Genomic DNA, 72,089 nt, shown 5'->3' with positions numbered 1-72,089 from the left:
CTTCAGGGTGAAAAACTGATACCATCCAAAAGTGACGATGAAGTGAAGTCGTCAACTTGTGACCTTTCACTCTCGCTGTCGCCGCTCCCGTCTCCTTCATCTTTGTAATCTTTGCTGGGAACAATGAGACAGATTTCTGCTGCAGCCTTAGCACCTCATTGATGGTGATCTCCCACTTCACCTTTTCTAGAATTTTTCAGTCACTGTTCGAAGTCCACGTTTATTACAGGATGTAACAGCAATAAAAAACCGAAAATCGGTTATTCCAGAAACCGGTTATTTTGAGCGGTTTTAACAATCAGGTTAAACGGCAGACGAAAACCGTTTTGTTGAGCGACAACCACAATCTCATTGAAGTTGAAAGGCTGGATCCATCTTTGGGAAACATGAGACACAAAAACACTTTGGCACAATTTAAGTTTCTCATGACGTCCGTGTCCAGTTTGACGTAAATGTCTCTATGATTCCTAAAAACTGAATCAGACGATTCATTCTGCTGCCTCTCTCCTTCTTCCCTTCCTTCAACGAACTGAATTGACCAAAGAAGTCGTAAGAGTCATACTGGGTTGTTATAACTGAAGTGCAGCTACTCATGAAGGTTCAATGTGCCCTGTAGTCAATGTATGGCAGCAGAACTCGGCAGATATGCTAATGCATTAATGAGGAACCGATTTACTCTGGAAAAAAATTAGCTCTAGTTTTGGCCACCAGGTGCAAATCTGGCGTTGTACAGCATCTCGTTGGCGTCACTGGTGCTCATACTGAACAAATTGTGTAAGCTAAGATTAATAGTAAAAGCAACATTACGCTTTTCTCACTTCTTTGACTTTTTCTGCCCACGTCCCGTTCTTAACCCTTTACATGTGGAAACATTTCTATGCGTCTTTCTTGCATTCACAACGCCATGTTTACACCTGTCGGTCAAAACTGGAACTCTTTCTTTTTCAGTGTAAATATATTAATGCCTTATAATATCTAGCAAGTTTCGCTGCCATGCGATAATTACAACCCTCACTGATCTCCGTGAGTAGCTGCGCTTTAATTATAACCTCAAAGTATTGTGATATTCCGTAATGCGGAAACTCCAGAAATCAAAGGCCGTCATAAGTTGATGTATTGTTGTTAACTGCAAACGTAATTTTCATCGAATTATTCAATGGCGCCACATAGGATGTATGGAGAAACATACAGGATGATCTCAACTCTTCGTTTCGCAGTGTTGGCCACCGTGACCTTGCAGTACAGCGCGTGCCTGGAAACAGAGATATCGTGGAACCGAATCCCGGTCGTACTACAAAAATAACGGAGTTAACACAAACAACAATCTTCTACGAACCAACGTAACTCTTCCAACTCTTAACCTAGCAGTGCACGCTCCTCGAATCTCGGTGTCAGAACATATAGCTGGTTTCGCAGACACTTACAGCGTTTGATCTGCATTTCGATTTATATTATGAAGAGAAGTATTAGTAAATAAAGGAGCGATATTACCAAACACTTTAACATTCTTGAATGAAAGAAAAAAACTTATATTTTGGTTGAAAGCATTTACACAAAATGGAGATACATAAAAATTAACTACCACATAGTCAGTGGGATAGTTTGTCCAATACAACCTTCGCATACAGTAACAGAATGTTCAATACAAATGTATTTCCCGCAGTTTTTGTCAAGTATTTGGTTTTTCTGTTTTTGCTGCGGTTGATTGGGTTGATTTGGGTGAAGAGACCAAACAGCGTGGTCATCGGTCTCATCGGATTAGGGGAGGATGGGGAAGGAAGTTGGCCGTGCCCTTTCACGGGAACGATCCCGGAATTTGCCTGAAGCGATTTAGAGAAGTCATGGAAAACCTAAATCAGGATGGCCGCACGCGGGATTGAACCGGTTTCCTCCCAAATGTGAGTCCAGTGTGCTAACTACTGCGCCACCTCGCTCGGTTCCTGTTTTCGCTTTTGCAGTCCACGCGTCGTCCTCATGAGCTTGCAGTTGATTCCACTTCGGAGCTGTTCACACCACAAAGCTCTGCAGTTCTCACAGTTACCTTTCTTGGTAAAGTTTTTGATACTGCCCTTTGCTCAAGACGGTCTTGCAGAAGCGCAAAAAGAAGGTTGCCTGAAGAATGCTCTTCTTCTCAGTTGTTCTTATTTGTGATGAAAATAATAGCGACATCTGATTCTCTTCTGTCTCGTAAGAATAAGTCATGATGCAGTCTCAATGCTTACAGGATACTAATATAAGGTACCACGCAATAAAACGTCTGTCCTAACACTAAACAAACGCAATACCGCACACATACGCTTGCAGGAAGAACCTAAGCGGAGATAAGAATAAGCTGACACCACTACACGTGGCTGATCCGTGATGCCCTAGGACTGTTTTCTGTTAGCTAACCGGAAGCACTATTGTTAAAGTACCAGGTACACCATACCAAATGAGTCCTGTTATGGTCACATAAAGGTACTGAGAAGATAGCTTCTTGGAAGCAGTTGTCAAACATTGCATTAACGTGAAAATATTCTCCCTCGTCTCACAGATTACTTACGGTTTAATTAGATTATTTTGCAAAGTCTTCATACTATTTATTCCTAACATGCCTGCTCACGACCGTTGCCTGCTGAAACCCAACGACTACTCTACTTGTCACACGAACAACGCGCGCGACCGCTAGCGCTGACCGAGCGAGGTGGCGCAGTGGTTAGCACACTGGACTCGCATTCGGGAGGACGACGGTTCAATCCCGTCTCCAGCCATCCTGATTTAGGTTTTCCGTGATTTCCCTAAATCGTTTCAGGCAAATGCCGGGATGGTTCCTTTGAAAGGGCACGGCCGATTTCCTTCCCCATCCTTCACTAACCCGAGCTTGCGCTCCGTCTCTAATGACCTCGTTGTCGACGGGACGTTAAAACAACACTAACCACTAACCTAACCGCTAGCGCTGAGGCTTTCTTGTAGATAGGAAAATGGATTGCTTTCCCAATTCAAATTGGATGTCAGACAGATTTAACTTACACTGAAACGGTGTAATATGGCCACAGGGTTCAGTAATCAACTGATTTTTGGTGTGAAGCCATCTATTTAAAACAATAAAACAGTAAAACAGTTATTAGTAACGTCAGTCAAAAGTGCAAAGTCACTCACTTAACCAACCTTTTTTTTTTTTTTTAATTTAGAGATACATCTGTTCATTTTACTCGTGAAAATTTCCTTTTCGTCAATTAAATTCGGAAAATTTACTCTGGTACATTTGCTGTCAACACCTTCAAAAAACGTTTTAAACAGTCTGTGATTGAGAAGAGATGTGTGAAGTTAACTGTTGAAATCACAGCTTCGATGACATTCTCAACACCCATTTTCTTTGGGCACTAAGTCTCTTGGGGGATCATACAGTGTAACTGTGCAGAACCTCACCGTGTAGCCTTAAATGCTGTTTTAGTAATGATAGCAATCCAGAAATAATTCCTACCATGGAAGGCACTACCCTTCAGTTATAATACATGATAACTTAGTCCGATATGAATCACTGTTGTAACATTGTCCCAAGAGTCCAATAAACCTAATTATCATTACCTCCAGATTACTGTAACAACGAACTCATTAAAATAAATTCTTCACATGTTTAAAACTAATGTGTTATTCCATGTACAAATACTAACAACTGGGGTATGGAGGTGACGTCCATTGGTTCATCAATACTGAATGAAAAGTATGCATATTATTAGAGCAAGTTTTTAACTTCTCCTTTATATTTTTTGACACTACAGTATTTTTATTTGCACAGTCCTCTGATTCAACGAAGTTTTCTCAACATGCTTAACTAATTCCGGGCAAATCTTTTTAGCAGTTACCTTGAAATAATAAATATTTATAGGTTACTCACGGAGAAGAACTGTTTTTCGTCGAAGACCATAGGTGGCTCAGTGTGGACAGCCATTCGACATTGATCTTTGTGTACAAATCATGCTTCTCGTTGTGTTCTTCGGCTGTGTGTTAAGCAATTGTGTGTGTCAACTTGTGAGCCACACCGGAGCACCATACTCCGCAGTAGACTAGGCTAGTCCAAGTGCTGAAGTACGCAGAGTATCAGCAGTGAAGCCACATTTTTTTCCGGTACAGTTTATGTGGGATGGTGTTCCTACTTCATATCTCGCTGTGGTCTTTTCGAGGTGCTTCTTGTAGGACAGTGTCCGGTTCCAGTACAGTTCCCCCAGATTTTTTGGCGCTGATTGTGGTGAAGTGGTGTGTCACCAAGATGGATCATGAGCCGTCTATCCACCGCTCTGTCACCAAAATCAAAGCAAGCTGTCTCTGTTTTAGTGCGGTTTGGTTTCCGTCTCCATCTCGAAAGGTTATTCCCATTATTGCCAGATCAGATCTTCAGATGGCTCTTGTTTCTTATAAATCCCGCTGTCTGACTGCCAGCACCCAGCCATCGGCATATCGGAACTTACGACATGTAGTTTCAGGCACATCGGAGGTGTACACATTAAACAGCATCGCGGAGGAGATAGATCCCTGAGGAAGTACATCGTTTAGCGTCCATGTAGAGCTTCTCCTGTTGTCCAGTATGACCAGAAATGAAGTGCCGGCAAGAATGGTATTAATAAATTGGGCTATTTTTCTGCGTGGTATCTCGTGGCTAAACTGCATGACAGTGCTTGATATTTGAGAACAACTAATAACATTTAATTAAAGTCAAGCCTCATTTCATTTGTAAGAAAATGAGCTGCCACAAACTTTAGTAATCAAACAAATAAACACACGAACTTATATCAGGCACTCAGCGGAAAATATGCTGACGAAAAAACGTCGCAGCACCAGGAAGTCGTACGACATAAGTGAAAGTTGACAGGCGTGATTCTACATCTGAAAGATGGTGTGTATGCAGATTCCGCGACGGTCGCTTGAGTGGCGCTAGTAGCCTTTATAATGATGGAAATCTGGTTGGCTTTAAAAACACGCAGTAACGATCTTGAGCGTTAGTTGCCTTTGACACTGGACGTGGTGAGTTGATATTAGTCAAGAATGCCCTTATCAACATTTCTCTGCGTTTGAGAGGGGTCGTGTAATACGGCTACGAGAAGCTGGATATTCGTTATGCGATATTGTAGAAAGACTTCTCAGGAATGTAGCCTCTGTAACTGATTGCTGGCAGCAGTGGTTACGAAAATGTACGGTCACAAGAAGATCGGACTTCGAACTGCCACGTGGCAATACCGAGAGGGAAGACCATCGTGCCTGCCGTATCGCTCTGGCATCGTAGTGAATCTGCAAAAGTAATCTGATCAGCAGTTGGCACAACGAACTGCTAGAAATTGGTCACTTCAAGAACAGCTACGAGACATACGTCCTGTGACGTGTATTCCCCTGACCCGAAACCACCGCCATTTGCGACTTCAGTGGTGTAAGGTGTCAGGCAAATCCAACACCTTCCATGAAAACCCTGACATGATAAGCAAATCCAGTAGTATGTCACATAGCTCCGAAATAATCGTGACATTAAATTGACCAAAGTAATACGAGTAACGAGTGAGCAAATGGAATACCACAGACTAACACAAGAATGCCTAAATGCATGTCATACCTTCCCACCGTGAGACAGACGCAGTTCCGAGGGGAGAAACGAGAACAGAAGCCGAGAGCAGAACCGTGTTAAGCTGGAAGGCCCTACGATAAGGGACGGACGGACACCCACGTCGCCAGCTAACCGCTAGGACCACACCATCCGCAAGTTTTAGCGTGAGACTTTTTCTAGTCTCTGTTATGTCAAGACCACCCCCCAGCCCAAGTTAAAAACTAGAGCCCTCCAGAAGAACAGTATAGATCTTACGATAACACAAAAAGGGCTACACCACCCGCAAGTTTTAGCGTGAGACTTTTTCGCGTCTCTGTTACGTTAGGACCACCCCCCAGCCCATGTTAAAAGATAGATCCCTCCACAAGAACAGTATAGATCTTAGGAGAACGCTAAAAGGACCACACCAGCTGCAAGTTTTAGCGTGAGACTTTTTCGCTTCTCTGTTACGTTGCAAACTTAAAAAACATTGCCCCACCACGAAAAGTATAATGTTTCTCATTGGATAGACAGAATTTTTGTAGGCGGAACTTAAGGTTAACATTGAGACCCTGATTGGTCAGATGAAAACACAGCCAGATAGATTTTTTTTAAAACCAACTTCGGTAAATTGTAGTAAGGAGAAGTTAGAAGAGAGTTGCTTCCGAGACGGTGAGGAGAGCGGAGCTGTGCTGCCCGCCGCCCCCTGACGAACACCGACAAGGTAATGAACGCACACGATGCCGCATTTTTGAGTGCATAAGGCTTCACTCAGAACTGCAGAAGTCTCATCTGTTACACTCCCTTTTTGCGTAATACTAGTGTCGATCGTCAATTAAAGCGCATGGTGTTCACGTTTGCCACTTGAAGTAAAAATCTGAAACGCAATGATTTTTCTGTTATATAGTTATTGAGAAGCCACATCAGCCACTGTAATTTACGACAGGTTAGATAAGTAATTAAAGATAATTGAGGGTCACTGTAGACCATTTTTATAGTTTTCTCTTTTGTGAAACTTAATTTAAACCTAGATTATAAATGTGATATGGCATAGGTCATCCTTCGATCCATTGTAGAACTTGGAAACCCATTCAGGGAATATTCGTTCATATTTTTGTTGAACGCAGTTAGTTTTTACCATCCTGTATTAAAACATTTCCTTTTATCAATAGTGCAATTTATAAACGATGTTTTGTGAGTAGAATAAAATTTCCAATGGTAAACTTAACTGCTTTTTCGACGTTATTTTACCAGCTAACTAAAAATAGGAAAGCCTTGAAACCCTTCCACTAAATTTAATTAGTATTAAGATTCTTTTACAGGGAGTGCAGTGGAGCTGACGCTGAAATCATTAAGTATTTGGTTATATCATAGCTAGTCTCACTGAACTCTTCTGAACTCTACATGTCATGTGTGGTCTGGCGTCTCCTTACCAGCAACAGGTCCCAGGTTCAAACTAGTCAATTCCCTAAAAAACACGCTCAGAGCGTCGTTGCGCGAAAGTCGTAGGGAGACACGATATAGAACAAACACACACCACGCAGACTGTTTAGAGTGGCACCAAGCGAGAGCTCATGAAATCTGTATTGGTGCCATTAATGACCGAGTGTTGGTTAAAGGGAAGCTAGTGAAGGGCCTACAATCATCCTGTCTGCGCCGGCCGCTGTGGCCGAGTGGTTCTAGGCCCTCAGCCTGAAACCGCGGTGCTGCTACGGTCACAGGTTCGAATCCTGCCTCGGGCATGTATGTGTGTGATGTCCTTAGGTTAGTTAGGTTTCAGTAGTTCTAAGTCTAGGGGACTGATGACCTCAGATGTTAAGTCCCATAGTGCTTAGAGCCATTTGAACCAATCTGTCTGCGTGCTACAGACGCTGTACCTATACCAGGAGCTGTGGTCTCGGGTGCGATTTCGTATGACGGCAGGAGCACTTTCGTGTGCTATCGAAAGCATCCGGACCGTAAATTTGTATGTCAGTCTGGTGATTCGACCTGTTATGCTACCATTGGTGAACAACAATCCAGGGGGTGCTATCCAACAGTATAACGCTCCCACACTCACCCCCACACCGCTGTTATGACCTAACATGCACTACAGAATATGAACATGTTGACGTAGCCCTCTCGATCATCAGATCAATCGAGTGCATATGGGACGTCTTCGGACAACTCCAGCGCCATGTGCAAACAGCATTAACCGTCGTCTTTCTATTGATCGACCAACTGCAACAGGTATGTAACTGCATCCCACAAACTGCCATCCAGCTCCTGTTCAACAAAATGTACGCACGTTTGTATGCTTACATTGATCATTCTAGCGGGTACACCGATTATTAACGTATCAGCATTTCATATTTTTCAATGGCTTACTTACAGTGACCAGTGATCTTGCAATATTGAATACGTTACAGAGACAAGTGTATTCCCGAAATTTCATTACTCTTGAGTAATTTTTTTTTTTTTTGGTGTTTCGTATTTTCCGTTAGTGTACGTTTCTTTGAAATCAGTTTAAATTTTGCAACGATCATTGGTAACACAGGAATGTTTAAGGCAGTGGTATGTGCGTCGCATCGCGTGAGTAGCAAAAGCATTCCCTGAACCCGAGATTCGCAGCAGTATCAGAGTAACGCGGGGCCAATTTTCCCGCCCGGCAGTTGTCAGCTGCGGCAAATACCGATCTGGACGCTCGGATCTCGCGCCCACCGCTCGGCTCCAAAATTATTGTCGGCGGCAGGTTGGCCCGCGTGTCGCGGCATCGCAGAGATGGCCGGCCGGCGCTCGGCCGCTCCCGTAAAACAGCCGAATAACGAGCGACGCGGTGTGGTGTGGTGCGTGCAGCGGCTCACACGCACCACGCACGTCCCCAGCCTCCGTCGGTCGCGCCTGCGTGCGACCTGTCGTCCGAATAGCGCGCGCCAGATACCATCTGCAGCGGCGCGCGTTTAATTTCCCGCTGTCGATCGTATCTTCCCATCGACAGCTACCGCCGCCAGAAATACAGGCTGCCGTCGTCAAGAGTCGGCGACGCTAGAATTGTCAGCTCTGCGCGACGTCTACAAGGTATCACTTGCGCGGGCTGAATTAACGCGGCAGTCTCGCTGACGTTGATCGGTATGAAGAGATACTCGCAGGAGACAAGCGGAGATTTCCTTCTCAGCGCAGGGACAATAACGTAAGACTTGGCCCTGAAAGAGAAGCAAAACCAGAAGGGCAGACACACGACATGTAAATCTTGGTCGTAGTCTTTCCCAAACTGTCGCGTCCTTCTATTCTCGGAGGCAAGAAATGTTTTACCTCCAGAGATTTTCTCCTGTCACCGTGATCGTGGCAGCACGGGACGTCTTTTCTTATTGCAGGTATATCTGCCGAAACTAGCTGTGTGAGTATACTGGGACAGGTGAGACAGTTACACCCATGAAGCAGTTTACCTTCGTACCACTATGAGATGGCAGTGATTTGGAACTGTCACCAAGAACAAGAAGCAAGTATTGGGAAAGGGGTAAGACATGCATGTGTTCTCTCTTATTTTTTATTATATTCAGTGCTTACATCCAGGAAGCTATAGACCAAGTTCGAGAAACTACTGAGGTGGGGATCAAAATTAATGGGCAGAAGATTGGCATGCTACGTTACGCAGATGATATTGCGATAGCCACGGAGACAAAAGAAGAGCTAGAGGAAGTCCTCAGAACAAGGATTCTATGCAATCAGTAGGGAATGAGAATAAACAAGAAAGAGACTAACGTGATGGCATGCAGCACAGAAGCAGAATATGAACCTCTGAGTATGAGAATTGGAATAGAGGACCTGGAAGTGATTGAGGAATTTTCCTACTTGGGAAGCAAAATCACAAGGGATTGTAGAACCCGGAAAGAAATTACGAGCAGAAGACAACAGGCCAAAATTGTATTTAATCTGAGAGGAACTTACTGACCAGCAAGAACATCAGTCTGAAAGTAAGGAAACGTATGACGAAAGCTTTCGTTTGGAGTGTGGCCCTATACGGATGTGAAACTTGGACAATGGGAAGAGAAGAGAGAAGACGGCTAGAGGCCCTGGAGACGTGGTACTATAGAAGGATGATGAACATCGGCTGGAGAGACAAAATAACAAATGGAGAGGTGCATAGAAGACTACAGGAAAACAGATCTCTGTGGTGGCACATCCAAACAACAAGAGATAAACTTGTAGGGCACATCCCAAGACATAACAACATCAATGGAAGAATAGCAGAAGGAGCTATTGAGGGAAGGAATCTACAGGACCGACCAAGGATATCATACCTGCAATGACGTTGGATGTTACGGATACGTGGAAATGAAGAGGAAGGCAGACAGAAAAGAGGAATTGCCTCTACTGCAAGTTCTTTGCTTTACACATTTTGGAAAGTGGCAGTATAGACCAAAACAAGAAAAAAAGTCCAGTAAACATGTGCTCTAAAATGCATTCCTTAAGAGCTATGAGCACTTGTTCATCTTTGCTACTTTGAAACACAACTCTTCTAATGATCAAGTGCTCGTAACTTTTAAAGTATGCGTTTTAGAGCACATGTTTGCTGGACATTTTTTTCTTATTTTGGTCCACACTACCACTTTCCAAAATATGTAAAGCAAAGAACTTGCACTAGAAGAGATTTGTCTCACAGTATCGTATTAGTTAGTTAGTTACGTGTTCCATTGATCAATAGCACGGAAAACCATTATGATGTGGAACGTGTCAAATGCACAACAAATGCGCACAGGAAACAAGTTTTTTTTTTTACATTATGGTGTTATACCTAAATATTTCTATTATCTATCCCATTCCCTTAAATGGTACAAAATGTATATATTATATCTCCAGATTTATTTACTTATATTCAAGAATTCATCTATAGCATAGAAGGAGTTTCAAGGAGATATGATTTCAATTTGTTTTTGAAACTATTACTTCTGTCTGTCAGACATTTTATTTCATCTCGCAATTTATCAAAAAGTTTTATAGCAGCATATTTTTACCCCTTTCTGTGCCAAAGATAGGTTAAGTAAAGGATTTTTCTGGTATTGTAATCATGAATGTCGTTGTTGATTTTAAACCGGTCCATGTTGTTGAGAGAAAATTTCATTACTGAGTAAATTTACTGTGAAGCAGTTGTAAGAATTCCTAACCTTTTAAACAGATGCCTACAAAAAATGGTTCAAATGGCTCTGAGCACTATGGGACTCAACTGCTGAGGTCATTAGTCCCCTAGAACTTAGAACTAGTTAAACCTAACTAACCTAAGGACATCACAAACATCCATGCCCGAGGCAGGATTCGAACCTGCGACCGTAGCGGTCTTGCGGTTCCAGACTGCAGCGCCTTTAACCGCACGGCCACTTCGGCCGGCGGATGCCTACAAAATGTGCGTCTATGAACCCCACACATTATTCTAAATACTCTCTTTTGAGCAGTGAATACCTTTTGCCTAAGTGTTGAATTGCCCCAGAATATTATTCCGTATGAAATCAGAGAGTGGAAGTATGCAAAGTGTGTTAGCTTACTAATTTCTACATCCTCAACAAAGATGAATAATCGCTAGTAGCTCTTAAGGTATGCATTTAGGACCCTATATTTACTGAGACTTTTTTGCTTCTAGTATCATGTACTTCCAATTGTATACGGTTACGCCATTAATTATGATACAGCCGGCCGCGGTGGTCTAGCGGTTCTAGGCGCGCAGTCCGGAACCACGCGACTGATACGGTCGCAGGTTCGAATCCTGCCTCGGGCATGGATGTGTGTGATGTCCTTAGGTTAGTTAGGTTTAACTAGTTCCAAGTTCTACGGGACTAATGACCTCAGCAGTTGAGTCCCATAGTGCTCAGAGCCATTTGAACCATTTTAGCCAATTATGATACACCCTGTATATATATATATATATATATATATATATATATATATATATATATATATATAGCCAGTGAAATTTGTCATAAATAATCGAGTACAATTTGAGAAGAACAGTGATATCCGTATCTACAACACTACAGGGAAAATAACATTTATTGCCTAATATAAAAGCCGTTGAATGAAGACTGTCCTATTTCCCATATCGATTTCGAAGAAGTTTTAGGCACAATTGTGACTGAACTTGTCAATCTGATAAATGTGCTCAACATCTGTAGTATCGATATAACCAACTTCTTTGTAAGTCTGTTCCTGAGACCACAGATCTTCGCCAGAGAGGTTAGTTTTACTTTGTCAGAGTAGCAGTCAGTGTGTGTTGGACGATCTGGCTATGTACTTGCCTTGAGAAGCTTCGACGCAGTATTATTGGAAAATCGTTTTGTATTAATTTGACGAAAAATTTTGTCGTACTCAGATGATACGAGTGAAAGAATATCAGAAAGGAAGTATATATATATATTGTCAGAAAGGAAGTTTTCTGAGGTAATCTACATATATAAGGATTTGTCTTATAATTGAAATAAGTGTCAAAGTAATTGTGCACAGGAAAATTATTGAGTAACATTTTTGCTAACTTGTCTAGTTGTGAGAAAATTTATGAGAGGGTGTATTGTTACTAGTTAAGCATACTTATATGTGGCGTCTTTGTTTTTATTCATCAGACGTTAAGTTTCGTTCATCATTTTTCAGTCTTTATCTTTATGAATGTGCTTTGTATACTTGCTTTGCACGTCGCGAGTTGTGTGCTGAAGAAGCACATTTATAAAAAGTGATAAAATGCCGTCTTCCGTTGCACATCGCAAGTACGGTCAATGAAAGTTGATTCTCGACAGTTTCATTATTTTATCTTAGTAGTAACAGGCTGCGGTTCAGACGAGCGTTCCGTGTGCACATGTAGGCGAATGAATTCAATTACCACCAAGGTTCATGTACACTGTAGGGCACAATGGTTGTCAGAGTGTGTTTATGAAAATATCAGCATCAGTTCTGAGGCTTAATACCATCAAAGGATTTCAGTAAAGTGCTGTCTTGTGAATTTTCAAGCAATTTTATCACACAGTCAGATGCGTTAATTTTTATCTTAATTTGCTCTGAAATTGCAATAACGATTCCGGTATAGTTGTTATTTACAAGATTAGGATAAAGATTAGCCGTACTCAGGGCCAACATTTTAATCTGAATCATTTTGTTTTGTAGTCGGACAGCACAGTTAAACGCTATTGAAAACGGATCGCTCTCTCGCACGCTTTCGTTCAGAATTTAACTTGAACACAGTTCTGTTGCCCTGCACTGAGATTACGCATCTTGTATCAAAATAAGTTTTATGCATTTATCAGGTACCAATTAGACGCAAACACAAGTTTAAGCAGAAGCTTTTACACTAACGTTCCGCTGTTAGTGACTCAGAAAGGCCGCCCCGTTTGATGCACCATGCACAGATTGCGCGGCCCCTTCCGCCGGAGGTTCGAGTCCTCCCTCGGGCTTGGGTGTGTGTGTTGTTCGTAGCATCAGTTAGTTTAAGTCGTGTTTAACTCTAGGGACCGATGACCTCAGCAGTTTGGTAGCTTAGGAATTCGCAGACATTTGAACATTTTTTGACTCAGAAAGTAGTTCAGTATCCAGCAACAAAAATTTTGATTATCTGCCAAAACCATAAAATGGCTGACAGGTAGGAAAGCAAATTTTAAATCTAACTTAAAATAATTTATCCTGGTCAACTCTTTCTATTCCACTGATGAATTTCTATTTAAAAAATACGTAGCGAGTTAAAAGAAGTTTTAAGTGTAGTTGCATGAATAGGGCAATAAGAGTAATGTATTCATTACATTGACATGTACACATATCCTGTAAACCTGGGTCAGCTACGACATGCCAAACTCCACAAGAGCCGGGTGTACGGGCCGCACGCGTATCGAGGATCGGCCTTTTTCGGCTTTGCTCGGCCTTTCTCGGAAGCACGCGGTACTGCGCGCAGTACATTTAGTACCCCGCTGTGGCATTTTTCGGTCTCCACAACTCTCTTCGTTTCGACAGAATCGTGGTACCACCGCTGTTTACCTTCGCTATTTATTCTTTGTACTCGTATGAAGAACATTCACTCGTCCAGTGACAGTTTGCACAAAAAGAGACCTAATGATCTATAGTCACAGCCTTTAAAACTGAAAGGGAGTGACACAAGAGAGGGATGAGAATTTTCAATATCTATTGTGCAGTCGCGTAATCGACGGGAGCTGCAAATTAGTAATGAAACCTTAACACCACGCAAAAGGAATATAAAAATTTAGTCGATAATGAAGGAGCAAAAAATTACAACAATCGGTAGATGGAAGTCATTGTTCTCTACATCAAAGACCACTGTGTACTAAATTTGTAGGCATGGAACACGTGATGAAACTGATGGTACGAATAGTAAAATTTCTGATGTATGCATTATTCCACTGAGACTTGCAAAAGTTTTCGATGGAAGTGATTGAAGAGTATGGAGACTTACACGTTATTGCGAAGTACGTTGGTGAAGTCAAGTGCTATGCCTGGAATGATTTTTCGCTTTAAACCCGCTACTGCTGAATTTATGAACGAAAACGTAGTGCAGACACTAAAATCAGAACATCCGGAATGGATTGCAGGTTTCGGATTTCAAGTGGATTTGACCACACATTGCCCACAGTAAGACATTACATGGTGTGCAACAACTTATTTCTTAATTGATTAGGGCGCATTTAGAAAAAAATCACGTTGCAGAAGCGACAGTTTCTGACGAACACAGTACAGTTCCCTAAGGCCACTGGCGTTAGAGAAAACGCGAGCTTTGAAGAATTCACTGAGGGGTTCAGAAGTATTACAATGATAGTTTTATAAAAGTTTTGAGGGCATTCTCTATCTTACACGTCTTCCAGACTATTTACTGTTATAGTTGAAAGCGCCCTTGTGTATGAGCAGATGTAACTGACTGATCTGTAAAATACGAGGGCAGTTCAATAAGTAACGCAACACATTTTTTTTCTGAAACAGGTGTTGATTTATTCAGCATTGAAATACATCAGGTTATTCCCCAATCTTTTAGCTACACAACACTATTTTTCAACGTAATCTCCATTCAATGCTACGGCCTTACGCCACCTTGAAATGAGGGCCTGTATGCCTGCACAGTACCATTCCACTGGTCGATGTCGGAGCCAACGTCGTACTGCATCAATAACTTCTTCATCATCCGCGTAGTGCCTCCCACGGATTGCGTCCTTCATTGGGCCAAACATATGGAAATCCGACGGTGCGAGATCGGGGCTGTAGGGTGCATGAGGAAGAACAGTCCACTGAAGTTTTGTGAGCTCCTCTCGGGTGCGAAGACTTGTGTGAGGTCTTGCGTTGTCATGAAGAAGGAGAAGTTCGTTCAGATTTTTGTGCCTACGAACACGCTGAAGTCGTTTCAATTTCTGAAGAGTAGCACAATACACTTCAGAGTTGATCGTTTGACCATGGGGAAGGGCATCGAACAGAATAACCCCTTCAGTGTCCCAGAAAACTGTAACCATGACTTTACCGGCTGAGGGTATGGCTTTAAACTTTTTCTTGGTAGGGGAGTGGGTGTGGCGCCACTCCATTGATTGCCGTTTTGTTTCAGGTTCGAAGTGATGAACCCATGTTTCATCGCCTGTAACAATCTTTGACAAGAAATTGTCACCCTCAGCCACATGACGAGCAAGCAATTCCGCACAGATGGTTCTCCTTTGTTCTTTATGGTGTTCGGTTAGACAACGAGGGACCCAGCGGGAACAAACCTTTGAATATCCCAACTGGTGAACAATTGTGACAGCACTACCAACAGAGATGTCAAATTGAGCACTGAGTTGTTTGATGGTGATCCGTCGATCATCTCGAACGAGTGTGTTCGCACGCTCCGCCATTGCAGGAGTCACAGCTGTGCACGGCCGTCCCGCACGCGGGAGATCAGACAGTCTTGCTTGACCTTGCGGCAATGATGACACACGCTTTGCCCAACGACTCACCGTGCTTTTGTCCACTGCCAGATCACCGTAGACATTCTGCAAGCACCTATGAATATCTGAGATGCCCTGGTTTTCCGCCAAAAGAAACTCGATCACTGCCCGTTGTTTGCAACGCACATCCGTTACAGACGCCATTTTAACAGCTCCGTACAGCGCTGCCACCTGTCGGAAGTCAATGAAACTATACGAGACGAAGCGGGAATGTTTGAAAATATTCCACAAGAAATTTCCGGTTTTTTCAACCAAAATTGGCCGAGAAAAAAAATGTGTTGCATTACTTATTGAACTGCCCTCGTAATTCTCGTTTTAAATACAAAACCTTTAGTTTAAAGTTATCCATGACATATAAATTTTTTCCTCAAGAAGAGTTTCCACGCCTCCATGATGAGGTTCTAACAGTGCTACAGTATTTCAGTCAATATATGTGCGTGCAAGACCTTCTTTCGATCGTGAAGTTAAATAAGTCACGGTTATGTGGCAACCTGAGTGAGAAAATGTGAAATTGTCCACGTGTGTCCATACACCAACACTCTGTACCTGATAAAAATGATACGTCGCCAGTAAGCCAAAAATAATTAAATAACACTGAAAATTTGTTTTGTTCGTGATCTGTATCGTTCAGAAATGTGAAATGCGAAACAAAGCCATTTGAAGTGCGACAGCATTGCCGCCTAAACATGGCGCGTTCGCAGTTTGCCTCTCTCCCCCTCCTCATGTTCAGACAGCGTGTTGAAGCGGTGGAGGGAGTGTGCAGTCAGGCTTACAAAACATGTGTTAAATAATAATAATTGCCAAATCACTTCACAACTGGCGTTTTGGGTGGGAGCGCTGTGAGCTGTTTCCGTACTCTGCTATTCGTTGTTCTGAAGGACGCTTCAGCGGTCTAGTCGCGCTCAATCGAAATGTAATATGGTTGCAGAACTGTGCTTTCTGTACGGCAGCGATAAAACAAAATTAAAACTGCAATATGTTAACGCATTCATCTGTCGAAAGGCAACAAACGAACGCAAGGAAAATAACTTTACTTTTATGGCCTAAAAATTCAGCAGAGCGTGTAGGAGACAACGGATTTTTGTTATACATTCACTTTTAAAACGTTCTTTTACACGAAACCATTGAAAATGACAATAAAAATTGTGTTACGATCTAAAAATTGAAGTGAACGTGTCATACATTAGAAATTAATAAGTAGTTTTACAGAGAGGCATTCAAAATTAAAAATAAAACTGTCGTTTTATTATCTAATAACTTGAATGCGTAGCAGATAAAAAAAACGCGTTCGGTATTAATACGTGAAAATATAGGAAAGCGTAAGAAATGAAAATGAAATAGAGATTTCGGTTCACGAACTAATAACTAAATACAGACGAACAAACACAGAACTGGATTTGCTATTACATAATTTTACAGACTAGTGTGGAAAAATCAGACTTGTTTTATAATCTAATAGTTAACGTGTAAAGCATTAAAGTCTGTGTAGCTAGATGCTACATAGTAAGTGTGCACGATACCTTTAATCCATGTAACGGCTGAACAGTTTTTTACTGCAGCTACTGCTCTCGCCATAGTTCTTTCTAACGGTATTAGCAAAGCTCTAACGTATCTATCGACAGAACTAAACCACGTTATTTATTAACACTTTTACATCCGAGCGTACTCTCCGATAACGTATATTTCCGCGATAACTATACATTTCAGCACACGCCAAGAATATACATCAGTTGTAATTTAATACAGTATCAGTATGACTTGACTGTATAGCGCCGAGCGGCCTGGGTCATTCGGGTATTGTTCAGTATTGTCGGGCGCCTTCGGTAACGTCTGCACGTAAACGAGGTTTAGTTCCGCGTTCTGCCATCGGCAATTGTAAAATAAACAGGTAATACGTAGTTTGTAAATCCAGTGAATGTGCTCTAAGTTATAATAAAAATCACATTATGATCTTAAATTTTTAAAACTAATGCGAATAAATAAACAAACTCACCAGTCAGCGAAGTTTGCGTCTGACTTTGACGGCAGAAAACTCGTTGATCATATCTTCGTGGTTCAGACGATTATCAGGTAGGAGGTCGGGTTCAGTGCGAGGAATGGACAAGGCGTTCAGTCTCTCCACAGATAACGAAGAGCGTAGGTACGATTTCAGTCTTTTAAGAGCCAAAAACGAGCGTTCTGCTGAACAATTTTTAAGTGCCATACACAGAAGTATTCTAAGAGAAAACACGGACTGTAACCTCTCTTTTCGTAAAAATTTACTCATTTCGACTGGTATATCACTAATCTCAGAAGATTTCAAAAGTTCTGCGAAATGTACACATTCACTAGGGAAGGGAGGCTCTAAATCTATGTCATATGATGCTTGGAGTTTTGCTGCACGTTCAGCAATATCGTCAGGTGAACTGTTCTTAAGGTTACTGAAAACTGTGGAGGAGTCCAACAGTGTTCTATAACTTTCCTTCCTCCTCACTAATTCGACGTACAAGTTGTCGGGTACTGGGAGAAATGTTTCGACTCCAAAATTTTTGCTTTCCAGTCAGAAAAACTTCTTCAGAATCCGCTTGTTCGTCATAATGAAGTTCGTGATTTTACGGGTCCATTCATAGTCTATATCAGTCACAAACTCCATGGATTTATTTTCATAATAGTCGAACATGCCACGAATAGATGCAATAAATCCTACAAGTGATTTATATAATTCATGCACTATTTTAGTATCAATATTTACACTTTGCAATTTCAGATTTACACTAGTAAATCTTTGGAGTATGTCCTTCCAAATTGTCATCATGAATACTGTTTCTAGTCTGCTGAGTTGATTCAGTAAAGCTGAAGCCACATTTCGCACAAGTGGTTTTTCAAAAGTATTATTGGCAGTATGTGTGAGGGCATTGATAACGCCCTCCCATTTTTCACAAAGACTTACACACGCTTCCTCTCTTGCTGACCAACGTGTTTTAGATAAACTTTTTACTGTTTTGCTTCCTGGTTTCATGAAAGAAAGAAGTTTATCCCAGCGCTGTGTAGAAGCAGAGAAAAAAATTATAAAGGTTTTGCACTTCATTGAAAAATGAACATGCTTCCCGACAACAGCTTGCGGCACTAGTGCCGAACTGCCGACTAAATTCAAAGAATGTGCTGCACAAGGCACAGAATGTGCTTTCGGATTTTGTTCTTTAATGCTTACCTGCGAACCAGTGTACGTTCCTGACGTACTTGCTTGCTTTGTCATATGACTGGCCAGTACAGTCAGCAATATCACTGCAATTTGTAGACAGGACCCGGGTTTGGTAAAAACAGAAGGGAACGTTCAACAGGTTCACCATTCTCGTTCGCATATCTTAATATGACAGATAATTGATCAGTATGTGAAATGTCCGTACTTTAATCTACTGTTTTAGAGAAATATTTGGCCTGTTTTATTTCAATTATGACAATTCTTTTTATTCTTTCAGAAAGAAGCTCTATTATTTCATCACAGATTGTTGAAGAAAGATAACGTGTATGTCCCTGTCCTGGATTTCCATATCGTTCAATGTGCTCTGCGAGAAAAGGATCAATAAGTTCAAGAGACATCATAAATTGACCATTATGTAATGAATGAAATCTTTTAACGTGTCCACATAGAAGTCCACGACTTGTTAGCCTCTTCACTACTGCAAACTCTTTTCAACACACTGCGCCAGTACATTTTCTCTGTCTCAACATATGACTCGAAATGGTTATCTACTGTTCCAAGTGACTTTTTTCTTGCTAACAGTGATAACTCAGGATTTTTGTGTTCAAGTGATTTCTCATGATGAGATAAAATATTAGAAATATTTTTCCAATCTGCAATACCATTAGTAGCAATCGTGGCCTCACCTCTGGGCAATTTACATGGTGCACAAAAAACAGCACCGGTGCTACAGGAGTATAGTAGGAAATCACGCAAAGTTGATTCACCAATTAAAAGTTTACGGTATAATACATTTTTGTTAAAAAAACTGGTTTTATCGCCTATTGATCTTCTTCAATTAGAAAAATCACCGTTACAATTTTGATTAATGCCACATTGTAAGAGAATGTCGATTGTTGATTCACTGACACACCATTCTGCAGGATCATCACTAACGATGTTATTTCTTTTTGTAATGTCTGGCTCGACACTTAGTTTTTCGTGAAACTCGAAATCAGGAACAATTTCCTTCTCTTCATTTTTAACTTTTGTTTCATCTGTATTTACTTCTTTTACAACATCTACATTGTCAGAAATATCATCCGTACCACTTGAACTCGAAGTCGAACCAGCAACATTTTCTGCGAAAAATTTATCTACTCTGCCAAGAATTTTTAGAACATTGCCTTCTCGTTCTCGCCTTTCCTTCGATAATTTCCGAAATGCCGCCCCACTTAATTTTACACATTTGCTTTTTTCACTGTTATTCATGTAAAGACACTTACAGTTCCGAGTTCGATTCCCGGTGGTGTCAGGGATTTTCTCTGCCTCGTAATGACTGGGTGTTGTGTGCTGTCCTTAGGTTAGTTAGGTTTAAGTAGTTCTAAGTTCTAGGGGACTGATGCCCATAGATGTAAAGTCCCATAGTTCTCAGAGCCACACTTACAAAATTGTCAACCAACAGTCAAAACAAAAGAAAAAAATGTAAAAGGAAAGAAAGAAAGACTGTACCCAGTTCCAATCGTTCTACACCGCACATGAGCACAAAGCTTTTTACTTTAAACAAGGCACACGAGCACAATGATTCTTAGTTTAAACACGAACTGACTAACTCGGATTACTCGGCGTAACTGTGGTATAAAAGAACGACAATACAGGATAATTTAATTTCATTGTCACCTGTTTCTCTGTTGTCAGTGAACAGTAGAAGCACACCTGCAGGCTGGAATTCGTCTCGTAAAGAAAACGGGACAGTCCTTTTTTTGGCTTCTGTTTCCCGCGTCGCCGGAATTTTAGCTGCGACGCTAATACGTTCTGAATATTCTTGACACTGTCTTTCTAATTTGAAAAGCAAATAATTTTTGCAATTTATTGCAGTGAGGTGTGCTGGATCGACTCTTATCCTTATAACATTTTAGCGGTTTCTGTGGGAAGAGAAGACAGACCACAAAGTTTAAGAAGTCTTGTTGGCAGTTCATGTGGTGTGTTGTCATCTGTGTAAACACTGCTGTTCATCTACATCTACATCTACATCTACATTGATACCCCGCAAGCCACCCAACGGTGTGTGGCGGAGGGCACTTTACGTGCCACTGTCATTACCTCCCTTTCCTGTTCCAGTCGCGTATGGTTCGCGGGAAGAACGACTGTCTGAAAGCCTCCGTGCGCGCTCTAATCTCTCTAATTTTACATTCGTGATCTTCTCGGGAGGTATAAGTAGGGGGAAGCAATATATTCGATACCTCATCCAGAAACGCACCCTCTCGAAACCTGGCGAGCAAGTTACACCGCGATGCAGAGCGCCTCTCTTGCAGAGTCTGCCACTTGAGTTTATTAAACATCTCCGTAACGCTATCACGGTTACCAAATAACCTGGTAACGAAACGCGCCGCTCTTCTTTGGATCTTCTCAATCTCTTCCGTCAACCCGACCTGGTACGGATCCCACACTGATGAGCAATACTCAAGTATAGGTCGAACGAGTGTTTTGTAAGCCACCTCCTTTGTTGATGGACTACATTTTCTAAGCACTCTCCCAATGAATCTCAACCTGGTACCCGCCTTACCAACAATTAATTTTATATGATCATTCCACTTCAAATCGTTCCGCACGCATACTCCCAGATATTTCACAGAAGTAACTGCTACCAGTGTTTGTTCCGCTATCATATAATCATACAATAAAGGATCCTTCTTTCTGTGTATTCGCAATACATTACATTTGTCTATGTTAAGGGTCAGTTGCCACTCCCTGCACCAAGTGCCTATCCGCTGCAGATCTTCCTGCATTTCGCTACAATTTTCTAATGCTGCAACTTCTCTGTATACTACAGCATCATCCGCGAAAAGCCGCATGGAACTTCCGACACTATCTACTAAGTCATTTATATATATTGTGAAAAGCAATGGTCCCATAACACTCCCCTGTGGCACGCCAGAGGTTACTTTAACGTCTGTAGACGTCTCTCCATTGATAACAACATGCTGTGTTCTGTTTGCTAAAAACTCTTCAATCCAGCCACACAGCTGGTCTGATATTCCGTAGGCTCTTACTTTGTTTATCAGGCGACAGTGCGGAACTGTATCGAACGCCTTCCGGAAGTCAAGAAAAATAGCATCTACCTGGGAGCCTGTATCTAATATTTTCTGGGTCTCATGAACAAATAAGGCGAGTTGGGTCTCACACGATCGCTGTTTCCGGAATCCATGTTGATTCCTACATAGTAGATTCTGGGTTTCCAGAAATGACATGATACGCGAGCAAAAAACATGTTCTAAAATTCTACAAGAGATCGACGTAAGAGATATAGGTCTATAGTTTTGCGCATCTGCTCGACGACCCTTCTTGAAGACTGGGACTATCTGTGCTCTTTTCCAATCATTTGGAACCCTCCGTTCCTCTAGAGACTTGCGGTACACGGCTGTTAGAAGGGGGGCAAGTTCTTTCGCGTACTCTGTGTAGAATCGAATTGGTATCCCGTCAGGTCCAGTGGACTTTCCTCTATTGAGTGATTCCAGTTGCTTTTCTATTCCTTGGACACTTATTTCGATGTCAGCCATTTTTTCGTTTGTGCGAGGATTTAGAGAAGGAACTGCAGTGCGGTCTTCCTCTGTGAAACAGCTTTGGAAAAAGGTGTTTAGTATTTCAGCTTTACGCGTGTCATCCTCTGTTTCAATGCCATCATCATCCCGTAGTGTCTGCATATGCTGTTTCGAGCCACTTACTGATTTAACGTAAGACCAGAACTTCCTAGGATTTTCTGTCAAGTCGGTACATAGAATTTTACTTTCGAATTCAATGAACGCTTCACGCATAGCCCTCCTTACGCTAACTTTGACATCGTTTAGCTTCTGTTTGTCTGAGAGGTTTTGGCTGCGTTTAAACTTGGAGTGGAGCTCTCTTTGCTTTCGCAGTAGTTTCCTAACTTTGTTGTTGTACCACGGTGGGTTTTTCCCGTCCCTCACAGTTTTACTCGGCACGTACCCGTCTAAAACGCATTTTACGATTGCCTTGAACTTTCTCCATAAACACTCAACATTGTCAGTGTCGGAACAGAAATTTTCGTTTTGATCTGTTAGGTAGTCTGAAATCTGCCTTCTATTACTCTTGCTAAACAGATAAACCTTCCTCCCTTTTTTTATATTCCTATTAACTTCCATATTCAGGGATGCTGCAACGGCCTTATGATCACTGATTCCCTGTTCTGTACATACAGAGTCGAAAAGTTCGGGTCTGTTTGTTATCAGTAGGTCCAAGATGTTATCTCCACGAGTCGGTTCTCTGTTTAATTGCTCGAGGTAATTTTCGGATAGTGCCCTCAGTATAATGTCACTCGATGCTCTGTCCCTACCACCCGTCCTAAACATCTGAGTGTCCCAGTCTATATCTGGTAAATTGAAATCTCCACCTAAGACTATAACATGCTGAGAAAATTTATGTGAAATGTATTCCAAATTTTCTCTCAGTTGTTCTGCCACTAATGCTGCTGAGTCGGGAGGTCGGTAAAAGGAGCCAATTATTAACCTAGTTCGGTTGTTCAGTGTAACCTCCACCCATAATAATTCACAGGAACTATCCACTTCTACTTCACTACAGGATAAACTACTACTAACAGCGACGAACACTCCACCACCGGTTGCATGCAATCTATCCTTTCTAAACACCGTCTGTACCTTTGTAAAAATTTCGGCAGAATTTATCTCTGGCTTAAGCCAACTTTCTGTACCTATAACGATTTCAGCTTCGGTGCTTTCTATCAGCGCTTGAAGTTCCGGTACTTTACCAACGCAGCTTCGACAGTTGACAATTACAATACCGATTTCTGCTTGGTCCCCGCATGTCCTGACTTTGCCCCGCACCCGTTGAGGCTGTTGCCCTTTCTGTACTTGCCCAAGGCCATCTAACCTAAAAAACCGCCCAGCCCACGCCACACAACCCCTGCTACCCGTGTAGCCGCTTGTTGCGTGTAGTGGACTCCTGACCTATCCAGCGGAACCCGAAACCCCACCACCCTATGGCGCAAGTCGAGGAATCTGCAGCCCACATGGTCGCAGAACCGTCTCAGCCTCTGATTCAGACCCTCCACTCGGCTCTGTACCAAAGGTCCGCAGTCAGTCCTGTCGACGATGCTGCAGATGGTGAGCTCTGCTTTCATCCCGCTAGCGAGACTGGCAGTCTTCACCAAATCAGATAGCCGCCGGAAGCCAGAGAGGATTTCCTCCGATCCATAGCGACACACATCATTGGTGCCGACATGAGCGACCACCTGCAGATGGGTGCACCCTGTACCCTTCATGGCATCTGGAAGGACCCTTTCCACATCTGGAATGACTCCCCCCGGTATGCACACGGAGTGCACATTGGTTTTCTTCCCCTCTCTTGCTGCCATTTCCCTAAGGGGCCCCATTACGCGCCTGACGTTGGAGCTCCCAACTACCAGTAAGCCCACCCTCTGCAACTGCCCGGATCTTGCAGACTGAGGGGCAACCTCTGGAACAGGACAAGCACTCATGTCAGGCCGAAGATCAGTATCAGCCTGAGACAGAGCCTGAAACCGGTTCGTCAGACAAACTGGAGAGGCTTTCCGTTCAGCCCTCCGGAATGTCTTTCGCCCCCTGCCACACCTTGAAACGACCTCCCACTCTACCACAGGTGAGGGATCAGCCTCAATGCGGGCAGTATCCCGGGCAACCACAGTCGTAGTCCGATCAGGGGATGCGTGGGACGAGCTGGCCGTCCCCGACAAACCCCCATCCGGACCCCCACAGTGATGCCCATTGGCAACAGCCTCAAGCTGTGTGACCGAAGCCAACACTGCCTGAAGCTGGGAGCGAAGGGATGCCAACTCAGCCTGCATCCGAACACAGCAGTTGCCTACACGCAAATGCACCTTATGTTCCAACGTAAAATAAAAATAACCTTTCTTCGAAGAAAAAAGCTTAGTTAAGAATTTTAATATAAAATCTTCAGTGCCACGTATTATTCGATTGCACAGAGTGGGAACTTTGATATCGTGCATACTGCAGCACAATAAATGAGACAAACGAAAGTTGGTTTCTTCTTCTTTTTTCGCCCAAAAAAGTAACTAAATAAATAAATAAAAATTTTTTGAACTGTTGTGTCTACATCTACATCTACATTTATACTCCTCAAGCCACCCAATGGTGTGTGGCGGAGGGCACCGTATTTCATACATTAGATACTTTACTTATGTTCTTTTCGTATAAACTTGTGTTTAGAAATGTGAAACATTTCCAGTATCAAAACGTTTATTAAACGGGTGTCATTAAAGTAAAGCTCAGGTACTGAAGACCACAGAGCTTTCACATTAATTACAGTGATGGAGGGTTGACTTGATACTTCCCAATAATTTCTACAAGAAATTTAAGTAGAGTCGGCTTTTACATACTGAGGCCCACACATGCTACAGTATTTAAGAAACTGCTGATTAGCTGATCACAGCTTTTCAGGAGTCCCGGTATTTTCACGGGGAAAATATGGTAAAGTAGGAAGCCGACAACCCTCTCAGAATAATAATGTTTCAAACATTGTGTTGTAGACTGCTGTCCTGACTGCTTACTTCAAAATATTTTGAATAATCATGAAGATGATACCAGACAGAATCACAACGTTAAATTTCCAGTCAGTCACCAAGTAAAATATGTATATCTCCAATCTTCCATTGTGGAATTTCATTCTTAAGGCTTATTTAAACTAGCAAATTGTTTAACAATTTTAAAACTTTTTGTCGTTCGTAAGCGCAGTTATTTTAAAACGTAAAAGGTTAAAATGAATACAGAGCAAAAGATGCTGCCCCACTTACGGTGCCACCCCTAGGCCCGTGCCCAGTGGGACTATATGTAAATCTGCCACTGGGTTTAGCGCCACGGCACTCGTGTCAGACCATGGATCATGAGCTGAGTCCTTGGCTTTCCCTGGTTCAAACCGACTCGTTCCAAATCATTTCAATACAAGAGTCGATCTAATGACTTATGGAAAATGTAAATATTCAACTGGTCCTTAGTATGCTAGAAATGGGACGAGAAGATGGAGCAGATCGGGCAACTATCACACTTTCGTTACAAATCAAGAAAATTGTTCGAATTGCAAACGCGTTTGGAACCGAGATAAGCTGAGTGAGGACTGACTAGGTGTGAAAGTTGCCGAGTTTGTTGTGAGTGCGGCACAGACTTCTCCAACAACCAGCTACACCTAAATGGGTAGCAAGGGTGCTATGGCCCCACGCTGCGTTGTTGCCAAATTCATACAAGATGCCGGATCCAAGATGGCGGCTATAGATGTGGCAACTTCGTAACGATGTCATGGCGGGAAGTTCAAATTTTGTCGGAAAAAGAAGTCAGTTGGACTACGTCCACTAACCTAACCTACCCCCCTGCTCCCCACCCTTCCCCACCCTCCAATCCCGTCCCTCATTTGAAAATTGGCGGGAAAAGAACTCAGTCTATGCTGGGCAACTGGATAGAATGTACGTAAGTCTTTATTTTGCATGCATTGTTTATTTAAACAATTTGAATTGTCATAGGCAGTATCTCTATCCAACGTTTTCACCATGAGGTCCGGAGTCTAAATGAGCTAGTTAACAACACCACCACCAGAAGGCACTGTCATCCACCCCTTCTCCCCTCCCATGACTTAATCCAAGATGGCTGTCTGGGGAAAAAATTGTGGAAAAAGGACTCAATCTCTGGCTAGCTGCTAGCCTGGGAGGACGGACATAATTCTTTACTGTGTTCAATGGACGAGATGTCTGTGCAGGAGAAGTAGGAGTATATTAGCATCTGAGGACTGTATCGATAGCATTCAAATTTGGTGAAGACGAATTTGGGGTAGGTTATGCTCCACAACTCATGCTGTAAATGTAGATCATTCGATAAAGTACAGTGCATTGATCTTTGGTGATGACAGATATGGGCTAAGTTGCGCTTCGCAACTCATACTGCATGTTCTGTAAACGTAAATCATTAGAAAAACTCCCGTCAGTCAGTCTTCTGAAACGCAAGAGGCAAGACGTTCACCCACTCTGACACGTGGCATCTTCCAACAGGCCCAGAGATGTGAGCAGGAAGTGCAACGGGTACCTGCTCCAAGTCTCATCGCCAGCTTATGGCACAGTCTTGTGGTAGCCACTAAGCCCTTCCTGTCACATTGGAAATACCTGCGGCCTCCCTCCCTTCCCATCCCTGGCGCATGGATACCCTTTGTCATTCAACAAGAACTGCTTCAGGAATCATTACATTTGGTGTCGTGCAATATTGTCACACACGTAACTAGAAGACATCACATGAACTAAATGTACCACTGTACAAAGAGAGAGAGGGGGCTTTGCAGATGACGAGAATATTTAAACAATTACACTTTTTGTTCTGAGGAATACTGCCACAGCCAAACTTGAATATGGACTCTAAAAGCGAGCGGCTTCAGGAGTTACTAAATTCAACTAAATATGCCTCTAAACGCACTTTCAAAAAGATCGCTGCACAGCAGTTTGCATCAGTTTTGCAATGTATACCGCCACACTCGAACATGGACTCTAAAAGCAGATCTCTGAACACTTGTGAAACCTCTCTGAGACACTTCACACGCTTTTGTGGGAAACAGATCCCGAAACCGTTATCAGCTGCAATATCTGAATGTACACACCCAAACGATGGTATTTGGAAGTCGAAATAAACATCTGAATTACTGTAAACAGGAAACTCACCACTTTTCGAGTTCTAGCTGGTTGTTTAAAGATGCTGCCAGAGAGAGAAAACTTTCTAAGTCCTACAGCTGCTGTGGTGCTCATCAATTTTCTGTAACGGTGAGTGCGTTTAGTTAATATTTTCTGCTGTTGGAGTCAGGGACGTTATTTTTTCCTCACTTCTCGAAGTACACACTGGTGTCTGAGCACAGACAGTAAAAACAGAACAATTAGACAAACAGAATTCGAAGCACTGTCCAACAGACGAGTAAAATGGTTGGAATTTCCGGTGCACTACAGCTGCTGGAGACGCTCTAAAGCCACAATGGCGGACGAGGGACAACATCCAGCCAGAGATGGATGGTCCGGTTGGACTTGTCTCTGAACACTCGAACAATTAAGACATCACGTTACTCTCAGAACTTTCGGTGGATACCTTTCCCCCATCTTGTTGGAACCAGTCTGTAGAGGGCCCTATGCCCCTCACAAAGAATGTCTTGTGAATGAAAGGAGCATTCTGCTTGGCTCTTACTGAATTTACCCGCCAAACTGTTGCTGCTGCCGATTTGGGAGCACTGTCCACCATGTCTTTCTGCACACAGACAAATTATGAGACTTTCAGCGGCAAAAGTCCTGGAATGTCTGGGCATGCGGGGTGAGAGGAGAAACCTCGAAGAGTTCCCTTAAAGTTGGTCAGGCTTCTGGAAATTCGTAAGTATAGAAACAACGCTCTGATTCGCCCGTTGCCGACTGACATCAGACGGGAATTTCTGGAGCAAACTGGCGAGGAAGATGTTCTCTGACTGGCCCGCATCTGGGGACATTCTGTGGTGGAAATTTATTAAACCTGGCAGTTTTCACGCGAGAACAGCAACATTTTTTGGTAGTTGGCGGTTGCGGCCGGCTAAGGCGCAAACAACAGAGCCGGGAGCAGGGACTCTGGAGACAGACACTTTTGGTTTGGATGTGGAAGGTTTTAGATAGCGAGGACTTTGAATTTACACGATGGATGGGACTTCAAGCCCGCCGAGTTCTGACGTGCGAGATTCTGGTTCTTCACGTGCGACCACACACGGCCGACTTACCGCCACTGCAGATTAGTGGGAGTATGCATCAGCACCGGCGATAGATAGGGACTTAGCGTTGCCACAGTACTCTTAGTCCCGGTTGCAGCAATAGTATCATATTCATTTATTGTTCAATCAGCCACTGGAGTAACTGAAACATTTCGTGGTTTGCATTCGTATTAGTGATTGAATGTGTAGCTAGGATTCTGTAATGCTCTCCCTAATTGATTTATACCTTTATTGCAATCTCTCTTTCTAATAGTGACGCCACCGAGTCTTATGCTGTCATTGCTCTTAATACAATAAATCATCAGTTGAATTTTATTTGTATTTCATTTGAAGTAACTGGTAGTTTCTTTCAATTCATTATTATTGTTATTACTTGTCGAGTGAGTAAAATTCAGCAGGATTTTGTAGCAGTTCCCCACTTTAGGATTTCATGTCAGGGTCAATTTCGAGATTGCGATTCCGTTGGGCGATTTTACCATCGGGCCTTAAGGGGTGTTTACGAAGTCTGGGCAGTTCTAACAATCTGGTTCGATTTCGCATCCACAAGCAGCGAGGTTTTGCAAGATCACAATGCAGACACCGCGTATAGTGCGACAAAAGGTACCCAGGTGAGATACGTTTACGAAATATAAAAACTACGTGAAAGAAATACATTAAAATATATAGATGAAAACTATTGCAGTCACATGGAATCAAAACTACATTTCGGTAACCCTATATAAAGCAGGAAATAAATACAATTATGAAATGATAAATAGCGGATCAAAATATGTTATACGGAGTAAAATAGCCATAGTTCAAGAGCTCTACACACGCACCAACCAACATACCGACCGACCGACAAAAACATACCGACCGACCGACAAACTGGACATGTACAGGCTTTTGACAGACTGATCGACCGGGCAGACTGATCGACCGACAAAGTTCCCATGTCGGAATGTCGGGCCTCCTCCTCCCCCGCCCCCCCCCCACCCGCTTTCCCACACTCCTTCCAAACAAATGTATGTGCCTTGTGTAGCGAGCGCTGTCGTGCTAACCGCCACACTGAAGTTCGACTTTGTCACTAGTCACTGCCCGCGGGATTAAATGCTGTTGTAATATACATGTCAGGATGCGAGGCGGACGGAACAGAGGTTCTGGAAACATTTAAGACTGCAGATGTTCTGGGACACATGGTGCGAGGGATATAACTATATACATGGAAGAAATGAAGCCCTTTCTTCGTCTCTTGACGAAGCCATAATGGTTTCGTGCGGCGCGTAGAGAGAATAAAAGACCGTCGACATTCCGTACTTCAGTTTTTAGGTTTCATTTGCGATACGTATTTAAATCTAAAAACCGAACTATTGACTATCAACGGACATTAATTCATAAAATATACTTGCTTCATTGTTGTAAGCGTTAATTTTCTTTACTTTAAATTTTTTTTACAGTTCCAACAGTTGCTAACTGCTTCATTTCTTATTTGTTACATTTATTTGATGTGTCCCACCACCATATGTAGTCTTTCTTCTTCGAATATGAAATGAGTTTCTTGAATTTACAGGTCTTTTGCCCGACACATAAATAAATTAACAACGTTTACATGAATCTCTTGTTTTATTTATTTTCCTTTACAATGGCATATTTGCTCGGCCACCTATAAATCACGTTTCAGGAATCATTTCAGTTAATAATTGTGGGTATAGAACAACGCTAAATTTGAGGTCCTCTTAACGTCTGCCAGTGGTTACAAATCGTAATACAGCTAACAACCTCACTTCCCAGCTCTCAGCCTCTCTCATTGCTGTATTCTATTTCGTCAGATGATGAAATGCACGATTCATTCATTCTTAGATAATTATGAAAATTATCGGCTCCCAGCTGCTCAAGTAACAGAAGGTGGGTGAATTTCTGTCCTTGCATTAGCCACTTCTTCGCACACAGCTTTATCTCGGTCTCTTCATAAACGCAACAACTTAAGATAAACAATTGAACAGGGCGGCGCAGTAATAGTTGATGCAGTCGGTTGGGTTGTGTGTAGGCTCACACGAAATTGTTCGGTCGACCGATAAATTAGTGCAAATGTAGGGGCCCTTAACGTTCATACACAGTGCATGCATTCAGGGTCACCAACCCGAACGTCAAGGCATCAGGATCAGGGGCAGTAGTAAATGTTGCAAACCAGAGACAGACCTATTTTTAGCTATTAAAATAAAGAAACATAAGATATAAAATATAATGAGGTCAAGTCACCTACGATAAAATAAGGATATTAACCGCCCCCCCCCCCGTCCCACTTAAAATATAAAGCCCCTAGCTTCCGCCATACCAAAACAAACAAGTTAAAAAACTAATGCCTTCAACATGAAATAAAAGGTACCACTGCACCAACATTGTAAACACTTGTAACACTGTATCATAATATTCCTAATATTCCCAAGTTTTCTTCTCTGAGGGAATTGTGCCCGCTTCACTTAAGACAAATCCTGGTTTTTAGAAAGATTAGCCAAATCCTAGTAGAGATTTCCCATGAACTTTGAAAACCTCTACTCTCACCTACTGATATATTTTCATTATACAGTTTATCAACGACTCCCAACACTATACGCACCGAGCGAGGTGGCGCAGTGGTTAGCACACTGGACTCGCATTCGGGAGGACGACGGCTCAAACCGGCGTCCGGCCATCCTGATCCAGGTTTTTCCGTGATTTCCCCAAATTGCTTCACGCAAATGGCGGGATAGTTCCTTGGAAAAGACACGGCCGACTTCCTTCCTCATCCTTCCCTAATCCGGTGGGACCGATGAGTTCGCTGTCTGGACCTCTCCTTCAGATCAGCCAACGAACTGTACGCATTGTTTACAGCGATTTGTTTCAAGTTACCTAATTCTTTTTCTGTGGAGGATTGGCTGAGCAACGTCTCGCCAGTGCGGTGCACCATGTATTTGAAAAACCTAAACTTGTACTGCTGAGTATGGCAGGAAGGTGAAGCTTAGATTAAAGGCAGACTGAAAATTTCCGTGGACCGACCGAGATTCAATCCCGCGCGTTCTAGGTTTCCACGCTCATACTTTACCACTAAATCAACGGGCCCTATTATCAGTGATTTAAAATTGTTACAGACTTTTAGCACTGTCGTGCTAATTGACATACATTGGACCATTGCAACGAACACGCGTGTACGAAGGGTCCGTGTATGGCGTAGCAAGGCTCATCACCCAAACAGATTCAGACAGGGGCTCGTTTCACAGATGCAACGACTTCGCGATGACAGATGTCGCATGACACAGCCAGCACAATGTACCGCGTTTGGCGCTACCTTACAAGTGGTGAAATACACTCCTGGAAATTGAAATAAGAGCACCGTGAATTCATTGTCCCAGGAAGAGGAAACTTTATTGACACATTCCTGGAGTCAGATACATCACATGATCACACTGTCAGAACCACAGGCACATAGACACACGCAACAGAGCATGCACAATGTCGGCACTAGTACAGTGTATATCCACCTTTCGCAGCAATGCAGGCTGCTATTCTCCCATGGAGACGATCGTAGAGATGCTGGATGTAGTCCTCTGGAACGGCTTGCCATGCCATTTCCACCTGGCGCCTCAGTTGGACCAGCGTTCGTGCTGGACGTGCAGACCGCGTGAGACGACGCTTCATCCAGTCCCAAACATGCTCAATGGGGGACAGATCCGGAGATCTTGCTGGCCAGGGTAGTTGACTTACACCATCTAGAGCACGTTGGGTGGCACGGGATACATGCGGACGTGCATTGTCCTGTTGGAACAGCAAGTTCCCTTGCCGGTCTAGGAATGGTAGAACGATGGGTTCGATGACGGTTTGGATGTACCGTGCACTATTCAGTGTCCCCTCGACGATCACCAGTGGTGTACGGCCAGTGTAGGAGATCGCTCCCCACACCATGATGCCGGGTGTTGGCCCTGTGTGCCTCGGTCGTATGCAGTCCTATTTGTGGCGCTCACCTGCACGGCGCCAAACACGCATACGACCATCATTGGCACCAAGGCAGAAGCGACTCTCATCGCTGAAGACGACACGTCTCCATTCGTCCCTCCATTCACGCCTGTCGCGACACCACTGGAGGCGGGCTGCACGATGTTGGGGCGTGAGCGGAAGACGGCCTAACGGTGTGCGGGACCGTAGCCCAGCTTCATGGAGACGGTTGCGAATGGTTCTCGCCGATACCCCAGGAGCAACAGTGTCCCTAATTTGCTGGGAAGTGGCGGTGCGGTCCCATACGGCACTGCGTAGGATCCTACGGTCTTGGCGTGCATCCGTGCGTCGCTGCGGTCCGGTCCCAGGTCGACGGGCACGTGCACCTTCCGCCGACCACTGGCGACAACATCGATGTACTGTGGAGACCTCACGCCCCACGTGTTGAGCAATTCGGCGGTACGTCCACCCGGCCTCCCGCATGCCCACTATACGCCCTCGCTCAAAGTCCGTCAACTGCACATACGGTTCACGTCCACGCTGTCGCGGCATGCTACCAGTGTTAAAGACTGCGATGGAGCTCCGTATGCCACGGCAAACTGGCTGACACTGACGGCGGCGGTGCACAAATGCTGCGCAGCTAGCGCCATTCGACGGCCAACACCGCGGTTCCTGGTGTGTCCGCTGTGCCGTGCGTGTGATCATTGCTTGTACAGCCCTCTCGCAGTGTCCGGAGCAAGTATGGTGGGTCTGACACACCGGTGTCAATGTGTTCTTTTTTCCATTTCCAGGAGTGTATTATATTCGCTATTATAAGTGAAATTTGACCTTTTTTACACACCAAGATTTTTTAATGTTAATAGCTAAAGAGAGAGAATTAATTCCAGCTCCTTACGTTTCTGAGCCCCCCATAAACCATGGACCTTGCCGTTGGTTGGGAGGCTTGCGTGCCTCAGCGATACAGATAGCCGTACCGTTGGTGCAACCACAACGGAGGGGTATCTGTTGAGAGGCCAGACAAACGTGTGGTTCCTGAAGAGGGGCAGCAGCCTTTTCAGTAGTTGCAAGGGCAACAGTCTGGATGATTGACTGATCTGGCCTTGTAACACTAACCAAAACGGCCTTGCTGTGCTAATACTGCGAACGGCTAAAAGCAAGGGGAAGCTACGGCCGTAATTTTTCCCGAGGGCATGCAGCTTTCCTGTATGGTTAAATGATGATGGCGTCCTCTTAGGTAAAATATTCCGGAGGTAAGATAGTCTCCCATTCGGATCTCCGGGCGGGGACTACTCAAGAGGATGTCGTTATCAGGAGAAAGAAAACTGGCGCTCTACGGATCGGAGCGTGGAACGTCAGATCCCTTAATCGGGCAGGTTGGTTAGAAAATTTGAAAAGGGAAATGGATAGGTTGAATTTAGATATAGTGGGAATTAGTGAAGTTCGGTGGCAGGAGGAACAAGACTTCTGGTCAGGTGACTACAGGGTTATAAACACAAACTCAAACAGGGGTAATGCAGGAGTAGGTTTAATAATGAATAGGAAAATAGGAATGCGGGTAAGCTACTACAAACAGCATAGTGAACGCATTATTGCGGCGAAGATAGATACGAAGCACGCGTACTACAGTAGTACAAGTTTATATGCCAACTAGGTCTGCAGATGACGAAGAAATTGAAGAAATGTATGATAAAATAAAAGAAATTATTCAGATAGTGAAGGGTGACGAAAATTCAGTAGTCATGGGTAACTGGAATTCGGTAGTAGGAAAAGGGAGAGAAGGAAACGTAGTAGGTGAATATAGATTGGGGCTAAGAAATGAAAGAGGAAGCCGCCTGGTAAATTTTGCACAGAGCACAACTTAATCATAGTTAACACTTGGTTCAAGAATCATAAAAGAAGACTGTATACATGGAAGAAGCCTGGAGACACTGACAGGTTTCAGATATATTATCTAATGGTAAGACAGAGATTTAGGAACCAGGTTTTAAATTGTAAGGCATTTCCAGGGGCAGATGTGGATTCTGACCACAATCTATTGGTTATGACCTGTAGATTAAAACTGAAGAAACTGCCAAAAGGTGGGAATTTAAGGAGATGGGACCTGGATGAACTGAAAGAACCAGAGGTTGTACAGAGTTTCGGAGAGAGCATAAGGGAACAACTGACAGGAATGGGGGAAAGAAATACAGTAGAAGAAGAATGGGTAGCTTTGAGGGATGAAGTAGTGAAGGCAGCAGAGGATCAAGTAGGTAAAAAGACGAGGGCTAGTAGAAATCCTTGGGTAACAGAAGAAATATTGAATTTAATTGATGAAAGGAGAAAATATAAAAATGCAGTAAATGAAGCAGGCAAAAATGAGTACAAACGTCTCAAAAAGGAGATCGACAGGAAGTGCAAAATGGCTAAGCAGGGATGGCTAGAGGACAAATGTAAGGATGTAGAGGCTTATCTCACTAGGGTAAGATAGATACTGCCTACAGGAAAATTAAAGAGACCTTTGGAGATAAGAGAACCACTTGTATGGACATCAAGAGCTCAGATGGAAACCCAGTTCTAAGCAAAGAAGGGAAAGCAGAAAGGTGGAAGGAGTATATAGAGGGTCTATACAAGGGCGATGTACTTGAGGACAATATTATGGAAATGGAAGAGGATGTAGATGAAGATGAAATGGGAGATACGATACTGCGTGAAGACTTTTGACAGAGCACTGAAAGACCTGAGTCGAAACAAGGCCCCTGGAGTAGACAACATTCCATTGGAACTACTGACGGCCTTGGGAGAGCCAGTCCTGACAAAACTCTACCATCTGGTGAGCAAGATGTATGGAACAGGCGAAATACCCTCAGACTTCAAGAATAATATAATAATTCCAATCCCAAAGAAAGCGGGTGTTGACAGATGTGAAAATTACCGAACTATCAGTTTAATAAGTCACAGCTAACACGAATTCTTTACAGAAGAATGGAAAAACTGGTAGAAGCTGACCTCGGGAAAGATCAGTTTGGATTCCGTAGAAATGTTGGAACACGTGAGGCAATACTGACCTTACGACTCATCTTAGAAGCTAGATTAAGGAAGGGCAAACCTACGTTTGTAGCATTTGTAGACTTAGAGAAAGCTTTTGACAATGTTGACTGGAATACTCTCTTTCAAATTCTGAAGGTGTCAGGGGTAAAATACAGGGAGCGAAAGGCTATTTACAATTTGTACAGATTGGTTCAAATGGCTCTGAGCACTATGGGACTTAACATCTGACGTCATCATTCCTCTAGAACTTAGAACTACTTAAACCTAACTAACCTAAGGACATCACACACATCCATGCCCGAGGCAGGATTCGAACCTGCGACCGTAGCGGTCGCGCGGTTCCAGAGTGAAGCGCCTTTAACCGCGTGGCCACACTGGTCGGCCCAATTTGTACAGAAACCAGATGGCCGTTATAAGAATCGAGGGGCACGAAAGGCAATTTACAATTTGTACAGATTGGTTCAAATGGCTCTGAGCACTATGGGACTTAACATCTGAGGTCATCAGTCCCCTAGAATTTAGAACTACTTAAACCTAACTAACCTAAGGACATCACACACATCCATGCCCGCGGCAGGATTCGAACCTGCGACCGTAGCGGTCGCACGGTTCCAGACTGAAGCGCCTTTAACGCGTGGCCACACTGGCCGGCACAATTTGTACAGAAACCAGATGGCAGTTATAAGAATCGAGGGGCACGAAAGGGAAGCAGTGGTTGGGAAGGGAGTGAGACAGGGTTGTAGCCTCTCCCCGATGTTATTCAATCTGTATATTGAGCAAGCAGTGAAGGAAACAAAAGAAAAGTTCGGAGTAGGTATTACAATCCATGGAGAAGAAGTAAAAACTTTAAGGTTCGCCGATGACATTGTAATTCTGTCAGAGACAGCAAAGAACGTGGAAGAGCAGTTGAACGGAATGGATAGTGTCTGGAAAGGAGGGTATAAGATGAACATCAACAAAAGCAAAACGAGGCTAATGGAATGTAGTTGAATTAAGTCGGGTGATGCTGAGGGAATTAGATTAGGAAATGAGACACTTAAAGTAGTAAAGGAGTTTTGCTATTTGGGGAGCAAAATAACTGATGATGGTCGAAGTAGAGATGATATAAAATGTAGACTGGCAATGGAAAGGAAAGCGTTTTTGAAGAAGAGTAATTTGTTAACATTGAGTGTAAATTTAAGTGTCAGGAAGTCATTTTTGAAAGTATTTGTATGGAGTGTAGCCATGTATGGAAGTGAAACATGGACAATAAATAGTTTGGACAAGAAGAGAATACAAGCTTTTGAAATGTGGTGCTACAGAAGAATGCTGAAGAATAGATGGGTAGATCACATAACTAATGAGGAAGTATTGAATAGGATTGGGGAGAAGAGAAGTTTGTGGCACAACTTGACTAGAAGAAGGGATCGGTTGGTAGGACATGTTCTGAGACATCAAGGGATCACCAATTTAGTACTGGAGGGCAGCGTGGAGGGTAAAAATCGTAGACGGAGACCAAGGGATGAATACACTAAGCAGATTCAGAAGGATGTAGGTTGCGGTAGGTACTGGGAGATGAAGAGACTTGTACAGGATAGAGTAGCATGGAGAGCTGCATCAAACCGGTCTCAGGAATGAAGACCACAACAAAAACAACGTTTCTGAGATACACAAAATTTAGAGATTTGATGAATAAATAACTTCTTGACAAATATACAAGTATTAGTTAAAAGTCAGGAAGATATAAACACAGTCTAGATATGTAACATCTTTTCCAGTGTTGTTTGCAGACATTGTAATTTCTTTGGTGACAATAGTTAAAAGCAGGTAAGAATATGGTTGAGATAGCGTTATCTGTGCCAAACGCTGACGTCAGTTGAAGCCTATTCCCATCTTGGCGAGTCTTTCAAATCAATTTCTCCATTAAAGTCCCGTGATAAATCTACCCCTTAATGGGTTTAACTGACAATCAGTTCGCAGCATGTACTTCGGAACAATATACTTTCGTGGATGTCTACTCATCATCAGACTGTTGAATAATAATTATTTAACGACAATACTCACTCTTCGAGCGTAGTGCACATCGCGGCGAAACAGCCGAACGTTTTACTACTGTTTTAAGCGAGATCTAAGAGCAGCACTGCAATACGAACTCTGCAGAGACTAACCAATATGGCGGAGGCACGCTTCACTTTTTCAACGTGAGTGTGTCTGCCTATATTCTAACCTCCTTCCGGTAGTCAGTTAAAGTCTGATGATGGACTTGTAAGTCGAAAACCGGTTAACCTCAATAAAGTAATGCTGTAGAACTTAAGCAATATAGTGCTTTTAATTTACCAGTGAAGCAGTTTTGACGGTGTATGTAGACTTTCAATAACACAGGGAAGAACATATTCTGAAAAAACAGCTTAATTTTACGCAACTCGTTTATCTCATGTTGACGTTATGATTACTGTTAAGCATTGCCAGTTTCATTTGTTCTGTAGCTTGAGTGAATGAGAGACTGAATGTTGTATGTAGGTGACGCGTGAATCAATATAACTGTTAATATCGGAGCAATAGTGACTGTGGGAATCTCGGTACGTTTTGCTCAGATGAGACACAAAAATATCGGAAACTGTGGACTCTACTGAAGCTAATATATGGTAGTTTTGAATATTAAAAAACGTATTTCAGTATGAGACATATACAGTGGGGATGAACTGGGTTTTATTTATTTTCCTGAATCACATTGTTTAATAATTTCTTCGAAACACCTTTTGAAACGGCTTTGGTACGAGTTGGAAAATGCGGGATAGTGTATATCAAAATCGAAAGCTGCTTGAATGCGTTGGTATCCGAGCAATCACAAGTCACGTGCTTTTGTTCTGCAAACGGGATTACGATCTGGAGTCGAGGTCAGTGAGTGCTTAGCCCTTGTAGCGAATGGACATGTGTAACAATGTGTTAATTCCGGGTAATCGTGGAGCTTGAGAGCTTGAAATGTGCGAGAGAACGTTCGAGAACAAACGTAAATGATCATTACACAAATCTCAGATTTTTTAAATGTAAAACTGTGATTTATTTTAAAGTACTAAAATTTCCGTAAGGTGTACTGCGGACTCGTAACCTAGAACTTTCTTAAGTTCAAAGTGAGCATTTGCAAAGTATTGTACGAGTTCATGAACTATTAAATCCGTGTGATCTTCGGTATCAAGTCGGGATGGAAAATCTTAAACTGGTTACCAGAGAGTTTGTTTGATGTACATGTGGTTGGTTCATTTGGGGGAGGAGGTCAAACAGCGAGGTTATCGGTCCCACCGGATGAAGGGAGGATTTAGGGAAATCACGGAAAGCCTAAATCAGGATGACCGAACCCGGGTTTGAACCGTCGCCCTCCTGAATGCGAGTCCAGTGTGCTAACCACCGCGCCACCTCGCTCGGTTTAGGTGCGAAAGCCGTTTTACCAACTGTAAATAGTACGGACGTCGTGGCACCAATTTGTACTTCACATTGACAATATACCAAAGTTTACAGCAGTGACTTCAGCTCGTTGGGTAGTTTTGTCATACCAGGAATGTAAATTATCTTGCACGTTATTCCAGGGCGGGTGTCTATGCTGCAGAATAATTCACCAAAGATGAGTGAACATTCAACTACAGCTCAACAAACTGCAACTACATGTACATGCTACAGACAGAAAGAAAACTGACCACTGCAACTATAAAGACTCCATTTCTTACTAGGCTAATTACTGTTTAGCTCTACAGGGCCTTTATACTGAAATGTTTCCCCACACCACCTAGTATTGTCTTTCTATGTGTGTGAGTAACGGTATGTTCACTGTTGTGGGTAAATAGATACAGCGTACACAGGGCGGTGTGTGAAACTGATAGCGATTACAAGCTTCCGCTGTTGTAGAAATCTGCTCCAGATTCTGCAGATACCGTGTTGAGCTGAAAGTGGTAACCAAAGTACGGAGAAATATTCTTCGGGGCTCTGTTGCATAGCAATCAGATCGCTTTCAGTTCTGAGAAATGTCCAGGTACTATTGTGGATTTGAATGATCCATGAAGTGACTTCTTTTCCGAAAAAAACATCGAACTATTTCACTAGAACTGAACGCTCCCGTCGGAACTGTTCTCAGCTGGTGTTTATTAGTAAATCACAATAGCAGTATATCGCTGGGTGTATAATAAGACGTACCTTCTTGAAATGATCAATATTTTATTGTTCTATTAACTGATTTCCTTCCATATGCACTTATATTTTACAATTTGAATCAAAACTCGCAATGGCGTCGATTTTTTACATCACAAGAATGGCTCTCTTCTCCTAAAATTTACTTTTAACAAGAACAAAAAAAAATCTATATCCTAAGAATAATTATGTGAGCGCTGACCGCCACAGGGTAATAAACAATATCTTTGTCTCTCTATCGCACTGTCACAGCAAGTTACGCTGCATGATATCTACATCTACATTTATACTCCGCAAGCCACCCAACGGTGTGTGGCGGAGGGCACTTTACGTGCCACTGTCATTACCTCCCTTTCCTGTTCCAGTCGCGTATGGTTCGCGGGAAGAACGACTGTCTGAAAGCCTCCGTGCGCGCTCTAATCTCTCTAATTTTACATTCGTGATCTCCTCGGGAGGTATAAGTAGGGGGAAGCAATATATTCGATACCTCATCCAGAAACGCACACTCTCGAAACCTGGCGAGCAAGCTACACCGCGATGCAGAGCGCCTCTCTTGCAGAGTCTGCCACTTGAGTTTATTAAACATCTCCATAACGCTATCACGGTTACCAAATAACCCTGTGACGAAACGCGCCGCTCTTCTTTGGATCTTCTCTATCTCCTCCGTCAGACCGATGTGGTACGGATCCCACACTGATGAGCAATACTCAAGTATAGGTCGAACGAGTGTTTTGTAAGCCACCTCCTTTGTTGATGGACTACATTTTCTAAGCACTCTCCCAATGAATCTCAACCTGGTACCCGCCTTACCAACAATTAATTTTATATGATCATTCCACTTCAAATCGTTCCGCACGCATACTCCCTGATATTTTACAGAAGTAACTGCTGCCAGTGTTTGTTCCGCTATCATATAATCATACAATAAAGGATCCTTCTTTCTATGTATTCGCAATACATTACATTTGTCTATGTTAAGGGTCAGTTGCCACTCCCTGCACCAAGTGCCTATCCGCTGCAGATCTTCCTGTATTTCGCTACAATTTTCTAATGCTGCAACTTCTCTGTATACTACAGCATCATCAGCGAAAAGCCGCATGGAACTTCCGACACTATCTACTAGGTCATTTATATATATATTGTGAAATATACATCATACAACCAATCATATTCCCTCGACACTATTTGGACGTGTTTCCCTTTTTCTTCTTCTTCTTCTACTCCTCCTCCTCCTTTTGCCTTATCCCGCGTCTTTCACAATGCAGCATTGTCATATGGGCTGAAGTAAAATTGGTGATTGTTGGGTAGCTAGCCAGATGCCCTTCGTGAAGCCGCAATCGCTCCCCCCCCTCCCCCACATTCTACGTGTGGAGCATCTGTCATGCTCAAGTGTGCGAAAGTTTTCTAATCGTTTGTGTCGCATGTATCTGAAGAGGAAGGTGGGTGCCAGCGCAGTATTTACCTGGTTAGTTGCAGGAAATTTGGACGTGTCTCGTATAATGCACTCGAAACGCTGAGCAATTAGAGCGCGTTACATGGACCGACCAAGGCGCCCTAGTTGTCACTGGGGGCCCTCTATTCCTTCCATACTCCGTAGAGGTCAGTTCTTAAAGTTGTACCAGCAACACGGAGAGAAAGAAGTGTGGACTGTGACTTAAACATAGCTTCTGAGCTGTAGCAGGTACGCACTTTCTTACTCTTTGCGGAACATTCACTGCCGGGCCACTCCGAACGAAAACTACAGGATTTATGGCTTGTACATTCGGCTACTGCACCAGAGGAAGTTGTTGCGTCGATAAATATCCCGTTACGACGCGGAATACAAGTTATCTCTTTACCGGACAGTGAGGCGAAACGGTTTGGAACTCGGCGGCCGCGGTGAGGATACTAGAGCCGGAACGGGTATGGCGGGGGCGGCGGCGGCGGCGGCAGAGGAGGCCGAGTGGCGCGGCACAGTAGCCGGCGATAAGGCGACAGCGGAACGCACTCCGCCCCCCGCCACAAATCTCGCCGCCACGGACGCCGCGGCCGATGCCGATGCCGACACACCGGCGCGGCCAGCGCTGTCGGGTCTCTGCTGCTGCGGCCCACAGAAATACTGCAGTTCGATCCAGTGGTACCCACGGGCGCATTCACGTTGTAGTGATCCAGAAGTTGTGCAATATCTCTGAGAACTTTGCTTGATACATGATCTATGCTACAGTATATAATTAAATTAATATCTTCATTATAATAAATTAAAAGGCCCCGGGAGTAGACAACATTCCATTAGAACTACTGACAGTCTTGGGAGAGCCAGTCCTGACGAAACTCTACCATCTGGTGAGCAAGATGTATGAAACAAGCGAAATACCCTCAGACTTCAAGAAGAATATAATAATTCCAATCCCAAAGAAAGCAGGTGTTGACAAATGTGAAAATTACCGAACTATCAGTTTAATTAGTCACGGCTGCAAAATACTAACGCGGATTCTTTACAGACGAATGGAAAAACTAGTAGCAACCGACCTCGGGGAAGATCAGTTTGGATTCCGTAGAGTTGGAGTTGACAATGTTGACTGGAATACGCTCTTTCAAATTCTGAAGGTGGCAGGGGTAAAATACAGGGAGCGAAAGGCTATTTACAATTTGTACAGAAACCAGATGGCAGTTATAAGAGTCGAGGGACATGAAAGGGAAGCAGTGGTTGGGAAGGGAGTGAGACAGGGTTGTAGTCTCTCCCCGATGTTATTCAATCTGTATATTGAGCAAGCAGTAAAGGAAACAAAAGAAAAATTTGGAGTAGGAATTAAAATCCATGGAGAAGAAATAAAAACTTTGAGGTTCGCCGATGACATTGTAATTCTGTCAGAGACAGCAAAGGACTTGGAAGAGCAGTTGAATGGAATGGATAGTGTCTTGAAAGGTGGGTATAAGATGAACATCAACAACAGCAAAACGACGATAATGGAATGTAGTCGAATTAAATCGGGTGATTCTTAGGGAAATAGATTAGGAAATGAGACACTTAAAGTAGTAAAGGAATTTTGCTATTTGGGGAGCAAAATAACTGATGATGGTCGAAGTCGAGAGGATATAAAATGTAGACTGGCAATGGGAAGGAAAGCGTTTCTGAAGAAGAGAAATTTGTTAACATCGAGTATAGATTTAAGTGTCAGGAAGTCATTTCTGAAAGTATTTGTATGGAGTGTAGCCATGTATGGAAGTGAAACATAGACGATAAATAGTTTAGACAAGAAGAGAGTAGAAGCTTTCGAAATGTGGTGCTACAGAAGAATGCTGAAGATTAGATGGGTAGATCACATAGCTAAAGAGGAAGTATTGAATTGGATTGGGGAGAAGAGAAATTTGTGACACAACTTGAATAGAAGAACGGATCGGTGGGTAGGACATGTGTTGAGGCATCAAGGGATCACCAATTTAGTATTGGAGGGCAGCGTGGAGGGTAAAAATCGTAGAGGGAGACCAAGAGATGAATACACTAAGCAGATTCAGAAGTATGTAGGTTGCAGTAGGTACTGGGAGATGAAAAAGCTTGCACTGGATAGAGTAGCATGGAGAGCTGCATCAAACCAGTCTCAGGACTGAAGACCACAACAACAACAACAACAATAAATTTTTAACGGCAACAGAATTTTAGGAAAACGATGACTCAGTGTAGAAACACATATTGCTTTCACTGACTGAGAAAAAGTCTTTGACTCGTGCAATAGAAGTAGACTGTGCCCAATAATGGACAAGAAAATATACCCCTCCTATATTACGCAGGTGATCAGGAGCTAATCTGAAGACACCATAATAATAATGATAAATACACGCACAACAAAAATAGGTAATAAAAGATCAAGGAGTCCGACAGGTATCTACTATGACACCGACTCTTTATCATATACAGGGTGGGCCATTGATTGTGCCGGGCCAAATATCTCACGAAATAAGCATCAAAAGAAAAATCTACAAAGATCGAAACTTGTCTAGCTGGAAGGGGGAAACCAGATGGCGCTATGGATGGCCCGCTAGATGCCGCCACCGTAGCTCAAACGGATATCAACACGGTTTTTAAAAATAGGAACCTCCACTTTTTATTACATGTTCGTGTAGTACGTAAAGTAATATGAATGTTTTAGTTCGATCACATTTTTCGCTTTGTGATAGATGGCGCTGTAATAATCACAAACATATGGCTCACAATTTTAGACGAACAGCTGGTAACAGGTAGGTTTTTTAAATTAAAATACAGAACGTAGGTACGTTTACATCTTATTTCGGTTGTTCCAATGTGATACATGTAGGCTACCTTTGTGAACTTATTTCTGAGAACGCATGCCGGGTTCCCGGGTTCGATTCCCGGCGGGGTCAGGGATTTTCTCTGCCTCGTGATGGCTGGGTGTTGTGTGCTGTCCTTAGGTTAGTTAGGTTTAAGAAGTTCTAAGTTCTAGGGGACTTATGACCACAGCAGTTGAGTCCCATAGTGCTCAGAGCCATTTGAACCATTTTTTGAACCATGCTGTTACAGCGTGATTACCTGTAAATACCACATTAATACAATAAATACTCAAAACGATGTCCGTCAACCTCAGTGCATTTGCCAATATGTGTAACGACATTCCTCTCAACAGCGAGTAGTTCGCCTTCCGTAATGTTCGCACATGCATTGACAATGGGCCGACGCATGCTGTCAGGCGTTGTCGGTATATCACGATAGCCAATATCCTTCAACTTTCCCCACAGAAAGAAATCCGGGGACGTCAGATCCGGTGAACGTGCGCGCCATGATATGATGCTTCAACGACCAATCCACTTGTCATGAAATATGCTATTCAATACCGCTTCAATCGCGCGCGAGCTATGTGCCGGACATCCATCATGATGGAAGTACATCGCCATTCTGTCATGCAGTGAAACATCTTGTAGTAACCAGAATGATATTTTCACTCTGCAGCGGAGTGTGCGCTGATATGAAACTTCCTGGCAGATTAAAACTGTGTGCCCGACCGAGACTCGAACTCGGGACCTTTGCCTTTCGCGGGCAAGGGCTCTACCAACTGAGCCACCGAAGCACGACTCACGCCCGGTACTCACAGCTTTACTTCTGCCAGTACCTCGCCTCCTACCTCCCAAACTTTACAGAAGCTCTCCTGCGAACCTTGCAGAACTAGCACTCCTGAAAGAAAGGATATTGCGGAGACATGGCTTAGCCACAGCCTGGGGGATGTTTCGGTAGCTCAGTTGGTAGAGCACTTGCCCGCGAAAGGCAGGGTCCCGAGTACGAGTCTCGGTCGGGCACACAGTTTTAATCTGCCAGGAAGTTTCATATCAGCGCACACTCCGCTGCAGAGTGAAAATCTCATTCTGGAAACATCCCCCAGGCTGTGGCTAAGCCATGTCTCCGCAATATCCTTTCTTTCAGGCGTGCTACTTCTGCAAGGTTCGCAGGAGAGCTTCTGTAAAGTTTGGAAGGTAGGAGACGAGGTACTGGCAGAAGTAAAGCTGTGAGGAGCGGGCGTGAGTCGTGCTTCCGTAGCTCTTTTGGTAGAGCACTTGCCCGCGAAAGGCAAAGGTCCCGAGTTCGAGTCTCGGTCGGGCACACAGTTTTAATCTGCCAGGAAGTTTCATATCAGCGCACACTCCGCTGCAGAGTGAAAATCTCATTCTGGAAACATCCCCCAGGCTGTGGCTAAGCCATGTCTCCGCAATATCCTTTCTTTCAGGCGTGCTACTTCTGCAAGGTTCGCAGGAGAGCTTCTGTAAAGTTTGGAAGGTAGGAGACGAGGTACTGGCAGAAGTAAAGCTGTGAGGAGCGGGCGTGAGTCGTGCTTCCGTAGCTCTTTTGGTAGAGCACTTGCCCGCGAAAGGCAGGGTCCCGAGTTCGAGTCTCGGTCGGGCACACAGTTTTAATCTGCCAGGAAGTTTCATATCAGCGCACACTCCGCTGCAGAGTGAAAATCTCATTCTGGAAACATCCCCCAGGCTGTGGCTGAGCCATGTCTCCGCAATATCCTTTCTTTCAGGCGTGCTACTTCTGCAAGGTTCGCAGGAGAGCTTCTGTAAAGTTTGGAAGGTAGGAGACGAGGTACTGGCAGAAGTAAAGCTGTGAGGAGCGGGCGTGAGTCGTGCTTCCGTAGCTCTTTTGGTAGAGCACTTGCCCGCGAAAGGCAAAGGTCCCGAGTTCGAGTCTCGGTCGGGCACACAGTTTTAATCTGCCAGGAAGTTTCATATCAGCGCACACTCCGCTGCAGAGTGAAAATCTCATTCTGGAAACATCCCCCAGGCTGTGGCTAAGCCATGTCTCCGCAATATCCTTTCTTTCAGGCGTGCTACTTCTGCAAGGTTCGCAGGAGAGCTTCTGTAAAGTTTGGAAGGTAGGAGACGAGGTACTGGCAGAAGTAAAGCTGTGAGGAGCGGGCGTGAGTCGTGCTTCCGTAGCTCTTTTGGTAGAGCACTTGCCCGCGAAAGGCAGGGTCCCGAGTTCGAGTCTCGGTCGGGCACACAGTTTTAATCTGCCAGGAAGTTTCATATCAGCGCACACTCCGCTGCAGAGTGAAAATCTCATTCTGGAAACATCCCCCAGGCTGTGGCTGAGCCATGTCTCCGCAATATCCTTTCTTTCAGGAGTGCTAGTTCTGCAAGGTTCGCAGGAGAGCTTCTGTGAAGTTTGGAAGGTAGGAGACGAGGTACTGGCAGAAGTAAAGCTGTGAGGAGCGGGCGTGAGTCGTGCTTCCGTAGCTCTTTTGGTAGAGCACTTGCCCGCGAAAGGCAAAGGTCCCGAGTTCGAGTCTCGGTCGGGCACACAGTTTTAATCTGCCAGGAAGTTTCATATCAGCGCACACTCCGCTGCAGAGTGAAAATCTCATTCTGGAAACATCCCCCAGGCTGTGGCTAAGCCATGTCTCCGCAATATCCTTTCTTTCAGGCGTGCTACTTCTGCAAGGTTCGCAGGAGAGCTTCTGTAAAGTTTGGAAGGTAGGAGACGAGGTACTGGCAGAAGTAAAGCTGTGAGGAGCGGGCGTGAGTCGTGCTTCCGTAGCTCTTTTGGTAGATCACTTGCCCGCGAAAGGCAGGGTCCCGAGTTCGAGTCTCGGTCGGGCACACAGTTTTAATCTGCCAGGAAGTTTCATATCAGCGCACACTCCGCTGCAGAGTGAAAATCTCATTCTGGAAACATCCCCCAGGCTGTGGCTGAGCCATGTCTCCGCAATATCCTTTCTTTCAGGAGTGCTAGTTCTGCAAGGTTCGCAGGAGAGCTTCTGTGAAGTTTGGAAGGTAGGAGACGAGGTACTGGCAGAAGTAAAGCTGTGAGGAGCGGGCGTGAGTCGTGCTTCCGTAGCTCTTTTGGTAGAGCACTTGCCCGCGAAAGGCAAAGGTCCCGAGTTCGAGTCTCGGTCGGGCACACAGTTTTAATCTGCCAGGAAGTTTCATATCAGCGCACACTCCGCTGCAGAGTGAAAATCTCATTCTGGAAACATCCCCCAGGCTGTGGCTAAGCCATGTCTCCGCAATATCCTTTCTTTCAGGCGTGCTACTTCTGCAAGGTTCGCAGGAGAGCTTCTGTAAAGTTTGGAAGGTAGGAGACGAGGTACTGGCAGAAGTAAAGCTGTGAGGAGCGGGCGTGAGTCGTGCTTCCGTAGCTCTTTTGGTAGAGCACTTGCCCGCGAAAGGCAGGGTCCCGAGTTCGAGTCTCGGTCGGGCACACAGTTTTAATCTGCCAGGAAGTTTCATATCAGCGCACACTCCGCTGCAGAGTGAAAATCTCATTCTGGAAACATCCCCCAGGCTGTGGCTGAGCCATGTCTCCGCAATATCCTTTCTTTCAGGAGTGCTAGTTCTGCAAGGTTCGCAGTAGAGCTTCTGTGAAGTTTGGAAGGTAGGAGACGAGGTACTGGCAGAAGTAAAGCTGTGAGGAGCGGGCGTGAGTCGTGCTTCGGTAGCTCTTTTGGTAGAGCGCTTGCCCGCGAAAGGCAAAGGTCCCGAGTTCGTCTCGGTCGGGCACATAGTTTTAATCTGCCAGGAAGTTTCATCTTGTAGTAACATCGGTAGAACATTATGTAAGAAATCAGCATACACTGTACCATTTAGATTGCCATCGATAAAGTGGGAGCCAATTGTCCTTCCTCACACAATGCCGTACCATACATTAACCCGCCAAGGTCGTTGATGTTCCACTTGTCGCAGCCATCGTGGATTTTCCGTTGCCCAATAGTGCATATTATGCCGGTTTACGTTACCGCTGTTGGTGAATGACGCTTCGTCGCTAAATAGAACGCCTGCAAAATGTCTGTCACCGTCCCGTAATTTCTCTTATGCCCAGTGGCAGAACTGTACACGACGTTCAAAGTCGTCGCCATGCATAGAAATATAGTACGGGTGCAATCTATGTTGATGTAGTATTCTCAACGCCGTTTTTGAGATTTACGATTCTCGCGCAATTTGTCTGCTACTGATGTGCGGATTAGCCGCGACATAAGCTAAAACACCTACTTGGGCATCATCATTTGTTACAGGCCGTGGTTGACGTTTCACATGTGGCTGAACACTTCCTGTTTCCTTAAGTAACGTAACTATCCAGCGAACGGTCCGGACACTGGGATGATGTCGTCCAGGATACCTATCAGCATACATAGCACAGGCCCGTTGGGCATTTTGATCACAATAGCCATACGTCAACAAGATATCGACCTTTTCCGCAATTGGTAAACGGTCCATTTTAACACGGGTGGTGTATCACGAAGCACATACCGACCGCACTTGCGGAATGTCACATGATACCACGTACTTATACGTTTGTGACTATAACAGCGCCATCTATCACAAAGCGAAAAAAGTGGTCCAACTAAAACATTCATATTTCTGTACGTACTACACGAATATGTAATAAAAAATGGGGGTTCCTATTTTAAAAAACATAGTTGATATCCGTTTGACCTAGCGCCATCTAGCGGGCCAACCATAGCGCCATCTGCTTTCCCCCTTCAAGCTAGACGAGTTTCGTTCTCTCTAGTTTTTTCGTTTGATGCTTATTTCGTGAGATATTTGGCCCGGTCACTATCAATGGACCACCATATATACACATATATCTGTGCGGATGCACAGTGTCCCAGTGCCCGAACTCATACGGCAATCGGCAAAAAGCCGCAAGTAATGATTATAATCGGCAGGGGCACTGTGAATATAGTGCGGGACAATATGCTGGGAATGTTTGTCTCACTGGAGGCGTGCCAGAGATAAGTCCCTACAGTCGCATTATCCTCTGTGTCCTCGGTGGCTCAGATGGACCTGAGTTCACCGATCAACGACGAACTAAAAACGGGTGTCTTACGACGTCCGCCCCGAGCAGATGCGACGAACAAAAGCGAACCAAATGAGATTTAACAAAAAAAAAAAAAAAAAAGGATGGATAGAGTGTCTGCCACGTACGCAGGAGATCCCGGGTTCAAGTCTCCGTCGGGCCACACATTTTCAAGTGTCCGTGTTAGCTTACATCAACGCCTGCAGTGCAGCTAGGGGTATTAATTTCTTTGTAATTTTCTGTCTGTGGTCCAAGTTTCATCGAACTAAGTTACTTGGCAGCGACATGCCATGCGAAAGTGACTTTCATTCTTAAACTTCGCAAACTACCGTGCTTCAAACGAAGCATCTTGACTTGTGTTGTCTGTATACTGGCAAAATCAAAATCTATCTGACACGGAGAGTAAGGAATAATTTATACTCCTGAGTCTAAGTACTCAGTTCTATTATAGAAGGACTGCTTGTGTATTTTTTTTACTTTGTTTAAATATTTGAGAATTTCGCATTTCCACCGTTTCTGAATACTAGAGGGACCCGTAGTCTGTATGGAAATCATTTCTACTGCCAGTATTGTGGTTCTTAATTGCTGAGCTTATTGTATTTTCAATCCTGTTATTAACAACAAATACCAATAGGGAAATCTATGTTAATGTAACATGTAAGTGTAACAAAACCCAGGACCTTAAGCAAGGTGTTAAGTTTTCAGCTTCATACAATATTCTCAGTATTCTTATTTCATGCTTCTGCAGAACAAACCCTTTTTTCATGGATGTTGGTGAAAGTATGGTAACAAGAAGGTCTCCAGGTCAACACAGTGAGAGATATTTCTAAGCGCAAAGCACTCAGAAGTCAGTTTTTTGGGTAACTTATCCACTCGCTGGGACCACCTGTTTATTATCCATCGAGACGCTTAGGGACCGTGCACGTGAAGCTTTATCCAGTGTGTACGCATGGATTTCTAGTTGTGGTACCTGCAAATCATATTCACTTGTTTGGAATTGAACGGGTTTTTGCTTGATTAATGGGCTATTGACTATGGACCCGTTGCAAGCGTCTTCCGTTATTTTCCTGGCTGTATCTCGTATGTATGTTTTCCAAGCCTTCATCAATATACATCCGTCATCAGCAGATATTAGATTTCTTGTGGTTCCCAGTAAATTATTTGTGTCAGCCAAGAACAGGAGAGGGCCAAGCACTGAATTGTGCAGCACGTCATATTTAATACTTCCCCATTGTGATTTTTCTCTTACTTCTTTTGTATTAATGTCTGTTTTTTTTAAGATGTGACACTATTCATCCAAGGAGAGAACCTCTAATACAGTGGGTTGCAAAACTTAAGGACGAAAGTAATTTTCGCACGATGCGTTACTTACAACACTAGCAGCTGTTACCAATTCAGCGACATACCGATAATGTTAACTCTCTGAAAGGAATTAGACTTTGATTGTGATTACGTATAATGGAAAGATATTGGGCTGTTTTTCGTTTCTCGAAAAGATTCTGTTGAAAGGAAGCTGTAGCAGAATAAACGGGATTCAAACAAACGTTATATTAGTTACAAGTAAAATGCAGTTATGTAAATGAGAACGATCGCAAGCTTAGGCGAAGTTGTACCGAGTACTAGCTCTGTTCATAAAGAAAGTTAACTATCGGTATTTACTTGATACTGGAATTTTATTTTCGCTTATAGAACGTGATACAGTAGCACACTTTAGCAAACAGCTTACCTGTGGTTTTATATGAATGACGCAGAAGGAATGTTAACTGTTTGTGCAACAAATAACTCTCGGTAACAATTCGTATCTGTATATTAAAGCAGAAAATTAATTATCACTACACGCAAACGATGATAAATATCTAGAACAATTAACTTGGACGTGAGGTCCTTTTATGAACTTAATTATAGGAAACACTGTCATTGAATTGGTTTCTGATAATTACATTCTCTGTTTGATTACCACTTTTCTTTTTTTCTCTCTAGAATCATTTACTTCTTTATACTAGGTGGTTCACAAATGAAACATGAAACAGGTCTTCCCTGAATCTGGCACAGTCTGAATAGTTGCAGCTAGTTACTTATTATAGCATACAACTGTTACAAAGGGATGATTGCTCTTCATTAGTATTGTTATTATAGTACAGAATACAAAACTAGCTCAACAACTATCACGGGGCTCCAGAAACTAATCTATCAGTAGACTGAAATGGGGGCTGACTAGTTTTGCCAAGACACAATAAGGAAAACGCTATTAACTACGAACATGTGAAATATAAATATTATTATAAACTTTTACAGTAATTAGTATTGGCATTTCATATCATATCATTTCCTTGCAATTGTACTATTTATTTATTTAACCTGATCAGATGTGGTGAAACTGTAACAATCCTTTTATGAAAAACACTTGGAGTACTTCAGAAACAAGACTTACTGAATAATTATGAAACTGCTGCCCCAAAAAGTTTATTAAATATAGTTAAAGACAGCTATTACTTTTCAGTACAAGAAAATAGGATAGTCAGGAACACTGCACCATTTGGAAAATGACCCTTCCTAGGAAAGTGACTAGGAATTAAATGTGGATCTTCGTCACAAAGTTGAAACAAAGAAGAATCATTGTTTGGATAAGAAATCGAATAGCTGGTCCATGTAATTGTACAGCACTCATTTGAGATGAAGGTGGTGACAGTGGCGATCTCCTGTCGCTATTCAAAAAAGGCGGCAAAACTATCCATGGCTCTTGCTATATAACATGTTCTGAAAGTTCTCTTCTCATCGTCGCATTTCCGTATTTAAGAACTACGCAATGAATGCTATTAACAATCAGCCTAGTTTCTTGCACATCCGTGGCTACATAATTGTTGCCTCTTGCGTTCACAACATCGGAACAGTTTGCCGCCAACTATGCCTTGCCACAAAGAATCTTGCAGTTCGGTCGCTTTTCTATTTCCGTCAGGCGGGTCTAATTGCAAAGGGATTTTCCTCCAGCTTTTACATGATTAAAAACCTGCATGAACCAGTATTAGACTGCAAGTAAAGTTTTAATATTTCCATTCTTTTGTAGAACATTACTTTAAAATTGCATCCATAGGGTAATTATACGACATAAATGGACATAGATAATGAATAAATCGTTTACATTGATGTTACATCAAAGATCATGGTGATACAGAAGTCACATTAAACATAAGCAGACCACTAAGTACGTATAGGTACGTATAGGTAATATCGGTAACAGTGTTACACTGGCAAGTAATGTGCCCCGATAAAACTTGGACCATACATAGAAAGAACTGCCACAGTAGACTACGAAAGGTAACTGAAAGAGTTGTGCAATGAGATGAACGGAAATGACACTTTGATTCAACAATAACAACACGGAAGTCAACAGCGCTTGGGAGAATGTCACAGAACTTACGCTGCCGTCTATGGTGATCACCCTCCGTACTATGAACAATGTCTCGCCTTTTGTAATGTCGAGGGGACCGTCATGAAAGGCGGTGACGTCAGCGTAATTATTGTCTTTGAATAAAGGTGTCATTTGTGTTCGTCTCATGGTAATTTCTTTCAGTTACCTTCTGTACTATACTGTAGCAGTCGTTTCCATGGACGGACCGAGTTTCAAAGAGCTACATGCCACATCGTTTGAAAGTTACTAACGCCCTGAAGTTTTGCACACTTGCGTACGATACCAGTTTCGTTTCCCTGGTAGAATGTTTTGATCTAAACGGTATGTAAAATAAGCAAGTGGGTGAAAATCACCTATCCATTCTCTCAGCGACGACAACGGCACCGAAACGAAAGATAACAGAGAGAAGGTCGAAATACTGAATTCGGTCGTCCGAAGTTGTTTCACCGCGGGATATCGTAGCACTGTCTCTCCTTTCAATCGCCGTACGAGCTCGAAATGGCAGATATTGAGATAACCGATCGCGGAATTGAAAAGCAGTTACAATCGCTTAGTAGTGCAAAAGGCTTCAGGACCAGATGACATACCTATAAGATTCTATAAAGATTTTGCGAAAGAACTTGTTCCCCCTCTAGCAGTTATTTATCGTAGGTCGCTTGAGCAATGAAAGGTATCTAACGACTGGAAAAAAGCGCAGGTCATTACCGTTTATAAGAAAGGCCTTAAGACAGATCCACACATGTATAGACCTATATCGGTGACGTCAATGTGTCGTAGAATTATGACATTTTACGCTCAAGAATTATGACGTTTTTGGAAAACGAACATCTCCTCTATAAAAATCAACATGGATTTCGCAAACAGAGATCCTGCGAAACTCAGCTCGCTCTGTTCCTCCATGAGATCCACACCACAGTGGACAACGGCGCTTAGTTTGATAGCGTGTTCCTTGATATCAGTAAGGCATTTGACACCATCCCGCATTGTCGTTTAATGAAAAAAAAGAGCTTACCTAGTATCGGAGGAGACCTGCGATTGCATTCAAGACTTTCTTGCAGACAGAACTCAACACGTCGCTCTTAACGGACCTAAATCGGCAGAAGTAAAGGTAATATCCGGAGTACCACAGGGAAGTATGATAGGACCGCTGCTGTTTACAGTGTATATAAATGATCTAGTAGAATGTGTCGGATTCTCTACAAGGCTATTCGCAGATGATGCAGTTGTTTATACGCCAGAAGATAGTAAGAATTTGCAGAACGACCTGCAGAGAATTGATGTATGGTGCAGACTCTGGGAGTTGATCCTGAACGTAAATAAATGTAACGTATTGCGCATACATACGAAAAGAAATCCACAAGTGTACAGCTACACTATTGATAACAAACTCTGGAGACAGCGTGTGCCGTAAAATATCCAGGCTTAACTAACCAGAGGGACCTTAAGTGGAATGACCATATAAAACAGAGAGTGGGACACCAGACTCAGATTCATCGAAAGAATCTTCAGGAAATATAACTCATCCACGGAAGAAGTGGCTTATAAGGCGCGTGTCCGCCAGGTTCTTGAGTATTGTTCATCTATCTGGGATCCCCATCATGTAGGACTGATAGAGGAGATAGATAGGATCCAACGAAGAGAGGAGCATTTCGTCACGGGATCGTTCAGCTGGCGAGAGAGCGCTACGGAGATGCTAAACAAACTCCACCGACAGACGTTACACGAGAGGCGTTGTGCATCACGCAGAGATATAATATTGAAATTTAAGGACAGCACTTTTCAGGAGGAGTCGGACAACATATTACTTCCGCCCCCCCCCATACACTGGCGTATTGACCACGAGGAGAAAACTGGAGCCAATACATAGGCTTACCGACGATCATTCTTCCCACGTGAACCATCAATTAGGGCGGTTCACAAACAACTCAAGTACACATGTTATTCCAAAACGTTATCGTGGAAGTAGGGGCCAGGAGGTGCTGGTGAAATAACACATTCTGCTAAAGATGCCTTTTTATTTTAGAAAAAACTTTCTCAATAATAAATTTTTAAGCCTGACATTTAAAAAAAAATTTCAGAAGCAATTTCCAGTAGCTGACAAATTTTCTTTATGAAAAGGAGATTGCAGGGTATGACGTTACTGACTTCCCAATAATAAGATTTTAAACTTATATGTATTCCTTAAAAAAAAGAAAAAAACTTTAAGTAGCTAGTTTGTACTAAAGTTAAAATAGTTCTCTCTTGTCAATTAAATAACTTACATTACACCTGTCAGTTGTTACAAGATAAATGTGAATAAGCCAGCACACACACCTTCGCATTAAAGGCAGTTCCCAAAAAAAAATTTTTGTTAGCTCGGTGAGGGAGTGACACGTCAAAAGGGGCCCAAATCACAATAGTCGGAACAGTTATTGGTGATCTACAGAGCCACAGGAGATCAGCCCCAAACGTTGCATTACAAGCCACCATCTCCCAAGTTACCCAGAACTACAAGATGTAGCAAGGGCGGTTCCTGTACAGACTCTGAACCACAGAGACACGCGACACCGACCCTAAATCACCCAATTGAGGTGTGAATGAAACGGCCCGACCAAGAAGCAATTACCACATTCCCGCGGCCAGGCTAACGAAAACTGTGGTGGAAAGACCCCAACAAAACCACTGGTGAAGAAACTCATACACCTCACTATACCTTGCAGAACCCCTTATATATACAGTGTTACAAAAAGGTACGGCCAAACTTTCAGGAAACATTCCGCACATACAAAGAAATAAAATATGTTATGTGAACATGTGTCCGGAAGCGCTTACTTTCCATGTTAGAGCTCATTTTATTACTTCTCTTCAAATCACATTAATCATGGACTGGAAACACACAGCAACAGAACGTACCAGCGTGACTTCAAACACTTTGTTACAGGAAATGTTCAAAATATCTTCCGTTAGCGAGGACACATGCATCCACCCTCCATCGCATGGAATCCCTGATGCGCTGATGCAGCCCTGGAGAATGGCGTATTGTATCACAGCCGTCCACAATACGAGCACGAAGAGTCTCTGCATTTGGTACCGGGGTTGCGTGGACAAGAGCTTTCAAATGCCCCCATAAATGAAAGTCAAGAGGGTTGAGGTCAGGAGAGCGTTGAGGCCATGGAATTGGTCCGCCTGCACCAGTCCATCGGTCACCGAATCTGTTGTTGAGAAGCATACGAACACTTCGACTGAAATGTGCAGGAGCTCCATCGTGCATGAACCACATGTTGTGTCGTACTTGTAAAGGCACATGTTCTAGCAGCACAGGTAGAGTATCCCGTATGAAATAATGGCGGTGAATCGAGGAAGTACAGTACATACTGACGAAACTAAAATGAGCTCTAACATGGAAATTAAGCATTTCCGGACACATGTTCACATAACATCTTTTCTTTATTTGTGTGTGAGGAATGTTTCCTGGAAGTTTGGCCGTACCTTTTTGTAACGCCATACATATATATATATATATATATATATATATATATATATATATATATATATATATATATATATATATATATATATATATATATATAAACTCTGCAACATAAAAACAGTACTCAACTTCTCACACTCCACCACAGCGCCGGGAACACGTTGCACTTCCTTATGCTCCTCAGAGCCAACCGCTGCCAGTGGATTCAACGGCCGATAAGAAGACATACGGTCCCACGCGCAGACTTAGCGCCTGACAGCCAAGATGGCGCAGTGGTTAGACACTGGTCTCGCATTCGGGAGGACGACGGTTCAATCCCGCGTCCGGCCATCCTGATTTAGGTTTACCGTGATTTCCCTAAATCACTCCAGGCAAATGCCGGGATGGTTCCTCTGAAAGGGCACGGCCGACTTCCTTCCACATCCTTCCCTAATCCGATGAGACCGATGACCACACTGTCTGGTCTCCTTCCCCAAAACAACCAACCAACCAACAACCAAGCGGTCGGCCAAAGCACGTGGCGAGCAGTTGACGACCCCCAACAACAGGTCCCCGCTCGCGCCACCACCTCTCTCTGTCACCTCCCAGTACGTACTCCTCGATCGTCTCGCGACCGTACGCTTGCTCCACCTCCCGCCAGAGGGCGGTAGCGATCCAAGCGCGCCAAACCGGAAGCGCCACCGCAAACACTAGACGCGAAGCGAAAGCACTCCGCCTGGCGCGCTTTTCGAAGAGCCGGACACAAGTATGGGTCAACACGCACTAATCGCGAGTGGAATCAGATAGTGAGGGATCACATAGTGGTACCGAAAGTACCCTCCGCCACACAGCATTAGGTGGCTTACAGAGTATGATGTAGATCAGGGCTTCCCAGCGTGTGGTCCGCGGACGCCTTACGGGTCCGACGGCTCTTTCTAGGGAGTCCGCGGCCCCCCTTCACCAAATCGTATAAAATAATGAGTAGAATTATTGAATAAAAATGTGAAAATCAAATTCATCACTGCTTTTTTTTTCGTGTGAAAAAAATTTGTACTTTTACTTCAGGTCGTTTTCCCAAGCAGCCTTTGCGGTTCCTAAGTGAGAACGCACACACAGTATAGTGCCGGAGAATGCGGCTTCTCTGATGACTGTTTCGCAACAATACGGGGGTCGTTTGTGCGCCGGCTCACGGCGGTAGATGCGCTGAAACCTTTTACGCATGCACGGAGCGAGCTTTGTCGACCAATCACAGCACTCGCTGGCACGTATGTGGCCCCAGGCATCATTAAATGTTAAACTTGCTCTGTCAGTGCACTACCTATTTCATAAGTCGATTTTTGACCTTCAAGTTGTTTTCATTCATCTCTAAACCAAAGACTATTGATACTTCGGGCAGTGCGGTGGGGGGGGGGGGGGGGGGTGACTGGGAACAGACTAGGGGTCCGTCATGGATTTTCGACTGAAGAAGGGGTCCACCAGCTGAAAAGGTTGGGAAGCCCTGATGTAGATGAACTGTCGTAGGAATATCAGAGGGATTACCAACAGCGTAAAACTTTTTGTTCTATTAGAATTGAGTTAGTTTCATATACCACTCCTCCGAGGACATTCCGAACCAAAACGCCTTCTTCGAGAGGTAGGTAGTAATCCTAAAATACTACGTGTTCCAGAACGTGGAGGTAAAGTCGTCAATATTAGTGGGAACCGGGCCGCTGTTGCCGCCGGGGCCGCTGGTGTCTTTGAGGAATTCCGCCACCGGGGCAGAGTGAGACATCGCCGGCCGTTCCCCTGCGGCAGGTTCGGTTTCCCGAGGATTCCTGACTCGGTGCAGCACTGCGATAGCGATCGGCGGGCCGCGTCGTCCGCCCACGGCGCGGCGCCGTGTCGTGTCGATCACGTCACGGCCCGGCCGATGGGCGCAGCAGATTGCCAGCCGGCTGGCGCCACCAGCGCCGGCTCGCCAGTCGCCAGTCGCCAGCACCAGCGCAGACCCACACCTCCCGGCCCGCTGCTCGCTGCGCTCACCCATCCACCAAGCGTCCAGCCCCACTACTGGATATCCAGTTGGAACACACCTGCCGAATAACTGGCACGACGCAGGGAAGCCGTACCGTACTCAACATGCAAAGAAGCTCCACCCCCCCCTCCTCCCCACACACACACAGTCAGATGATCTATGGCCGATCTCTCACTACTATACACGGTGTTACAAAAACGTACGGCCAAACTTTCAGGAAACATTCCTCACACACAAAGAAAGAAAATATGTTAGAGCTCATTTTATTACTTCTCTTCAAATCACATTAATCATGGAATGGAAGGAAACACACAGCAACAGAACGTACCAGCGTGACTTCATACACTTTGTTACAGGAAATGTTCAAAATGTCCTCCGTTAGCGAGGATGCATACATCCACCCTCAGTCGCATGGAATCCCTGATGCGCAGATGCAGCCCTGGAGAATGGCGTATTGTATCACAGCCGTCCACAATACGAGCACGAAGAGTCTCTACATTTGGTACCGGGATTGCGTAGACAAGAGTTTTCAAATGCCCCCATAAATGAAAGTCAAGAGGGTTGAGGTCAGGAGAGCGTGGAGGCCATGGAATTGGTCCGCCTCTACCAATCCATCGGTCACCGAATCTGTTGTTGAGAAGCGTACGAACACTTCGACTGAAATGTGCAGGAGCTCCATCGTGCAAGAACCAAATGTTGTGTCGTACTTGTAAAGGCACATGTTCTAGCAGCACAGGTAGAGTATTCCGTATGAAATCATGATAACGTGCTCCATTGAGCGTAGGTGGAAGAACATGGGGCCCAGTCAAGACATCACCAACAATGCTTGCCCAAACGTTCACAGAAAATCTGTGTTGATGACGTGATTGCACAATTGCGTGCGGATTCTCGTCAGCCCACACATGTTGATTGTGAAATCGAGGAAGTACAGTACATACTGACGAAAGTAAAATGAGCTCTAACATGGAAATTAAGCGTTTCCGGACACATGTCCACATAACATCTTTTCTTTATTTGTGTGTGAGGAATGTTTCCTGAGAGTTTGGCCGTACCTTCTTGTAACACCCTGTATAACGATCTTGATTGTTCCAGGAATGCAGCGGCTGCAGCAAACTCGGATACATCGCCATCGCCTGCCACGGTAATGATGCATGATACCCATACTAACAAATCCAACCTTGCATGAGCTATCGCAGCTAGTAAGCCACTACTGCTCTTACTACCCATCCCACTGTCGCAGAGGTTATTTTCCCACGGCACGAGCCATGGCACTTTTTTCCCTCTGCTCTTCAAATCGCTACCCTCACTCACGTTTCGTCCACTATCTATCACCTGATGGACCGTGTTAATGCGTAACCTTACCCAGACGCACGGATAACATCACAACCCAGCATCCTGTGATCCACCTGTTAGATAACTAACATGTTTACGGAGGTGACAGTAGAACTTTTGGTTTGGTCACCACGATGGTGCGGGCGTGGAGGAGCCCCATTTCTGTTGAAAACGGCGTCCAGCCAGTCATATACAGCTTCATCTCTCTGAGACCCGCAAGTGCCAGAGCACGTTTAACCGCGTGATGACAGTTCGGTGATTAGAGTGTCATCTAAGACACTGCTGTTAACACTACCAAACGTTCTCGACGCGTTTTCAGCATGAGTCAAGCGTAAACATTATGGACGGACCAAACTATTAATTACGAATAACAAATTATGCTTATCCATTACGGATATTTTAGAACCGTGACTGTATATTAAATGTAAATGAGTTATACACAACTGCAACCAGTCACTTTTTTTCCAATAATAATGCTTTATTACATGAACCGGTTTTCGAACCCTTTCAGGTTCATCTTCAGATGATTTCGGGAGGATCCGGGAAGTTACATCATTACTGGTAGCAGTCCGCTGCTCATGGTCGCGCTGTAGCGTTCTCGCTTCCCACGCCCAGGTTCCCGGGTTCGATTCCCGGCGGGGTCAGGGATTTTCTCTGCCTCGTGATGACTGGGTGTTGTGTGATGTCCTTAGGTTAGTTAGGTTTAAGTAGTTCTAAGTTCTAGGGGACTGATGACCATAGATGTTAAGTCCCATAGTGCTCAGAGCCATTACTGGTAGTAGCATAATGCTGGGTGCTGGTTTGCGACGGTATAGGCTTTTTTCGTATCTGTCTGCCTCCAGTTTGACGTCCAGAACACTTTCACATGAACTATATTAGTTTACACTTTGACTGTGACACTTTACCAGCACCCAGCATGCATTATACAGTTGTAAAGCGAATGCTGGATGCTGGTAAAGTGTCACAGTCAAAGTGTAAACTAATATAGTTCGTGTGAAAGTCTTCTGGACGTCAAAATGGAGGCAGACAGATACGAAAAAAGCCGCCTATACTGTCGCAAACCAGCACCCAGCATTATGCTACTACCAGTAATGATGTAACTTCCCGGATCCTCCCGAAATCATCTGAAGATGAACCTGAAAGGGTTCGAAAACCGGTTCATGTAATAAAGAATTATTATCGGAAGAAAAGTGACTGGTTGCAGTTGTGTATAACTCATTTACAACGAATAACAAGTTGCAACCATCCACTTCCGATCAAGTAAATAGGTTCCACACCGCTATTAATTCAGTTCTGCCCGTTGTTAACAGTGCTGTCGTCGTTTCTATTTCTTTCGTAAACATGTCGAGAAAACCGGCCACCTTCTGTCACTAATCGTGATTTTATATCAACGCACGACGAATTTCGATCCCTGGACGCTTATCTTCAGGTGCTTGCCATCAGTTTTACATCATTCAAAAAATGGCTCTGAGCACTATGGGACTTAACAGCTATGGTCATCAGTCCCCTATAACTTAGAACTACTTAAACCTAACTAACCTAAGGGCAGCACACAACAACCAGTCGTCACGAGGCAGAGAAAATCCCTGACCCGGCCGGGAATCGAACCCGGGAACCCGGGCGTGGGAAGCGAGAACGCTAGCGCACGACCACGAGCTGCGGACTTTACATCATTGTTTGAAACACGTTACCACTGGTCGTTTAGAGCACATAGGTCTATTACAAAATGATACTTAAAAAAGAAGTTAAACTCAGCCCGAACAGGCCATGAAGACCCAATGGTACTGGCTGGCCGCCGTGTCATCCTGATGCCAAAAGCGTCATTGGATGCAGATATGAAGGGGCATGTGTTGAGCACATCGCTCTCCCGGCCGTATGTCAGTATACGAGACCGGAGCCGCTACTTCTCAATGAAGTAGCTCTTCAGGAGCTGTGTGTACCCTCCATGCCAACAGCGCTCGGCAGAACGGGTGATCACCTATCCAAGTGCTAGCCCAGCCCGACAGCGCTTAACTTTGGTGATCTGACGGGAAGAGGTTACCACTGCGGCAACACGAGATGATATACTGTGTTGTACTGCAGCGCTTAACTTCGGTGATCTGACGGGAACAGATGTTACTGTTTTGGTTGGCAGGAGAGCCAACACCGGGTTACTAGAGGAGGCCGAAAGGTACACGTTTTAGCTCACGCAGGCTGGCGTGAGGTCTGCAACAGGACAAGGAAATTAGAATTTAGAAAAAACGGTTGTAGCTGGTGGAATACTTAACTTTAATCCGTTAATGAAGAGCGTCGGTCTTGCCGGTACATGATTCACAATATCAGTGGTAACTGATAATGGCGCCTTGCTAGGTCGTAGCAAATGACGTAGCTGAAGGCTATGCTAAACTATCGTCTCGGCAAATGAGAGCGTATTTTGTCAGTGAAAAATCGCTAGTAAAGACGGTTGTACAACTGGGGCGAGTGCTAGGAAGTCTCTCTAGACCTGCCGTGTGGCGGCGCTCGGTCTGCAATCACTGATAGTGGCGATACGCGGGTCCGACGTATACTAACGGACCGCGGCCGATTTAAAGGCTACCACCTAGCAAGTGTGATGTCTGGCGGTGACACCACAGTTACCACTGCGGCAATACAAGATGATATACTGCGTTGTATTGACGGAGAAGTTTTTGGAAAACTAAAACAGGAAACAGTGCATCTTACTCTTTCAAGTTGTGATTACGTGAGTTTCAGGTACAGTGTATGTAAACATACTGAAACGTCCCCTTAGGAAAATTATGAATGACTGTGCTGGTAAACCTCGACTTTATTTGGTTTTCAAACAGCTGAGCAAAACTCAGTGTACTCAGACAGTTCTCTCTTTACTTATTCTGATCAACACTAAACTGACGCACAATAATTTTTTTAGCGCAACGCAATCTGACTTTCAATAATCCCTAGAAAAGAATGGCCCTGACTAACAATAACCTATACCTTTCATGAATCACTTACCTCACCAAAATCTTCGTTACTCGAACTACTGCAATACAGCGAGCACCAATACTGCCAGCTAAATGAAAGATTCTAACTACTGAGGGCACTAACTACTGATAGACATAGTCAGCAAATGAAAGATTTTCATAGAGAAGAATGTATTTACCTTAATAGTGTTCAAAAGTCATTATATATATATATATATTAGTTCATGACATCAGGTCTTGCAAAATTCCTTTTTCTGACGGACATACGTCCTGATCGTCCGCTCTCAAAACTCTGCCATCTCTCTCTCCACATCCACCACTGCTGGCGGCTCACCTCCAACAGCACAACGCTACGCGCTATTCACATCCAACTGCCCGACACTACACAAGCGAATATTCCAACAATGAGTCCAACCAGCCACAGACTGCACACAGCACAGCCAGTGATTTTCATACAGAGCGCTACGTGGCGTTACCAACATAAAAACGTAAACAGCCTACTTACAATATATACATGGTACACGTATACAAACACTTTATGTTTTCAAAATAAATTTACAATTAAATTTAAGCACTTCAAAGTACAAACGGGTTAAGAAATGTTGTAGAGTGTTTGTTTTAATTTGACACAACTAAATATCTCAAAAACTACGAATCGTACAGAAAAACTGTTCTAGGTGAAAAGTTAATGTCAGTAAAGGGGACAGCTGTCTCTGATACAATTGGTCACCACCTATCCACCCACCCTGCGTGGGCGGCGTTAGCTTTGTATCTTCAAGTGGGAACCCACATTTTTATTCTATATTCGGATTCTATGTCAAAAAATACATACGCTTTACTCAAAGCATTGTTTTCCATTCGTGGTGGATGGTGGTGTAATCGAAAAATTTCACGTGTGGCTGCTTTTTTGATTAAGAATCGATGCAATTGGTTCCATTCCACATTTCATTTACGATGTAAACGTACTGTCAATTCCGCAAGAATGCCGATATCTGTATGAAATAAAACATTATAAACATATGTTCACATGAAAATACATGTTATTACTATTTCACAATTACCTAATAATTAATCCAATCGCCGCCATTACCGATTATAGCCTGGCACCTTAACCCTCTCACCGGTAAATTGTCCACGTTTCCAGCCTCTACATATCGTCTGACTCACTTCGTAAAGAATATCTTCGACTTTCTAAGAATTTTAGCAGCAATTCCATATGAATGCTTTGATCTCTTTGAATGATTTACAAGGAACACTGCCTCGTGACGCTTCAGATATTTTGCACTCTTTTTAAACTACAATTGACGAAACAAAATATTCACCTCTCGCACTGGTTATCTGTACACTGAGCAAAAGCGCATTGATTACAGATTCGAGACCACTATCAGAGATATCGCTGCAGACGTTACATTTAAAATTACGGTTACACTTTCTTCTGGAATTGACTGTAATTTTTCCCGTCTTCAGTAATGCACTTGTATACGTCTATCATACACTATGTGATCAAAAGCATCCGGACACCTGGCTGAAAATGACTTAAAAGTTCGTGGTGCCCTCCAACGGTAATGTTGGAATTCAATATGGTGTTGGTCCACCCTTTTCATGGATGACAGCGTCCACTCTCGCAGGCATACGTTTAATCACTTGCTGGAAGGTTTCTTGAAGAATGGCAGCCCATTCTTCACGGAGTGCTGCACTAAGGAGAAGTATCGATGTCGGTCGGCGAGGCCTGGCACAAAGTCGGGGTTCCAAAACATCGCAAAGGTGTTCTATACGATTCAGGTCAGGACTCTGTGCAGGCCAGTCCATTACAGGGATGTTACTGTAGTGTAACCTCTCCGTCACAGGCCGTGCATTATGGACAGTTGCTCGATCGTGTTGAAAGATGCAATCGCCATCCCCGAATTGCTCTTCAAGCGTGGGAAGCAAGTAGGTGCTTAAAACATCAATGTAGGCTTGTACTGAGATAGTGCCAGGTAAAACAACAGGGGGCGCAAGAACCCTCCATGAAAAACACGACCACACCATAACACCACCGCCTCCGCATTTTACTGTTGGCACTACACACACTGGCAGAAAACGTTCACCGGGAATTCGCCATACCCACACCCTATCATCGGATCGACACATTGTGTACCGTGATTCGTCACTCCACGCAACGTTTTTCCACTGTTCAATCGTCCAATGTTTACGCTCGTTACACCATGCGAGACGTCGTTTGGCAATTACGGCGTGATGTGTGGCTTATGAGCAGCCGCTCGACGATTAAATCCAAGTTTTCTCACCTCCCGCTTAACTGTAATAGTACTTGCAGTCGATCCTGATGCAGTTTGTAATTCCTGTGTGATGGTCTGGATAGATGTCTGTCTATTTCACATTACGACCCTCTTCAAATGTCGGCAGTCTCTGTCAATCAACAGACGAAATCGTCCAGTACGCTTTTGTGCAGTACGCGTCCCTTCAAGTTTCCACTTCACTATCACATCGGAAAAATTGGACCTAGGCATATTTAGGAGTGTGGAAGTCTCGCATACATACGTATGACGCAAGTGACACCCAATCACCTGACCACGTTCGAAGTCCGTGAGTTTCGCGGAGCGCCCCATTCTGCTCTCTCAAGATGTCTAATGACTACTGAGGTCGCTGATATGGGAGTACCTGGCAGTAGGAGGGAGCACAATGCACCTAATATGAAAAACGTATTTTTTGGGGGTTTCCGGATACTTTTCATCATGTAGTGTATGTATGGTAGTTTCAGATTCACTTCAGAATGGCTTAACGAAAAAGCCAAAACCGGTAGCGGACTCAATAAAGTTTTACAGTGTAACTGGAGCAGCCTTTTCATTAATCAACAGACCAATCGATCACACAGAGATCATGAAAATAAAAACAGACTAATCACAGCTTACGCTATTGCACGTCACACAATAAACCGCATGGCGTTCCATCTGTGAATGGGGCGTGTGAGGGATCCAGGGCCCCTTCCTCGATGATGAACACGTTTCTGCCTCACACAGGTCGATGGTAGGCAAAATCGAATGTGTCGCACTTGCTCCGTGAGTCGCCACCGCTGTGGGTTGACCCGCAGCTAAACATTACCGATTCGTGGCATATGATATTCCTGATAAGTGTTTTGCAAAGGTTTCGGAATCCCAATTCGGTTTTTCAAAGAGTACTCTACGGCACTAGCCAATTACTTAACTTGCAGTTATCGCGAATTGCTCGCCCAGTGCAAAGTCCCAAGCGACTGGAGAAAATCGCAAGTGAGTCCTGTATATCAGAAAGGCAAAAAACGGACCCGCAAAGTTACAGACCAATATCACTAACATCGATTTGTTGCAGAATCCTTGAACATGTACTCAGTTCGATTATAGCAAATTTTCTTGATACAGAGAAGTTTATGTCCACGAATCGTCTTGGTTTCAGAAAGCATCACTACTGTGAAACTGAGCTTGCCCTTTTCTCACATGATATAATGCGAACTATGGATGAAGGGCAACAAGCAGGTTCCTTATTTTTAGATTTCCGGGAAGCGTTTGCCATCGCCCCCCATTGCAGGCTGTTAAAGAATGTACGAGCATATGGAATAGGATCACAGATATGTGACTGGCTCGAAGACTTATCTGGTTATGGAACCCAGTGCGTTCTCCTCGACGGTGAGCGGACAATAGGGTGTTCATCAGACAATAGGGTATCGTCAGGAGTGCCCCAGGGAAGTGTGACTGGACCACTCCTGTTCTGTACGAGGTGTGGCTAGAAAAAAACCGGACTAGTACTGGTGAAACAATAAAACGAATGCAATAAGGCTGGAAGTCGCGTGGCCTGTCACGTGACTCTCGCTTCGCCTACTGCTCGAGTTTCATCTGCCTCCTGCACTCAGTCTGCCCGTGGCGTCTGTTTTAAGTAGTTGACGTTTTGTCTGTGCGTCGGAAAATGTTGAGTGTACAGAAAGAACAGCGTGTTAACATCAAATTTTGTTTCAAACTAGGAAAATCTGCAAGTGAAACGTTTGTAATGTTACAACAAGTGTACGGCGATGATTGTTTATCGCGAACACAAGTGTTTGAGTGGTTTAAACGATTTAAAGATGGCCGCGAAGACACCAGTGATGACACTCGCACTGGCAGACCATTGTCAGCAAAAACTGATGCAAACATTGAAAAAATCGGTAAACTTGTTCGACAAGATCGTCGTTTAACAATCAGAGCAGTGTCTGAGTTAACAGGAGTTGACAAGGAAAGTGTTAGGCAGATTCTTCATGAAAGTTTCAACATGAACAAAGTGTGTTCAAAAATGGTTCCAAAGTGTCTCACAATTGAACAGAAGGAACGCCGAAGAATGATTTGTTCTGACATCCTGGAAAACATTGAAAGTGATCCCACCTTCTTACAAAATGTTATTACTTGCGATGAATCGTGGTTTTTTACTTACGATCCCGAAACTAAACGCCAATCGATGCATTGGAAAACTCCTGGTTCTCCACGACAAAAAAAAAGCACGAATGTCAAAACCGAAATTCAAGGCAATGATGATTGTTTTTTTTTGACATCAAAGGGATTGTGCACATTGATTGGGTACCAGAGGGACAAACAGTGAATCAGCATTACTACATTAGCGTCCTGGCTACCCTACGTGAGCGAGTACGGAGAAAACGGAACGATTTGTGGAGAAAAAAGTCATGGATCCTTCACCAAGACAATGCCCCAGCTCACAGTGCGTTGTCAGTGAAGACGTTTTTGGCAAAACACAACATTCCCATCTTAGATCATCCACCCGACTCACCTGATTTGGCCCCCTGTGACTTTTTTCTTTTCCCTAAAGTCAAGTCAGCTTTGAAAGGAACTAGATTTGAGACTGTTGAAGCAGTAAAAGAAAGAGCGACAGAAGTAATGTATGGACTTATCGAAAATGATCTGCAGCATTGCTATGAACAGTGGAAAATTCGTATGGAGCGGTGTAGAGACCGAGGAGGAGAGTACATTGAAGGAGATAACATGAAATTGTAAATAAATGTTTTTTCCAGCATCAGTCCGGTTTTTTTCTAGCCGCACCTCGTATATACATAAAAGATTTGGCGGACAGGGTGCGCAGCAATCTGCAATTGTTTGGTGATAATGCTGTGATGCACGGGAAGGTGTCGAAGATGAGTGATTATAGGAGGATACAAGAATGACTTACAAAAATTCTTGCTGTAAACGTAAGTCAATGCGGATGAGTAGGAAACACAAAGCCATATGGTTAGTTGTGTCCTGCTTGACACAGTCATGTCGTTTAGATATCTGGACCTAACGTTGCAAAGCGATATGAAATGGAACGAGAATGTGAGGATTGTAGTAGGAAAGGTAAAGGGTCGACTTCGTTTTATTGAAAGTATTATAGGGGTGTGTGGTTCATCTGTTAAGTAGGCCGCATATAGGATGCTAGTGCGACCTATTCTTGACTACTGCTCCGGTGTCTGAGACCCGTACCAGGTCGGATTAAACGAAGACATCGAAGCAATTCAGAGGCGGGCTACTACATTTGTTACTCTTAGTTTCGAACAACACACAAATATTACTGAGATGCTTCGGGAACTCAATTGGAATCCCTGGCGGAAACGCGACCTTCTTTTCGAGAAACACTACTGAGAAAATTTAGAGAACCGATAGTATCAGAAATTGAGTCCGCCCTGATACAAAACACTTTGTTATTCGTTTATTTCTTTATTTTCCCAAACTAGTTTCGGCGTTAAATATCACCATTATCAGTGGGTTTTTCTAACCTTATTTATTGTATGTTACAAAATGTTTTAAGAATTATTGTCGCTGTTTGCGACATATTTTCCGTGCACTTTTTTTCTGTTGCCGTTCCTATGCAAACACGGACCAAATGGAAGTGTTCTAAGATAAAATTATTATAGAGAACCGGTGTTTGAAGCTGACTGCAGAACGATTCTGTTGCCTCCAACATACAACGTACATTGCGTGTAAGGACAACGAAGACAAAATATGAGAAACTAGGGCATATACGGAGGCATATAGACAATCTTTTTTAGCTTGTTCTATTTGCGAGTGGAACAGGGAAGAAAATGACTGGTGCTAGTACGGGATACCCTCCGCCACGCGCCGTAAGATGGACTGCGAAGTATCGATGTAGATGCAGCTGCCACATTTTGAATTGCGGTGAGGACTGCGTGCGGTGAACATTGTTACAGCATGTGACGGTATACAAAAACTGGTGACCTGCGATGAGATTAACAGAAACTAGAAGTGTGAGACGAAAGTAGTATCTTCTTCATATTGTGGCTGAACAGAAGATACAGGTCAAACAGAGCAAAACATCCAGGCAATGGTTGTTGCAGAACCCTCTATAATTCTGTGAAGATGGTTGAGCAGCCGCATCCCGATTAGAAATGAGGCTAAATCCGATTAGCACTTACCTATGAAGCCACGGTCACGTCAATATTAAAGTTAAGCTGCTGTTTCGGTTAGCATAAATAGACGTTGTCTTAATCGGGAGTGTTTCAGGCGGTAAAAAGATCTTAATACATGATGCAATAAAAGTTTATTCTTGTGGTGTCACCGCCAGACACCACACTTGCTAGATGGTAGCCTTTAAATCGGCCGCGGTCCATTAGTATACGACGGACCCGCGTGTCGCCACTGTCAGTGATTGCAGACCGAGCGCCACCACACGGCAGGTCTAGAGAGACGTACTAGCACTCGCCCAGTTGTACAGCCGACTTTGCTAGCGAAGCTACACTGACCGATACGCTCTCATTTGCCGAGACGATAGTTAGCATAGCCTTCAGCTACGTCATTTGCTACGACCTAGCAAGGCTCCGTATTCAATTGATAATTAATATTATGAAGCATGTACCGTAACGAGAGATGTTCTACAATTGTGGAAAGTTAAGTATTACATCATCTACGTACTTTATTTACAATTCTCAAGATATTGTCCTGTTCCAGACCTCACGCCAGTCAGCGTGTAATTAAACGAGTGCATTTCGGCCTCCTCTAGAAAAACAGTGTTGGCTCTTCTGCCAACACTACAATTCTGGTTCAAGCCTTACGCAAATTCACAGAGTACAGAAGCTGAGAAGACTGAAAGAGAACGATGTACATTAGACCACTACTTCTGGCGACAATTTTGCTGCTAAGGCCTTTGTTACTTCTCATCTGTTGACGGCGCAACAGTAAGTGTGAATACAGACAATTTTATGACTCGCTAGAATAATAATCGATCGTTCCCTAACATATCCATTTCAACGTTTGCATCCTGTTAGAGAGAACTCACAGAAACACACTACAACATTCAATTGCCTTCTCTTTCTCTACAACGCTTGTGTTAACTGTGATAGCGATGTCCACTCGTATTCCAAGTCCCACAAAATAAGTGTAATGGATTTTACACTGACTCATACGAAAGACAACAACACAACACTTAATACTGTTTTCTGATCATACTTAACTAGCTTTATTATATACAAGCTGATCCTTTCACACTGCCTACACTTAAAAGCATCACTGACAGAAATGCACAAGCCGAAACCAAACGAAGTACAGTGCGTCCACATGACACCTAACTGACTGCGGAACGAAACTGAAAAAAGAACGACACAAAGATATATGCGGTTTGCGGCATCATATAAAATAATTCAGCAACTTTTGTACAAAACATTACGCAGTTTTGCATGGACTAAAAATGGTTCAGATGACTCTAAGCACTATGGGACTTACCAACTGAGGCCATCAGTCCCCTAGAACTGCTTAAACCTAACTAACCTAAGGGCATCACACACAGCCGTGCCCGAGGCACGATTCGAACCTGTGACCATAGCAGCAGCGCGGTTCCGGACTGAAGCGCCTAGAACCACTCCGCCACAGCAGCCGGGTTTGCATGGACTCCTTTCGTAAAACGTCTAGTGCCCTAGAAAATTCTATACCTCATTCCATGCATGCACAAGCATGTCTGGGGTGACGGAGCCTGTTTAACCTTCAGTTCTTCTTCAGAGGTCACCTAGGTCACGTACAGGTCACAAACCGTGAAATGCGTCTACAGTCCCTCTTAATCAGGATCTTTTTTCCGACCACAATTTTGACCTTGTGTTTCGTGGCCACGCGTGTCACGCTTGTGCCTGTCGATATGCCAGCAGCTTCACACACCGTATTGCCATGGGCACGTGTAATGACGATTGCCACTTTTTGCCAGTCTGTCACATCCATACGTTTACCCATGTTTACGTTTAACGTCTGGTCTCATTCATCGCTACTGCCTTATTCTCGTATACAGTGAAGTAACAGAAGTCATGGGATAGCGGTAAACAGGGAATACCAAATTGTAGGCATTAATCACACTAGGAATCTCTCTAGGGACAATGTCCGCTATACATTGAGACCTATAGTCAGCGCAATAGGGACTCCCACCCTAGCTGGACACCTTGCCTCGCCGCTGAAACCTCATGCTGGTGGAACTAACAATCATGTTAAAAATTCGTATCACTTCATCGATATTATTAAGGAAATTAGTGTGGTCCCTAACGATATCGCCGGCCATAGTGGCCGAGCGGTTCTAGGCGCTACAGTCTGGAACCGCGGACCGCTACGGTCGCAGGTTCGAATCCTGCCTCGGGCATGGATGTGTGTGATGTCCTTAGGTTAGTTAGGTTTAAGTAGTTCTAGGGGACTGATGACCTCAGAAGTTAACTCCCGTAGTGCTTAGAGCCATTTGAATCATTTGAACCCTAATGATATCCTGGTCAGTTTTGATGTGGTGTCGTTGTTTACCATGATTCCTGTGAATGAAGCGATCACATGTATAGCGGACATTGTTCCTAGTGATATTTTGGCATTATTCAGACATTGCCTTACAACAACTTATTTTCAATATAATGCTTTTTATGAACAGATTGACGCTGTAGCTAAGGGAAGTCCTCTTAGTCCAGCTGTGGCTAACTTGTTCATGGAGAACTTTGAACAACGGGCGCTGCAAACAGCTAGAAAAAGACCAGCCAGATGGTATCGTTATGTAGGCGATACATTTGTTATATGGACCCATGGGGAAGAGGAACAGGATGCCTTCCTGTTACATGTGAATAGTATTAACCCAAGAACTCAATTCACTATGGGAAAGGAAATCGACGGTCACCTGAACTTCTTGGATGTGACTGTAATCAAACGAGAGGACGGATCATTGGGTCATAAGGTTTTCAGAAAAGACAAACACACATCGTTATCTGCAGAAAGATTCTAACCACCACCCAAGACATAAAAGACTGGTGATTGAAACATTAATAGACAGGGCGCACAAAATATGTGTACCAGCTCACTTGAAAGTGTTCTTGCTATTCATCAGTAAGGTCACTGATCGCATTGGAAAACTTTTAAGCATGTACGATGTGGAAACTTGTTTTCAGACCCACTGCGAAAATAAAAGAATGCTTAAGATCCGCAAAAGATAAACGACATCCTCTAGCTACACCAGGTGTCTACAAAATTCTGTGTAGTTGTGGAAAGGTCTATATAGGCACAACAAAAAGAAGCGTCAACACCCGTCTGGGTGAACATAAAAGGAACTGCCACTTCGGACATTTGATAAATTGGCTGTAGCGGAACATTTGTTTCAGGAAGGTGATCATGAAATAAAGTTTAGTGAGACGACCGTCATAGCAAAGACGTCGCATTATTATGCGCAAATGTACAGAGAGGTCATTGAGATTGCCAAACACTGCAATAATTTTAATAGAAAAGATGAAGACATTAAGCTGGATAAGATGTGGATGTCAACATTGCAGCAACAGCGTGACAGTCGATTAATTTCAATTGAGAAAGTTGGCAGTATCAGAGATCATAGCACAGCCGACGTCACGTGATTGACAGCGGCGCCCTCTGGGTGGGCTATATATACGGCGCTCACTCGTGCTCTCGTTGCAGTTCGCCGACTGTCTTCGGAGGATGCCTTCCGCAGTCGAAGGTGAAACGTCAGGGCAGAGTCTTACGTGTGGACCACGACATCTCAGCCCGGAAGTGTTAAGTGATGACAACACCTGCCGTGAAAGCCTCCATTCCCATGAACAGAACAGGTTGTAAGCCTTCTCGAGGAAGTGAGGAAGAAGAAG

The sequence above is a fragment of the Schistocerca serialis genome, chromosome 5, assembly GCF_023864345.2.
Source record: "Schistocerca serialis cubense isolate TAMUIC-IGC-003099 chromosome 5, iqSchSeri2.2, whole genome shotgun sequence".
Classification (NCBI taxonomy): Eukaryota; Metazoa; Arthropoda; class Insecta; order Orthoptera; family Acrididae; genus Schistocerca; species Schistocerca serialis.
This window is presented reverse-complemented; position numbering follows the sequence as displayed.